This window comes from Ursus maritimus, unplaced genomic scaffold, assembly GCF_017311325.1.
Source record: "Ursus maritimus isolate PB19 unplaced genomic scaffold, ASM1731132v1 scaffold_9, whole genome shotgun sequence".
NCBI classification, from domain to species: Eukaryota; Metazoa; Chordata; class Mammalia; order Carnivora; family Ursidae; genus Ursus; species Ursus maritimus.
Genome location: NW_024427107.1, coordinates 6,150,798 through 6,219,306, shown reverse-complemented (window position 1 = coordinate 6,219,306; position 68,509 = coordinate 6,150,798). Strand labels below are relative to the sequence as shown.

Sequence of the window (68,509 nt, the reverse complement as noted above, 5' to 3'; positions counted from 1 at the left end):
ATAGCAGCATCGGCCACAACAGCCTAACTGTGGAAGGAGCTGAGATGCCCTTCAACAGATGACTGGATTAAGAAGATGTGGTCCATATATACAATGGAATATTACTCAGCTATCAGAAAGAATGAGTTCTCAACATTTGCTGCAACATGGATGGCACTGGAGGAGATAATGCTAAGTGAAATAAGTCAAGCAGAGAAAGACAATTATCATATGATTTCTCTCATCTATGGAACATAAGAACTAGGTAGATCAGTAGGGGAAGAAAGGGATAAAGAAAGAGGGGTAATCAGAAGGGGGAATGAAACATGAGAGAATATGGACTCTGAGAAACAAACTGAGGGCCTCAGAGGGGAGGGGGGTGGGGGAATGGGATAGGCCGGTGATGAGTAGTAACGAGGGCACTTATTGCATGGTGCACTGGGTGTTATACGCAACTAATGAATCATTGAACTTTACATCAGAAACCAGGGATGTACTGTATGGTGACTAACATAATATAATAAAAAATTAATAAAAAAAGACTAACAATGCTGCTATGGCTAGTGCTAATAATTATAAAACCTCATATTTATTGTTATACTGAGTGTTTTCTATGTCCTGAATCCATACTCTCAACGAACCAATGAGTTAGTTGAAATGGAAAAGTCAAGTAGGTTTGCAAGTGTGACATAGTAAGTGGCAGAGATTATTACATGGAAAATGATGGGATTCCTCAGGATCAGCATTCTGGGATGTGGGTAAGCTACAACAGAAGAGATCAGGAGAGAAACACTAGCATAAACTTGGGAATTAGATGGCCTGCATTAAATCCCAGCTCCAACTGAAATTTGTGTGATTATGGGCAAGATATTATTTTCTTTGCATGACAGTATCCTCTGTAGAACATTGACCGAAAGAGTATCTACCATGTAGAATGACTGGGCTCCTATACCTAAAGTCAGGACTCAACAAGTGTTAGTTAATATAATTACTATTATTCTCAATTAGCCCCACTGTAAAAACATTGGATTCCATGATTTCCATGGCTTCTTCCAATTCTAAAACTGCACCACTCTGAGATTCCCCATAGGGTGCTTCACACAGCCATGTGACACATCATGACCATGTGAGGTTCAGCAGGTAGTGAGGACACAACTCTAGAAATAGAACTCCCACAGTTATCTACCACAGTACCCATCTCGTCAAAACTTCCACTCTTTCCTCAGTGGCTGCATAGGAAGAAAGGGGAAGAATCTGGTGGGAACAGAAAACGAGGGACAGCAGCATTTAAAGGACAGTGCATGTGAAAAGTATTTGCAGGTGGAGGTGGAGGGTGAGCTGAGGTGTGGGATGAGAAGAGAACAGCAGTGTCATTCACCTTGGCTGCCGCAGGGATGGGATACATGGCATTCTGATAGCTGCATCACTTCTCTCCTGTTCTGGGAACGGGGCTCCAGATTTATGTATAGCCACGAAGAAAACCTACACTGAAAATATTTATATTCTTGAGTAATTAATTCTGAATAGCAATTAGTATTCAAATTTACAAATTTTATATTAAAAAAGAATCATTAAATAGTCTTCAATTTAGTGAGTAAAATTTAACACATAAGCTTCAGAATAATTAATACTTTTGAAGGATTCTAACACTGGCAATATTTTAGAAATAATACAAGGTGACATCTGTTAGAAAAAAATGAATATGTGCAGAGTTAGAAATAACACTAAAAATGGCACTGCTAATAAAAAACACAATGTACAATTGCTTACCAGGATGACTAAATTCATGCTTTTCTTATACCCTCCATATCTTCCATATCTTATGTCTCCTTATATCTTGCATAACAATGAAACTTGGTGGCTATTTATACCCAAATTTATCCTGCAACTATCAGGTCCAAATTAAACACCATTTGGAGGATGAGAGATCCAGGCATTTTATTGGTATGGAGAAGAGATTACGATACAGGGGCAATGAGGGAAAATGACTTAAAATAATGTGTCTTCAATCTGTGTACAGATGGTAGAATTTTGCCATTTTTCCTTGTAACTCCACACAAAGCCATGACATATGCCAGCTGGAGCATGCTTTCATTGGAGGGAAAATTAAGAGTGTTTATATTCTGAGATAATTTGAAGAACAGTGCAGCCATAAACACCAAATAGATTTTTTTTTTGTAAATTGGAAGATTTTTTTTTTGTAGCCTGTTTTCATTTTGGAATTCTGCTTAGATGAACACACTACAATAAGATGACCCTCTCAAGGTCTTTGCCAGCATGCTTCCTTTATTCTATGCTACTTTCACACCCCTAACTTTATTTTCAAATTAAAAAATAAATCTCAGTGCATAAGTTACATTTTGAGATTTTTCCTCTATACATAAGCATCTGTTTCTAAGGACTACTTTTTAAGGAATAGAGGGTATTTCCATTTAGTTTGATAGGTAGGCAAAATTTTTTTGACTTATGGACAATTTCTTGATTATGTCATTCAAGTATTAGTTCAAATATAAATAAGGACTTAAACAATACCAACTCATATATACATGCACAAAACCTCAAATATTTTGTCAGGGATTTAAAAAATTGAAGGTCAAGATTGCCTTTATTACTGAATTGTTTTGCTCAAGGCTTTCCAGCATTTGATTTTTTTGTGATTTAGCTGCACATCGAACTGGGTTTTCTGGGTGACATCTACTTAAGCAGGCTTTGCTAGTGTCTTTCTTATCATTATCATGGAGCAGATTAGGAAATGACTGGCAGTCAATGGGTAAAGTATTAGCTGTCTTACATCACTCTTTCTATATCATAGAAATACAGAAGGAGCAAAGATCCAGTCATAAAGAATGGACATACAATCAACTTTCACTGGTCTCTAGGAGAAGGCCCATAGTGTGGATAATTTAGCTTACAAATACCCCCAGACCATTGATTCTTTTCATACTTCTGTTGCTGGAAAATCACACGGCTTATAAAATAATGACAATAATTTTTAAGATTTGACTCATTGTGGTAGACTGTATTTTCCAAAATGGCATGACTGTATCTTTCATTCCAAGTAATCTTCATACAGTGTGAATATCTTGAAATTATTCTCATCTACTGTGAGGTTTATGTCCCTCCCTTGAAGCTGGATAGATCAGTGTTACTGTCTCAATCTACAGAGTATGGTGGAAATGAAGCCATGTGATTTCTGAGATTAAATCATAAAACACCACATAATTCTGTCTTTCTTTCTTGGAGCCAGCTGCCATGTTGTGAGGAAGACCAAAGACGCCCCTGTAGGGAGGCCACACAGAGAAGCTACGGGTCAGTGGAAGAACCAGCTGAGGCCCAGCCAACAGATGGTTTCAACTGTCAGAAAAATTAAGATACTTCCTTGTGATTTCAGGCCCTTGCTGTAGTCACTCCTGGCTGAGAACCCAGACGTGAAGCAGAACTAGCTATCCTACTGTCTCCAAATTCCTCACCCACAGAATCAGTGAGCATAATAAAATGCTCATTTTATACCATGATGTTTTGAAGCACTCTGTCATATAATAACCGGAGCACACCCAGAATGAAGCAGTCAGATTTCATGACCTGCCTCCACTCAGAACCTCCCTTTCACCTCTCCATACAGCAGATACAAAAAACTACTCCTCTCTCTTCTTTTTACTATGTTATGTTAGTCACTATACAGTACATCATTCGTTTTTGATGTAGCGTTCCATGATTCATTGTTTGTGTATAACACCCAGTGCTCCATGCAATATGTGTCCTCTTTATGAGAAAAGGAATCATCCTGAGCAGTCAGCCTTTCTTCCAAACCTTGTTAGCTCACCAGTTCACATCCTTTCTAAGGAATAGAAATATAAAAATGCTAAGGCTTCTAAGAAATTCATATAGATCTCCTTCCCTCCAGCTACCACTGGACCATAAACAGCAGATAATGGACATAACTAAAAAGGCAGCTATGGAGTGGGAGATAATACTGAAATGAATTTATTAATAATGGAAATAAGCAATGAGTATAGACATTTTATAAGAATACAGAAGATAAGGGTTTTTTTAGGTATGTATAGTTTCCCCATAATAATAGTTTATAAAAAGTAAATTTATTGTTACATATTATTTCAGATTTCTAAATATTGTATCAAAATTACACAAATGCTATTACTGACAACATTGTGGGAATGTTGAAAGATCATGGTTTTGTGAACCGGAGAAAGTGGGATTTGGAATCACCTCCATTTCCGGACTTTATGACTTTGAATGTTATTTGACAGTTCTTGTCTTGGTTTCTTTATGAACTAAAAAAGATGAAAGGAAGATAAAAAAATATCTACCTTGATATCTGTTATCAAATTAGATTGTTTGAAATTTTGAGTTAAAAATCAGAAATACAAATAGATATGTCCTTTGTTGGTACAATGTTGAATACATTTCCCAAGGCAAATTGTATAAATTTTAATAGGCTGAACAAAGCATCAAAGAGCCCATAATAATTTGTTCTTAGAGTAATTTATTTATTTTATTTGTAGTTTATTCTGTTTGAATTAGTGGCAGGTGGGGTATTAGATTATATGACTGGGTACAGGAGCAAGATCATTAAAGCTTTACAGAATAAAAAAGCCAGGGGAGCTTTTAGTCAGCTCTTTAAAATGCAAAATGTTTGGATTGTAATTTACAGTGACTTTCATTTAAGACTTATACGTTTGAGACAGAAATGTAAGGTGAAGGGGATAGGGGGAAGCTTCTATTTACACTATTCTCCACAAATGAGACTATAACTTAAATGCATAGGATCATTTATTTCATTAGCTAACATACATATATATCTGTTTTCTCTGCGCGCACACACACACACACACACACACACACACACACACACAATTAAATTGTAGCCCTGGTTTAGAAGCACAAACTTCAAATTCTTCCATACCATTTAGCAAAGAGCCTAAGAGGATGGCATTCCCAGCAGAGGCTGTGAGCTTGTGCAAGGCCACATAGGGGGACGTCGTAACAGATGCACTGGCGTTGGCTGCCCCCCATGCTTCCAGGCTCCAGTTGGCAGAGGCACTGGAAGAAAAGGTGAGCCTGTGGCATTGATGGGGGCACTGTGGGCAGGAGCATGGTGCCTGTGGGAGATGCTAGTTCCAAGAGCAGACTCTCACTCCCAGCTGTTCCTTCACTGCAACTCATTCTGCTCTGGAGACCCAATGATAAGCAATGAGTTACATGGAAAAGAAATTCTAAAACTCATTAAATTGATTAAAATGACAATGATTGGAAATGATTAAAAGGACATGAACTTTTAGCATTTGGAAAGCAGTTTTATGCTACACACATACAGTCTTTTATATATTTTTTTAAGATTTTAATTATTTATTTGAGAGACAGAGAGCATGAGCAGGGAGCAGAGAGAGAAGCAGACTTCCCGCTGAGCATGGAGCACAATATGGGTCTCAATCCCAAGACCCTGAGATCAGGACCTGAGCCGAAGGCAGACCCTTAACCAACTGAGCCACCCAAGCACCCTCCCACACACAGTCTTATTTAGAGAATAAAAAGAAATATAGTTTTAAGTATTTTGCTTTGGATATTGAATTTTCATATTAATTTACATTATTTTTATTAAATACTTTTCAATAACACCCCTGCAAATATGTACATGTTCATACATAGATATTTGAGAGAAAGAGAACAGCTTCATACAATACTATCATCTGATTAGTAGCATTGTCCAGTTGTTAAATAACTGTCAAGAATTAACTTTAATAGCAGGGCATTTAATATGGTGTCTTAGAGTTACCTCTCTATATGAACCGAATACTTGGTTTATGAAGTGTCTTTTTCAAATGGGATTTGGATTCCTACTGGCACTGAACGACTTTTATTGAGATATATAAGGCCACTAGTTTGAAATCGCTCAGTTGTGGAAATCTCAACCTTATCGATCACCTCCACAGGAAATATTTTCTTCATCTTACTGCGCCTATGATACTCTTCTGTTTCATTCATATGATACTAATCTTAAACTATCTTCTAGAAACACTTTGGAACATGTTCCAATCCCTTTCCCTTAGCCACCTGCATACAGTTACAATTTTTTCAAGTCCAGCTGCAGAGTCTTACACATAATATGTATTTCCTCAGAGCCTAGCACAGTGCTTTGGAGTGTAGTTTTGAAACTTTTTAGAAAAGCTTAGAAAAAAACTTAGAGAAAATTCCAAATTTCTTCAGGTCTCTTTCCCAAAAAAGTCTCAACTCTTTCCCAATTTTATTGAGATATAATTAACATATAACATTTTAGAACTTTAAGGTGTACAACATGTTGATTTGGTACTTTTGTATTGTAGTATTATTACCAGTGTAGGGTCAGCTAATACCTCCATCTTGTCCTATAAATTACCATTATTTTTTTGTGGTGAGAACAATTAAGATCCACCCTCCTAGCAATTTTCAAGTATGTTGTACAATATTGTTATCAGTTTTAAAAGTCAGATCATAAAACACTGTGCTGATGTCACATGACTATAACATTGCAATATCTGGCATGACCATATTCCACTGAATGCCAGAGATAGGCCAATGAGTACTCCTTGAAACACTAAAAAATAAAATTACTTCTTAATGACTATCAGCACAAAAATATATTGATTTATTTGAGATCTCTTAGGTGTAGTCACAATAGGTCAGCATCTATCTCACTATGTAAATTTGTTGTTAATCCCAAATAAGCCAGTTAAGATAAAGCATTAACTCATTGAGAATACTCTGGGGGAAAAATGGTGCTGATAGGGTATATCCTTGTTATTTTTCACTATCCCCATATCATATTTTGTATTTTATTACTATTAACCATTACTATAAAATGAAACTAATGCTACCTTCTGGTAGGATCATAAAACATTGGTAACAGAAGTGATTTTTAAAATATGTGGTATTGATGAGGGAACAGAAGGCTGGCTGAAGACAAAGCAGAAGCTGACACCCTGCAACCTGCCCCCTTCCCCATGTATGCAGCATTCCTCGGCACTCTTGGCTGCCCCAAAACTAAGGAAAGGAAAAAACAAATGATTAACTGACAGAGATCACAGCCCTGCAAGACCCATAATTCAGTTTCCTGAAGCCCTAACATTACCATCCCCTCCATAAAATTGAAGGAAGCTGAGGCAGAAGGAAATGTAAATAAAACAGAATTTCTTTGGACCTGCAGCTCATTGATAAGGACACAGTGATAGTGTGGACAGTCTTGGCTTGACAGTGGCGGGGCCTCCAATATCCTGCGAGTCTTCTTTGACATATGAGAGTGCTTTCTCAGTCTCCCTTTTTCCTCACCTCCCCCAACTACATGGTATATAATCAGCCACCTCTCACAACCCCGGGCAGCAGTTCTTTCTGCCCACAGGGCCTGTCCCCGTGCTTTAATAAACCACCAATTTTGCACCAAAGATGCCTCAAGAATTCTTTCTTGGTCGTAGGCTCCGGACTCCACTCCACTGAACCTCACCTATATTCCCAACCTCATCAGTATTATCACATAATCCAGCAATTGCATTCCTAGGTATGTCCTCAAGTGATTTGAAAACTGGAAGCAACCAGGCTATCCCTCAATGGGTGATGGATAAACAACTATGGTATATACATACAATGGAATACTATTAAGTGATTAAAAAAGAGCTATTAAGCCACAAAAAGATACAGATAAACTTAAATACATATTTAAAGTTAAAGAAGGCACTCTTAAAAAGTTACTTAGTATATGATTCCAACTACATGATGTTTTGGAAAAGGCAAAACCATGGAGACAATAAAAAGATTGCTGACTGCTAGAAGCTCAAGGGGAGGGAGAGAAGATTAAATGGGTAAAGTACGAGGGATTTTTAGGGCAGTGAAATAATTTCCCTGATACTATAAGGGTGGATGTATGATAAAACACGTATGTCAAAACTCTTAGAACTTTACAGTATAATGAGCAAACCTTAATATATACAAATTGTAAGAATAATTTAGGAGGTTGAGGGGTCCCAGGAAGGAATGCAAACCATGACAGGAGGATCTAAGTGTATTACAAATACATAAAATAAGTTCACTGAAGGGGTGGGGGAAAAGGTGCTGATTAATTGGAAATGACTGGAGTCTGTAAGACTAGAGACAAAGGAACCGCATGTAAGCACTGTACGCTGGTTGATAAGGTTTTTTCCCCCAAGAGAGTAAGGGTTAACAATGCTGCTACTGCTATACATGTATTTGGAATTGAGCAACTAAGTGAATGGATGGCAGATGGTGTGAGCTGAGTTTTTTAGTTGGAGTGGGAACTTACAGACAAGCAAAGGGAGGAAGCTAGCATAACCAATGTGGCAATGAGTTGAAGATCTCAATCTAACCTCGTGTTGATCTTAATACAGATACAGATGGTTACATATAGAAAATGTAGTTGTGTGGATATAACTGTGCTATTCTATAGCATGTATTTCCTTACTCTGTCAACTGAGAGAGTCTAAAAGACATGACACCCCAGTAGCAATGAGCCAGACCATGGTTTCTAATAGCATCCTCCAGTGCAAGTGACCAGAGATGATTCTAGGACTGAGACAGGTAATATATAAGACAGGCCTGGTACATCTTTAGTGTCAGAAAGTAAGGATGTGCTCAAAATAAATATACAAAGCCAAAATTCTGAGAAGATGTCAAAGGAACATAAATGGCCTCCCAATGGCTAAAGCTGGAAAAATTTGAGCAAAAAAAAAAAGTATTATATTGTAACCCAAGGTGTAAAATAAACATCCATGAGTCCATACTGAAATAAATAAATAATTGAATAAATAAATAAATAAATAAAGGAGAAGAGATAAATTCTAAATATTTTATGCAGATATTTCTTCCTTAAGGAGGCATTCCATAACACCCCAATCCTTAAGTGCAGGCTGTGTATAGTGACTGCCTTCCAAAGAGTATAGTATGGAACTGGAGAGAAGGAGTAACTCTGCAGTAGAGAAAACTGACAAACACTATCTTCAGCCATGTAACCATGGCCAACATCAAAGATATGTCATGTTGATGGTATGTACCCTTGATGTGATGAGCATGGCATTTTACCTCTGTTTTCTTCACCTCAAACCATAACTCAAGTCCACATAGTGATAAAAACACTAGAAAAATCCCAAGGAAGAGTACTTCCCAAAACTATCAGGATCATCAAAAATAATATAAGTCTGAGTAACTGTTACAGTCAAGAGGAGCCCAAGGAGACATCACCATTAAATGTAACGTGTACAGGTGGGACACTGGAGCCAGAAGAGGACATTAGGAAAAAACTAAGAAAATCTGAATAAAGTTTAGACTTTAGTAAATATGCATGTACTGCCATTGGTTGGCTAATTGTAACATATACCATGATAATGTAAGATATTAGTAATAGGGGAAGCTGGGTACAAAGCATATGAGAAACTCCTAAGTATCTTCTCAGTTTTACTGTAACTCTAAATTTGTTCTAAAAAATAAAGTCTATTTAAAACATAATAATCCCCCCACTGTTCCTGCATATTTGGTTCTGGCTTCCAGCCTCAGCCATTGTTTTTTCTCTTTGCTTCCGAACTTGGGAAGTTTCTGTTGATGTATCTTAAAGTTCACTGACACTTTCCTTAGTTGTGTCCAGTCCACTGATGATCCCATCAAAGAGATTCTTCATTTCTACTACAGTGATTTTCATTTTTAGCATTTCCTTTTGGTTTCTTCTTAGATTTCCATTTCTCTGCTTACACTACCTGTTTGCTCTTGCATGTTGCCCGCTTTTCTGTTTTTCTGTCTACTTGATAGCTCTTAGCACATTATTCATAGTTACTTTCAATAGCTGGTCTGATGATTTCAAAATCTCTGACACAGAGAGTCAGAGTCCATTTGTGATGTTTGCTGCGCCTCTCCCATCTGTGTTTTTGCTTTTTAGCTTGTGTTTGTGGTTGCTGTTGTTGTCATTAAAGGACAGACATGACGTTCTGAGTAAGAAGAACAAAGGTAAATATGCCTTTAGGTTTCATGTTATCTGGCTACCAGGTAGGCTGTGTTTACTGTTTGCTGTGGCGGCAGGTGCCAGGGACTAACCTGTCTGCTGGTGTCCTTGTTTTCATCTCTTCTATTGTGTTTAGGCTCTCTTAGAGACTCCTAAAATTGAGTCTGAATCTTGCAGTTCTTTTTAGCTCTAATCTTCCATTATTATAAAGGAGTGTTTTTGCTACAGTGGTAAGGTTTGAGGGAGGCAGATGCATTCCGTGTTCCTATGATTAGGTGTCAGCTCATGGCCCTGGGCTGAGACCTTCACAAGTGTCTCTCAGCTCCTTTTCACCCTATTGGTGGGTAAAAAGACTAATGGGGATGGACTTGGGCATTCTCTTTCCCTGCTGTTGGTTGAACTCTGGTAAAATCCAAGCCAGGTAGGTTCTGGTAAAATGGTTTCCCTTGATGGCAGGATTTTTTGTAGGAGAACAGAATGCTCTGGGTATATTTCATAATGGTTACTTTCCCCTCCTCCTGCATGAAGCAGGCAGGGATTATTCTTTGATCTTTCCCTTGAGAATCTGGTGGGATTCCTTGTGGTAAAACTCACAGAAGTGTGGGGCACCCCTAAGACTGGGCTCACTGGAATTTTGTTTTCTCTTGAGCTAATACACACTCAGCCTCCAGGACAATCACATATCCTTCACGTGTCCCCACAGCTGCAGTGTTTGCTCCCTGTGGGCTCTGGTTCTCTGTCCTCCCCTTCAGTTTTCAGCCTGGTGGTTCGCATTGTCCCCTCAGTTCTTGGATGGATCTAAAGAAAAGTCACTGATTTTCAGTTTTTCTCTTGTTAGGAGGATGGGAGTGATAACATCGATCTCTATACATGTCAGACAGGAACCTGGAAGTCTCCAGAAAGAAAATAGAGTCATGCTATGCTGCCCATTTGATGCACTGAATGCAGGGATTGCAGTAGCTTGAGAACAGAAAATGGTTCTTAGTTGTCTTGATGGGTATTTAGACCCAGACCATGTGCAATTTGGATGTAAACTCAATGCAGTGGTATGTTGATACACATCCACCTTTTTGACACTTCATTCTATTACTCTACACTTTGAGCAAATCAGTCAACACCAGGGTCAAGAAAATTAAACAGCTTAAATAACCAACTTTATGTGGAAATGCAGTAAATAGATTCCACACTTTCTTAGAAGTGTGATTTACTTTTTTTTCCTCATTAATCTTTTGTTTTAAGGGGTCTCAAAGTTCTGTGACAGATTTTTGGTTGTTTCCATTAAGCAATCAACTTCTCTCTAGGAAATACACATATTGTGAGAGACTAGAGACAGTCAGATTCAGGAAGCCAGAATACACAAGACAGATCAAACTGTCAGTGAAGATACTTGTGCTTTCTGAGCGCTGGAAATGTCCTGTCAGCCTCACCAAGGCCTGGTTCAGATGTGGATGAAGTCAGAATCCTCCGTGATGGAGGAGGAAAATGTGGTGCCAGCTACTGAATATGTCATTTAAAATTGGCTCTCAGCTCCGCTAAAGGTCGAGGGATCTGTCTGTTTAATGCAAGAAGGTGAAAGGAAAGGTTCTTTTATTCTGCACCAATGATTGTTTGTCACTGCTATCAGAAAGCTACGAAGCTGCTTGTGCCAAAGGACACACAAGGTTATTTACCAGAGAGATAGCCACCTTACCCGATGGTTCTACACTGAGGAGGGGGGAGTACACTCCGGGCAATGTATTAACACCTGTGTCACACTTGTCCCAGTCTTCCATCATAGGCATTTGGAAACAGGAGTCAAATAAAATGTCTCCTATACCATGCTATCCTCTATATTGAACTTTTTCCTTCAGAGAAATGGTTTCCAAACTATTATGCTGTATAAAGCAACAAAGAATGTTCTGTATGAAACTCTCCTTCTGGGACCTTTGGGGCTGTCCTAGACAGGAAGAGCACCTGCCATTGATTCAAGGCTTTGTGTAACAGCTATTGTATGAATACTGTCCATGTGTTAACTCACTCAACTCTCGAAATAACTGAGAGATGTAGGCAGTACCTCGGCTGGCATTTCCTGGGTGAAGAAGTTCAGGCTTTGGAAGGGTAGGCCAGCCAGGCAAGCCCAAGCAAATGACAAGGGACATGTCAAGCTCGTGTCCTGGAGCCTGGTGTTAAATGTTTTTGCAAAGGGATGCCTCTATGCTTTGCAAGTAAACAACAAGGGTGTTCTGAGATTCCGTGTTACACGTACCATCTCAGAAGACACTGTGGTCACTGGGGAAGAGGTCCTGGGGCCCTGGGCATACTCTCTGGCTCCCCTTAACCATGGAAGGGATTTCATTCCTTCAGACACAGCAGTGGAGGGATGACGAATGCCCTGCAGTCCACCAGCTACCATCCCAGCCAAAATACTTGTTTATTTTTTGCTTTTAGAGGATAGCTTGTGAGAAAAGAATAGAAAGCCATCATGTATTCCATGTTGATTTAGTTTCAAATATTTTGTAATAAATCTTTCAAAACATTATCTCTGTACCAGGTGTTCTCTGTATGAGATCCTAGGACAGCCAAATAAAGAACCTCAAAATTGGGTAGCTTAAAACAACAGAGACTATTGTCACAGTATGAAATCCAGGCATTGGTAGAACCGGGCTCTCTTTGAAGGTTCTAGGGGTGGCTCCATCCTTGCCTCTTCCTAGGCTTTGGTGGTTGCTAATGATCCTTGGTGTTCTTGAAGACAAGCAATCTCTGCCTCCACTGTCACATGGCCTTCTCCCCGTGTGTCTTTCTTATCTGTGTTTTTTCCTCTTATAAAAATACCAGGCATCAGGGAATCTGGGTGGCTCATTTGGTTAAGCATCTGCTTTTGGCTCAGGTCATTATTTCAGGGTCCTGGGATTGAGCCCCACATTGGGCTTCTTGCTCAGTGCGGAGTCTGCTTCTTCCTCTCCCTCTCCCTCCCTGCTCACGCATGTCTGCTCTCTCTCTCTATCTCAAATAAATAAATAAAATCTTTAAAAAAATAAATAAAAACACCAGGCATAGTGGATCTATGGGCTACTTTAATGAACTATCACCTCATCTTAACTTGACTGTATCTGCAAAGACCTTATTTCCAAATTAGGTCATATTCTGGGGTTCTGCATGGACATGAATTTTGGAGGGCACTATTAGGAAGTTGGGTAGTTAAATAAATATTTACCCCTCAGAAATTCTGTGGTAGAGTAGAGCCAAGAGTCTGGAATCCACTTTTTTTTTGGCCACAGTGACCAACAGAGCAGACCTTGTGGGCCACAACTGGTCATCTCTGGGGACTCAGCTGACAAAGGCTTGCAAACCAAAACCCAAATCTGACATGAATGGAAGAAACTGATGGTGGTGTCAACACGGTCACAAAATGCCACGGTTTACTTAGGCTCAGGCTGTGAAAGTTTTTTAAAGGTTAAGTTTAAAGAGTAAGGCTTGAGAAAGATCTAGAGATCTTTGAGGAAGCTGAAGACTGTATTTTGAAATCAAAGATATTTCAGATCATCTACATGCTCAGAGATTTTTAACCATTAATATTCAGAAACAATTGCCAATAGTCCTGGTACCAAACCGTTTGCTGACTTGCAACTTCTGACTGGAGTAAAGCGAAAGTATCTGTATTAGTTTATTTTCATATTCAGTGACCTGATAAAGCATAACAAATGTAAAAAAGTAAAGGATCTGTATTGATTATTTTCATGTTCAGTGACCTGAGAAAGGATAACAAACATGAAAACAGAAGGGGCATGGCTGAATTTCATTTGATTCTGTGTTGATTCACAAGGCTATCTGACATTACCGTGTACCTTGTTATTCTTTTTAAATGTGAATTTGGCAACCTCAGTAATTTCCTAAATGTAACTCAAAGCTGCATGGCATCTGGTAATTAGGAGCCTGGTGGTCAGCAAGTTCCAGAGCACCACAGTAATAGGTTGATATATAAATTTTTCTGCTTCCTGCCTCTATGTGCATTGTGGAGGATCTATCCTGTATTTTAGTCATTACTTTATTTCTTTGGAATATGGTGAAATTATCAAACTCAGCTCAGCACAATATCAGAGGTTCTTCTCTGGCATCTCCCTTTTACATTTTGAGTCTTGTAGACACCTGCTTCATTACCGGGAGTTCAGTAAATCAATACACATTGTTTATATCAAGTATTGATCTGGGGTGAATAAGCTCCCTCTGTTGCTATTATCACTACTGATGAGATATGGCCAGGTGGAGGTCAAGGGAGAAGCTCAACCCTCCTTATTTTGATATGAATCAAAATAAGAGGAAGCACCAGTCAAACGGACATTGGTAAGCTATACACAATGGATAGGGATTCCTCACCGTTCTTTATTATTTAGATTAACAGTAACAATAATGTATCTTCAAAGGTCAGTGCTGCTGTTTGTGTCCTCTTCTCTTCCTGCCTCCCCCTACGTTCCCCAGACACTGTCTACCCCGCCTGACTTATATGGAGCAAAATTGGCAGACAAGCACACTCAGTCATTATTAAGACAAGTCTGCTTCTGGGAATACAAATTTGTATTTTGAAAGGTGATCCACTGCCACTGAGTTATACCTGTTGCTTGAAGGAGAAACAAACAAGTAAACGAATAGTTCTTCTAGAAGATTAGTGTGGTTTTAATTTTAAACATATTAAAATCACAGGCAATAAAAAAATCCATGCTTCATTATATTAATTCCTATAAGCCTAAAGACCGTGAAGAAATTTTAAAGGTCCAACCAACTTAAAGTCCATGAGTTCAATATTTAATTCAACTCTGGAAGGTCAATTACATGTCCACGACAGCCACGTGCTCTAAATATGTCCAAGATAGTCTCCATTTTAAGTTTCAGATTAGATAACACGCTTGTCGATTCAGAGGAGGCAGTCACTCTTTTCCTGACGAGACCATGGATCTAGGTAGACAAATCATTGTGAAATCTCATATGTTCTGACTGTCTCTGTTGGCCTGTCTCCTGCTCTTCCTTTCATGTTGTTGCCTCTCCCAAGTTCTCTGCCCCTAGGAGTTGTTCGATTCCATCTCCCACCCAGATTGCCTTATCAATCCAGAAAATATTGCATAACACTGACTTATTGTACTTATTTCCGTTCTGTTTCTTAGTAAAACCAGCCCTAGAACTATAATGCCATACATACAGGCTCCCATTTAGTTTGCTAGACATATTAGGGGTCATTTTCAGAGGATTATGACTAAGAAAATTCAAGCTACTTATATAGAAGCTCATTAGGTTGTGCTCAAGACAGGCTTTTTGTATTCCCTTTCCTTGCACTCAACAAATGTTTGTTGAATAAATGAATGAACAGGTGAATGGGTACATGGAGTAGAACGTGCAGGTTGCTATGGCAGTAGCAGACCTACATTCTGAATCATGTGCTAATTGAATAGCTTAAGTTAGTCATTTCCCCACCTGAAAAATGAGGATAATAAGTACATCTCAGGATGATTATCAAGAGATGATGAGATGATTTATATTGAAATGATTTATAAACAATCAAACTACACAAAAAAAATAGTTGTTTTTAATTATGCATACGGTAGCAACCAAGAAACTTTCCTGAATACCAAAATTAAGACTTCCTATTACCTTTGGTTTATAGCGAAGTAAGGAGTCTGTCTAGGGCCAATTTTTGCCTTTTGGAAGGAAGCAGTGCTTAAACTAAAGTCTGTGTGACTTAAGGTAAGAAGTAAATTCAGAAACTAATCTCACAGCATTGAGCTCTGTCTGGCAATGTCTGTCTAGATCTGTATGCCAGATATACTCAGTAACTGTTAAATCAAAATCCAGACAGATTTTCTGGGCTAAAATTCAGAAGGTGTTTGTTAAGTCCGAGGTTTTCACTCTTAAACACAAAACATTTTCTTAATAACATCATCATCTGTGAAAAAGCAATCTTCTTTTTCTGAGAAAACCTTTCTTTGGAGAAATCTTCTGTTCGTTGTTAAAGGCCCAAGTCCACTAAATGATCTGAATGATTATCTGCTGAGAGATTTTTCTAAACTGTTTTCCTTTAAATGTGCTTTCATGTATTGTAGGACTCTTAGACTTGGGTTAGTTTTGCCCAGAACAATTTTATAGTAGGGTAGAACACTATAATAAAGAAACTGTTAGCTTTGTCGCTGCCAACACACCATAGAAATTTTAGGCTTTTATTGCTCAATTAAACTTCATTTCATCTTAAGGTCCATGAATATGAACTCTCATGCACACTTTATATATCGAGACTGTTGCCTACTGACTTCCCTAGTGGTGACAAACAAACTTAATGTTATGTGCAGTATAAGGTTCCTATAGCATATGGATGTGAGAAGGTAGTTTTATGCTATTCCACAGGACATCATAAGCAGTTAATCAAAACCCCAAGATATTTACATGTATATTTATAGTCTCCATTAAGGATTGCCTTTGTTTCCAAGCTACTCCATGGTCCTGGCTCTCTTACCTCTCCAGGCTTTGGTGGGTTCAATTCAGTTTGTAAGAACCAGAAGAAACAGAATGTTTCACAGAGAATATCTGAGAGAAAGGACACCCCTCATAGGAATCTTTTGTCGATTTCATTCTAGTATGCCCACTATTTTAGCCTGCTCTTTTTTTCCACTAGAACCCAGTCAGTACTCTGCACCTATGGTTACTGGACTGCCTTCCTTTGACCTTGCTGATCTTTGAAGCTATCACACAAGTTCCTTTCACCATACAAATTCTGAAAAATTCAGTGTTCCCTCACTGCCTTCTGTTTAAAGAGCTCAGCCTATTATCCCACACAACCTGGTTTCTGCCCCACCACTCTGGCTCCACACACGTTTCTCCCTTGGAGATCTGTTGTTAACTCCCTTTTCATCAAAGAGAAAAGGTAAAGCCTGAGTGAGGCTGTTTCTTCTACTGACTGATGTGCGGCTTGGAGAGGGCCATTGCTTCTCCACAGCCAAGTCACCAAGACCTCTAAACCTGTCCCTTACTGTATGCCTTCAATCCTCTCTTCTTTTCAACTCCCCAGTAGTTCAAATTCTCATTCCTGCTCACTTAAGGACCTTCTTGCCTCTCCCCCACCACCCATTTCCCCCACTCTCCCAAAATTCCACAGCCATTGCCTCACTAATCTTCCTTACCAGCTCACAGTAACAGCAACAGCTAACCCTTGTGAGCATTCTCTAACTCTTTTGAGTGGTTTGTTATTGTGGAATATACATATCTTCCTTCAGTTAATCCTAACAAAAACCCTATGAGGTGGGAACTATTACTCTGATACTCATTTTACAGGCAGAAAATTAAGTCTCATAGAGGTTAAGTAACTTGGCCAAGTTCACACAAACATAGTGGCAATGCCAGAATTCAGAACGGGTCATCTGCCTTTGGAGCACACAGGCTTATCTTCCACACAAGAGTGGCCTGGAATCTGGGGTCCTGGTGAAGACTCATAGGTGTGTACTTGCAAGACTCTATAATTTCCCCCCTCAACCTCACTGTGCCTTTCCATTTAGTAGGAGAGGGCCTGTTACTTGACATCTCATGTTTGCTCTAGTTCCCGGTAGCTATGAGATCCACCGAATTCTGAACCCCACCCCCTTGTCTGGGACCCTGCTGAGCTGCCTAATTCTTGTTACTTCCATCTTTCCTCCCCATGACATATCTAAGAATTGCCCTTGTTACTGCCCTGGCTGCCATGGGACCTCAAAGCTGTTACCTGCCTGGAGTGCCTGCTAGCATACCTCACAGAGTCTTGCATACAGACCTGGATGGTGCTTGTGGTGTCTTGCAATTTGTACTTGATGATAACTCTTCTAAGGACTCTGTCACTCTCCAGCTCCACTTTACCAATTCTCATATTATCCTGACCAGTAATTAAGATTATTCAATTATGACATGATGTTCCTCACTAGTCTTATCCTAGTTGAAATCCACATGATCGAAGTGGGACTTCCTCAGTAGGCCATATCTGTCCCAGCCCCAGGGACTGCTTTGATTTCCCCTCTTCTTTCCATTTTCCAGCTCTTCCGGGGGGTCTCCACACATTCCCGCAGCCTACCAACTCTCTCCTGCACAAATACAGCGATGCATTGTTTTCACCAGTTGAATGTGAACCTGCCAAGGTAACCTGTGCTGTAGATCTGTGATTTTCAAGCTTGGCTGTGCACCACAATCACTCCTGAGAAACATTCGAATGACAGATGACAAGCCTGTGCTGAAGTCCTACTGAAATTCAGGACAGACAACCAAGACCTCTTTGACTCCTCAAGACTTGTGCATAATGATCAATAATTATTCGTGATGAAGGGGCTCCGTTAAGCGTCTGCCTTCGGCTCAGGGCGTGATCCCGGCATTCCAGGATCGAGTCCCCACATCGGGCTCCTCCGCCGGGAGCCTGCTTCTCCCTCTCCCACTCCCCTGCTGTGTTCCCTCTCTCGCTGGCTAGCTCTCTGTCAAATAAATAAATAAAATCTTAAAAAAAAATAATTATTCATGATGGTCCTAGTTTTTTTTTTTTTTTTAAGTCTTCAGTGAACTCGTAAATTACATAGACTATGTAAACCACCTGGCCCAATGTGCGACACATAATAGGCATTCAGTAAATGCTAATTACTTTCCCTCCTCCTTATTTCAGTCATCACAAGTTTTATAGCCTTCATTTGTTTAAATAAACATTTTAAATAGATTTATATTCCCTGTGTTTCTTCCTGTTCTGTATATTTATGGCTCCTTCAGTCAAAGGTTCTCTGGCTTGCTCTTGACCTTCAATTATCCCTTTTTAGACTTTTTCTTTGATATTTTAAAATTGAACTCATTTGCCAGCCTGCCTATTTCTCAGACTTCTATACAATTATATATTCTTCCACCTACTCTTTTTCTAAATTTAGCCATAATCCTTGCTTCTTTATTTTTTGCTATAATTTTCTTTCAGTAAGTAGTGAACTAGACCTTGAAATCTCAGAGCCATTGATTTGCTTTGCTTTCACAATATTTTAATTTATTTAAATTATCTTTGTTGAACATTATGGGAAGACCTTAGAACATCTTAACATTTAAGTTTTCTGTCTGGAACAGCCTATATAGGTGGAAAAGGTAGATGAGAATTTCAAAGGTGAAAGAGATCTTGGATTTTATCAGTTCACGTGTTTCATTTTACACAGAAAACAACAGAGATACATAGATAAAGTGAGTTACCAAAGGTTACATTGCTACCTAGTAGCAGACTTGCTTTTTGGAAGGGTTGGTGGAGGGGAGACTAGCTCAAATTTAATTTTGACATTTTAAAATGTCACTTTTATACAAATATACACTTGTTTGGACATCTGCCTACCATCCCTATAGTTTCTTAAAATAACAACAAAAACAACAAAACCAAAAACCAAAAAACACCAAGTAATCACAGGTTTGGGATTTAATAAATTTACTCCTTCAATTACTATTTATAGCACTCAGTATTCCTTTGAATTACCACAGACCTGGCTGTGATCAGGAGTTAATTTCCAATCTCCAGTGTTGGAAAAGTTCAGGTTTTCTGAGTATTCTGTTTGCAGTGACTCTGGTACAGAACTGGTGCTTCTCCAAGTTTGGGAATTTTAAATGCACAAGTGAAAAAAAGCTTTTTTCTTCTTCAAGGAGAAGAAAGAAAATCGTTCCAGGATGCCTGGGCGGCTCAGTCAGTTAAGCGTCTGCCTTTGGCTCAGGTCATGATTTCAGCGTCCTGAGATGGAGCCCCACATGGGACTCCTTGCTCAGTGGGAAGCCTGCTTCTCCCTCTACCTGCAGCCCCCCACCCCGCTTGTATGTCCTCGCATGTGCTCTCTCTCTCTCCAACTAATAAATAAATAAATCTTTAAAAAAAGAGAAAAGAAAAAGTGAATGCCTTAATGATGACAATATATGTACATGAATCAATAAAACAATAATTAAAAAAAGAAAAAATCATTCCTCAAAATCTAGTGGGTCTCTCTGTGAGGAGGCTTTTCCTCCTGTTCCATCTCCTCAGGCTGCTCCCCACACCCACCCCCTGCCCCAGTGGAGCAAGAGAGACCAAAAGCTAACCTGAGTTACAAGTGTCCTACAACTGAGATACTCCTTCACTCCCCACATCCAATGTATGTGCTTCACAGGATGGGAAAGGAAGAATTTCCTCTGCTCCTTAAGGTCCTTTGAGCTGGAATAAGAAACAGATTGACATGAGACAGATTAACAGGAGAAAATAAAATTTAATTTCATGTGTACAAGGAATCCACACAGACGGGAAATTCCACAGATGGGCAAAATGAGGTCTGTACGTGATTCAGAACTGAAGAGAAGTGGGTAGGGGTCTGGGACTTCAAAGGAAAGGAATGCAATTCATAGGAAGATGAAAGAGTAAATGCAACATAAAAAAAAAGAGTAAACAAATGTTTCCTGGGCTGCAACAAGGGACCAGAGAGGACTTTGATCAAACAGACTTTGTTGGGTTCCTCTTGTCTGCCTACCTAGTTCATATCATAATGTAGTTACCTATGGTGATAGTGTTGTGGGATCGTGGAGCACAATGGCCAAGAAATAATTCTTGAGATGTTTTATGGTTCAAGTTAGTAAGTTTATTTGAGTAGCATGGGGACAGGACCCGTGGGCAGAAAGAGCTGCATTTTTGCTATATGAAGCTTGTGGTTATATAGCAAATGCTCAAGGGGGAGGGGACGTGCAGGGAGTATTAGATCATAAATGTCTTCTTTGAATTTCTACTCATAAAACTACTCTTCTAAGATTTCTCTGGGGCTTATCATTCAGTTCAATATTAACTCTCAGTGAGATGTACTGGCAGTCAGGGGACCCTTTAAGAATGTAGCAGCCAGCCAGTATTTTAGCCTTATTGAAGCTATGCAGGCTATAGGTCAGCCTTCTGGGCTAAAGGTGAATATTTTTCTGCTTCGATCCCTCATCAATAGCTCTCTTCCTTGAGCAAGCCCTCTGTCGAAATTCTTTTTAGGCAGTTGAGGGGGAAATAAAGTGCTTTTCATGAATCCGCTGGGTTTTGATTGTTTTTCAGCTCAAAATAATCTTCATGCCAAAGTGGCCCATCTTGGGGCCACCTGCCCTTGGACCTTACAAGAGAAAAACAACAAAAATGACAAATATATAAAATGTAACAGAATTACAAAATCCATTCATCCAACGGTAGTGGGGGGTAAGAATGGAAGGTGGAAGCATAAATGACAGATGGAGAAAATGAAGGTATCAAATCAGTCACCACACAGAGGCTGACAAATGTTAGAAAAGCTCTGGGGGAAATCCTGGGGCCCTTTCAGGCTTGGGGGGGAGTTGTTAAAATTCCACATTTGGGTATAGGGAAGATTGTGCCTTATGTTCCCCACAGATAAAAATCCCCATTCCTCAGAGAGACGGGAATATGCAGAGGTCCCCAGGTGGAGTGGGGCTAGAAGAACTGGGAGAAGAGCTGCCCCAGGAGTCCTTCCAATCCCACCCCTCCCCTCTGTCCCCTATGGATGCAGGCGGCGGGGTGGGGGGACGTGCATATGGGCAGCAACCTGCAGTTAACTGGAGAGCAATGAGGTGGAGAGAACTGCTCTGACGAGTATCAATGCTCAGGACAGACTGTAGGTAAACGGTCTTGTGGAACAGTCTTTGCTTAAGAAGGCCACCAAGGAGAAGTGCATGTGGGCTCTTCGCCATGCATTGAGTTGATATGAGTAAAGGAAGGAAGATAAAGAAGAGGAGCCACTGATAATGTATGGGGACTGCATTCCTGTGAGGAGAGCCAAGGCAAACCATATCCAAGCTAGTAAGGCCAATTACTTTTTGACTGATAGTGAAGAATGTATTTTGATTCCTTTATTGAACTAGAATATTCAAAGCAGTTTAGTGAGTAGACAGGGACATATGCAGAAGACTAACCAGCTGATCAACAGATGGGTGGGAAAGAGACTCACAACATTCCCCCGATGAAGAAAAGAGTCAGCAGCAAACTGTTGAAAAGCACGTAAGCAATTGTTTTGTTGATACTAGGGAATGGGGGAGGCTCCTCCCTGATATCTCAAATGCCAGATCTTCTATATCCTGAAGCCAAATGGCACTGGCAACTTTGCTAAATACAGATGGGGAGTACCCAAGGAACACTGGAAATTGCTGTGAGAAAGAATTCCAGCCAAGACCAAACATCTCCAAGTAGCCATGGATCACCCCTAACTTGTGCTATTACTGACTGAGGCTCAGTAATAAACACTTGATAAAACAAGTGGAGAACATACCAGAATACTGCATCATTCCAAGCACAGAACTGGAAAATTCTAGTAACGATACATGGCTCACTCTCCTCCTTCTGCACGATGCCTGCTCTCTCCACTGTGCCAAGACACTACTTGCCTTTCTCCAATACTTCACCTCTCTTTTTTCCTGGATTTGAGCATTTAGCTTTGAGATGGCACAAATAGCCCAGATGGAGACTTTGATCCCCTTGGCAAGGTCCTGAAGAAAGATTTTGATGCTGTCAGCTATCTCTTCATCACCCACACTATTGACTACACAAGAGAGGGAAGAGTCCCCCAACCTCTCATCATGAAGGACATAGCAGCCTTGTCACTGGGGCTCCAGCCCCAGCCTGGACCCTCACCCACTACAGGTTGCTCACTTTCTCCCCACCTAGTTGCTTCTCTTGTCAAGTGTGTTCCAGGACCACACTCGTTTTTCCTGATGGAGTGCCCTGGGTTTGGTCATTGGACTTCCTTCCTTTTCTATCTATACTGGTTCTGCTAGTGATCACACTGAGTGCCGTAGAATGCTTTAACATCATATACACTGATAACCTCCAGTGATATCCTCAGCCACACTTCTCTCCTAAGAGACAATACACAGATAACTGCCTACTCAGCATCTCCATCTGACTACTTAATGGATACCTCAGAATTAATAAATTCACAATGAGATTTCCTCCAACAACTTCTTCTCCCACAGACTCCCATCTCAGTTGAGGATATCTCTGTCCTTCCCATTTCTCATCCTAAAAATGCAGGAGACACACTTGGCATCTTCTTTTTCTCTCATGTACTATATCTCATACATCAGGAGATACTGCTGAATCTAGCTTTCAAATATTCCTGAACTTCTACTTCTGCTAAAGTGACTGGGATCAGATTTATCTCCTTCCTACAAATAACTAGAAAACTGGCCAAACTATGTAAAACAATTATTTCAAGACACTGGAAACTAGGCAGTACAGGACTGTGATTTCTGAGAGGAGAGAAACAAATGAGGTGAGACTACAACTGGCAGTGACTTCTGCCTGGAGACATATGTCCTGACCACAGAGCAAGGAGGGAAATCCCAAGTGGAGCATGGCCATCTTGCTGATTTGAGGAGACAGATGGGAGTTCAGAGAGGTAGATGTGCCTGAAATAATGACGGCAAATCACCAGACAAGAGGAAACCACACAGAAAAAGTGGTCCAGAAATTTGCAGAGGTGTCCCCCTGAGCTTTTTGTAGATTATTAATCTATGGATGTGAAAGGTGAAACTCTATAAGTCCATGCAAAGAACAAATGCTGGGAGCTATAAAGTGAACAGTTCCTACGGTTCACACTGTTATTTGAATTGTGTCCAGGCAGAGTACAGAGAACTTGTTGAAAACTTGGGAAAATCAGTAAAATTATTAGAAGGGCTAAATTAATTCTAGAGCTAAAGATATTCTAGGACTTGCCATAACAAAGTTTTAAAATCACCCTCCCCAAGGTATCAACATAATCCAAGGAAAACTTAATTGCTGCCCCCAAAGAATACTAACATTTTTAAAGTAAAATAACAAAATCTAAACACTCAGCAATGTAACATATGCAATGTCTGGCAACTTAATAAAAAATACTGGACATGCAAGGAATTAGCAACTTATGACCCACAGGCAGTAGGAGAATGAATCAGAAATAATAGAAATGGTGGAATCAGGCCAGAACTTCAAAAGAGCATTTATACATCTTATAAATGTGCCGAAGGATTTATACTAAAACACCAACATAGTAAGGACATATGTGTGCATGTATAAATGAAACTTCTAGAAATGACAAATGGAATGTATGAAATAAAATACTGGATAAGATAAACTGAATCAACGTGGCAGAAAAAAACCAGTGAATCTGAAAGCATGGAAATAGAAAATATCTAACATTAAGCTCACAGGGGGAAAAAGGGTATAAAATAAAGAAAAAGGGGCTCCTGGATGGCTCAGTGGGTTAAGCGTCTGCCTTGGGCTCAGGTCATGATCCCAGGGTCCTGGGATTAAGCCCTGCATCCTGTTCCCTGCTCAGTGGGAAATCTGTTTCTCCCTCTCCCTTTGCCCCTCCCCCTGCTCCTGCTCTCTCTCTGTCTCTCAAATAAATAAATAAATAAAATATTTTTTAAAAAAATGAAAAAGGCTCAGTGATCTGCAGGGCTTTATCAGGTGATCTAACATATGTTTAATTAAAGTCCCAGAAGATGTGGGAGTGAGAGAGAAACAGAAATGGTACTTGAGGAAATAATAGTTGGGAAGTTTTTAAACCTGAGTAAAACTGTAATTTACAGAACCAAGAAATTCAATGAAACCCAAACACAGTATGCACAAAGAAAAAAAATAACTGCTAATCTAGAGCTCAATATCCTGCAAAAATTTCCACCAGCAATGTGAAGGTAAAATAAAGATTTTTCCATACCAACAAAAGCTAAGAGAATGTGCTTGTAATGATCTGTACTATACAGACATTAAAGGAAGTTCTTCAGGAGCAAGGAAAATGAGATGCAATGGAGATGAGGTTCTACATAAAGTTATGAAAAACAGTGGAAATGGTATTCGGGTAAAAATAAAAGATTTTCTTATGTATATTTTCATACCTTTAGAAAATTGAAATCTCTGCAAGTCGTAGCTCAATAAATCTGTTAAAAATTAAAGACAGTTGTTTAAAAAACTAATACTATAGTGTAGGATTTTTTTTTAGAGAAAGCGCACAGAGGGAGAGGGGCAGAAGGAGAGGGGGAGAATCCCAAGCAGACTCCATGCTCAGTTGGGAACCCAACATGGGGCTCAATCTCATGACCCTTCATGACCTGAAAAGAAAACAAGTCAGCGCTTAACCAACTGAGCCACCCAGCCACCCCTGTATTGTAGGATTTAATACATAAGTAGAAATAGCATATATAAAAGAATGGGTCAAAGGATGTGAGGGGAGAAATGGAAGTATGCTTTGAGAATGTTCTTACTTTATACGTAAATGGTTATAGTATTCAGTTGAAAATAGACTAAGAGATTAAAGATGCATATTGTAACCCTAATGCAACCACTAAATAAATGCAATGATATATAGCTAAAATGCCAATAGTAGAAATAAAGTTGAATATTAGAACATGGTTGATTATTCTATAATAAGATAAAAAGAGGAAAAATAACAAAGAGAAAGAATTGAAAAACAGCAAATTGGTATATATAAACCAACCATATTTGATAATTACATTAAGTATAAACATAGGAGAGGGTCCGGTTATAATGGGACAGCAACAGAGAAATTTTGGGGTGAGATAGAACTGTACTGTAACTTGACTGAGGTGGTGGTTATTTAACCCTATGGATCTGTCATAAACACATGCACTAAAAAAGTGAATTTTACTTTATTATTTAATAAAATAAATTAAAAAAAAATAAAAGCAATGCTAAACATCATTAGTTCTCTTGGAAATGCAAATTAAAGTTGCAATGTGGGGGCACCAAGGTAGCTCAGTTGGCAAAGTAACCAGCTCTTGATTTTGGCTCAGGTCATGATCTGAAGGTTGTGGGATTGAGCCTGAAGTCAGGCTCCACACTCAGCATGGAGTTTACTTGAGATTCTCTTTCTCCTTCTCCATCTGCCTCTTCCCCTGCTCTCACAAACTCTCTCTCTCTCCATCTCTCAAAATAAATAAATAAAATCTTTAAAAATAATAAAGTTGCAGTGTGATACACTATATACCCACCATAATGACAAAAATTGGAAAGACTCACAATACCAAGTCTGGAGCAACTGGACCTCTCAATTGCTACAGGTGAGAATGCCAGAAGGTACAGATGCTCTGAAAGTTTATACTCTGAAAGTTTCTCATAAAATTAAACATACACTTCCCATACGGATCAGTAGTCCCACTCCTACATATTTACTGAACAGAAATAAAAACTTTTGTCCATATGAAGACTCATATGCAACTATTCATTACAGTTTCATCCATAATAGCCCCAAATTGGAAACAAATGTCTATCAACAGTTGAATGCAGAAAAAAATACTGTGTATTTGTACAATGGAATACTACTCCATGATAAAAATGAACAAACTGTTGATACATGCCACAGGGCAGGTGAATCTCAAAAACAGAACACAGTAAAGGAAGTTAGTAGGAGGGGCTGAAGGTGAGATGAAAGCACATCAGCCACAGTGCAGTGGAGAGTGAGCATCAACAGGTGGGAGGGGTGTGCAGGAAGGGAGGCAGGAAGACACAGCCACAGTTGTGACCATGGATAGCAATGAACTGGGTGTTCGCATTGTACCTGATGTCTGAGCAGATACACCCTATATTTATAGTGATACTTTTTGATATTCTTAAGTAGAAGTAGACAATTCAAGGCTTTTAATTTCTTGAGTATAAATACAAATATATGTGTTGTTTTCTCATTAATTAGCAATTAACTCAACAAATAAAGAAGTCTTTGACTTCAGTAACTTCTATTCTAGTGAAGGAAATAGTGAGCACACTAAAATAGATATATAATAATGGAGGGGGACATGTGCTATAGCACAAAAGGAAGCCATGTGAAGGAGAAAGATGGATGGGTGTGCTCTTTAGAAAGACATCAAGAGGGCTTCAGTGACAAGGTGAGATTTGAATAGAGATATAAAGGTATGGAGGAGGCGTCCATATGGATACTTGGAGAAAATTTTCTAAGAGGGACAGCAAGTGCAAAGGACCTGAGGTGCAAACCCAAGTGAGCAGATGCTCTGTATGAGAATTCTGATAACTTTTTATTTCTTCCCCAAAACTGAGATTCTTGGGGTGCTTTTTAAATAAAAAAAGTTGGTAACAGACATCATGGTGATAGGCTCAATATTATCTATGTAAAGATACCTGAAGGAAGCAATATAAATTCTTACAAAATTTTATTCAAAATCAGAAGAGGTTTATTTCTGACTCAGCAATTCTTCTTTCCAGAAGATTGTGTTAATTACAACCAAGAAAATTAACAGAAGTTTATCGAATAATCATTTGTGATAAATCTGTGCTTTTCCTTAGGGATCTAACCAAATAAAGAGGTATAAGGTAGATATTTCAAGACCCAGAGATTATTGTTTGTGTGTTGAGTATGGAACAGATCAATTTCAATTTCCTGATTGAAATTAATCTTGTGATTTCTGCCTCTCGAACTTCATATGACTTGTGTGGTCCTCAAAGTTGCTCTCAGACCACACAATCCTTGGCATTACACCCAAAAGGCAGATGGAGGAACTCTCATCCTGGGATAACTGAGCAGTGTAACAAAGCACCTTGCCCCCAAAGCCAGAATTTAAGCCTGGATCATCGGATTCCAAATCTGGTGCTCTTCCCTTTTTATTTTGAGAGTCTTTTTAAAAAAAAAAATCTAGATTTTTGCAGTTATTTAGAAGTCTTTTCATGGAAGAACATACTTGCATTAACTTGAAATAATTTGGAGAAAGGTATATATTATATTGGACTTATGCTTTATTAAAATTTGTCTGGGCCAAACCATGAATATTACAAATTAATATTTATATATGATGATAATATAAATAATTGCCCTAAAGTGTGTAACTCTGAATAAGTATAAGAAACTTGGAAACATCTCTACTGAAACAAACATTCTTTTAAGACACATTGAGATGGCTGTTCAAGGTGAAAGGTTATAATTAAATTGGTTAGCTATTTGCACAGATTATTTTAATATCTTCTCTTTACTAAGTCATAATTAATAAATGCAGACATTCTATTAAGTTAATAATAATTTCCAAAATCACTGGATAAACAAGGAGAAGAACTCTTTGTTAGTTTATGTCTGTATTCATGTAAAAAAAGTATATATTACTTCAAAAATTATGTCACCAGTTTTTAGTGGGGTGGATTTCCTTTCAAATCATTTTGAGTATGAGAAGTTTTCTTTTTCAGTGAAGGGAAAACTCAGTTTTCAAATCTAAATATTTAGTTATAAAAACTTCCCTAAGGTTTTTGCTTACAAATCTTCTAGTAATATCATTTTCAAATAGATTACTTATTCCGTGTAGTTATAACAGATGTAAGATTACTCTTAACATCTATCTATGACTCCTTTTTGCTGAGGCTGCCAATTATCATGGGAAGTGTTCCAACAGCACTGAAACTCACATTTGTAAAAAACTCATTGATACCAGCGAGCCTTTAAAAAATGGAAAGAAAAACATTGCTGCTAATTACATTTGGATTTTCTAGTTGATCTAACAGCACATATTTCTTGCTCTATTCAATGTTGGAGACAGGAAAGGAAAGTGTCTTATGTCCTTGGAGGTACTTCCTGAATCAAATTGCATTGTCTTGCTGTTGCCAGGTCCTGGGACCAGGACTCTGCCAATGCTACTTGCCATAGCAGCTGACACACATGCACTTTCAGTTTAAGCATGGTGTAGACTCTGAAATCTCCACATTGGGAAATACTTCACTCACTGCATTGTAAGACACTGAAACTAGTATCACACTAGACTAGAGAGTGGGCCCTGGACCATGGAGCTCTGAGCCTATGGCTTCTAGATCCTTAATTCAGAAAGACACCTCTATGCCCTGCTTAAAGAAAGTTTCTGAAACTGTGAGAGTTTACTCATAATGTTAACTAGTAGACCTCACATCCCAGTATTTAGCCATTTTGGAAAATATCTTTATGGAATTCCAATTTCAACATTAGTCAAATCAAGTAAAAATGCTACTTTTTGTCTGAAAAATATATTTGAAAAAAGAACCCATCACTTCCTTTAGATGTGAAAAAAAGGGAACTGCCGAGACATTGATCAGTCATAAATTAATCTGTTAGCATGAAATATATTCTCAAGCAAGCTGAAATATCTGATGATTCTAGATTATTGATAGTTTGGGTTTCTTTAGGCTCTTCTTCAGTAATCATTTCATAATTTCATTCAGATTGAAGGTATACAAGATGATATTCTTTTCATACTGTTGGCTCTGCAGCAATAATATTGCCTGGGAATAGCAAAGTAAAAGATAAAGACAGAAAATGATAATGGAAAATCAAAGCTTTATAAACTCAACTTGTAAATTTTGGAGTTGGAAAATTATTCAGCTTTAGAATCATCTTCATTTCTGCTTAACTTGTCCATCTATCCACAATAATGACGTTATGATAGGCTTCCAATTGTTTTTAAAGGTTCCCTGCTAAAGTCATTGGAGTAGACATTAGTGTCAAATTTCATGGCAATGTTCAAAGAAATACTGTAGGAATTTTTCTTTGCTAACAAACTGTCACACTGCAAAAGACTAATGCTCAAGGGATTCTTATCATTTCTCTAGTTTAAAAAAAACTTGATCTTGGAAATTTGAAAATAGATGTTTTAAGACAGCCAGAAGGACAAAATCTAAAGATACTCAGTCAATTGAATTTTAGCCAAAATGCATTCTGTCAATTAAATGGACAAAAGGAACATATTTTTCACAAGTATTTTTAAGCAAAAGGTGATGAAGACCCAGATATATGTATAGGGGGAAAAAAAGAAATTTCATAATTGACATAGATGACATAATTGACATAATTGACATAAAACACCAAAAGACAGAAGAATACAAATTATTTTCATGTGTAAATGGAATATTTACCAAGATAACCTTTATTCTGGACATTTAATAAACTCTCAATAAACTTGAAAAGATTGAAAGCATACAAAATATGTTTCTGACCACAGCAGGATTTAACTAGATAGAAATCAATAACCAAACATATGGAAATTAAGGAACACTTAGTTAATAATCCTTAGGGCAGAAAAGAAATCACAAGGCAAATTGGAAAATACTTTTATTGAATGAAGAAGAAAAAACAATGTAACAAATCTGTGGGATCCTGCCAAAGCAGTGATTAAAGGGAAATTTGTAGCTTTATTTTTTTTTAAGATTTATTTATTTATTTATTTGTGTGAGTACAAATGGGAGGAGAGGCAGAGGGAGGAGAGAGAATTCCAAGCAGACTTCCCACTGAGCATGGAGCCCAATGTGGGGCTTGATTTCATGACCCTGAAGTCATGATGTGAGCCAAAACCAAGAGTCGGACACTTAACTGACTGGGCCATCCATGTGCCCCAGAAATTTGTAGTTTTAAATGTTGATATTTAAAAAGACTCAAATAAATGATCAAAGCCAGGAATTGGTAAACTTTGAAAATAAATGATTAGTAAACATTTTGGGCTTTGTGGATCACAGATGGTGTCTGTTGATTGTTCTATGTTTTATACAACCCTTTAAAATATAAAAAAAAACATTTTTAGTTCAGAGGCGGTACAGAAATAGGCCATAGGCTCTAATTTGCCAACATCTGATCTAAGCTATTGCCTTAAGAAACCAGAAAAAATGAGCAAATCAAATTTAACATAAGGAGGAAAAGGGGGAAAATGAATAATCAGTGACATATAAAAGCAAAAAAGAAAATCAGTAAAATAAAAAAACTAGTTCTCCAAAATAATAAAATTACAAACCTCCAACCAACAATAAAGGAAGAAAGAAGACTCAAATTATCATGCCTAGAAGGAAATTATTTTACTTTAGATCCTGCAGACATTAAAAGATAATAAAGGAATCTTACGAACAACTTTTTGTCCATATATTTTAGATGAAAAGTACACATTTTCCAAAAGGTACAAGGTACTAAATCTTATTCACTTATGAAAAAACAGTAACCTGAACAGCCCTTATTATTAGAGAAATTAAATTCAAAACTATAAACATTCTCTCACACACAAAAATGACTCCTGCCCAGATAGCTTTGTTGATGAATTCTACCAAACATTTGAGAAGGTAATAATACCAATCCTGTACAAACCTCCATAAAATAGAACAGAAATGATACTTTCAAAATTATTTTATGAAGGTAGCATTACACTGATACCAAAATCAGAAAAAGACACTATAAGAAAAAAAACAAACAAACAAACTTGCAGACCAGTAGCCTCCATGGACATAGATGTAAAAATCTTTGACAAAATTCTAGTAAATAGAACCCAGCAATATACAAAGGCAATGTATCATTATAAAGTGAGGTTTATTTCAGGAATACAAAGTCTGCTTAATATTCAAATATCAAACAAGATAAATCATCATTTCAGCAGGCTAAATAGGGAAACTAATATAGTTATTTCAATAAATGCATAAAAACATTTGACAGATTTCAACACCATTTCACAATAACACACACACACACACACACACACACACACACACACACACTGGAAGAAAGTAATTGCAAAACATATAACCCCTGAAAGACATTTGTTCAGTCTATATAAAGCAGTCTTACAACTTGATAATAGGAAGACAATTCAATTTAAATAATAATGTACAAAGATTTCACTAAAGAAGATATATAAATAAACCCATGAAAAAATATTCACTGTTAGTAGTTGTCATGGAAATGCAAATTACAACCATAATATCACTGCACACTCACTACAATGGCCCATACTAAAAATACGAAGTACTGGGAATAATGTGAGCAACTGAAGCTAACACAGTGCTGGTGGAAAGGTAAAGTTACTTTTGGTGAACAGATTGACAGTTTTGTATTAAACATAGACTTTCCATATGATCCAGTAATTCTACATCTAGAGAACTGCAAACATATCCACACAAAGACCTGTATACAAATGGTCATAAACACTTATTCATGATAGCCAAAAATTGGAAATGACCCAAACGTCCATCATTCACAACTGCTGAATGAATAAATGGATTGTGGTAAATCCATGAATTCAAATTCTACTCACCAATAAAAAGAATGAACTATAGATACATGCAATTATGTGGATAAATGTAAAAGATATCGTTCTGTATAAAAGAATCCAAACAGAAAGGCTTTGGACTGTATGATTCCATTTTTAGGACATTCCAGAAAGAGCAAAGCTAAAGGCACAGGAAATGTATCAGCAGTTACCTGGTGTTAGGGGTACAAGAAAGGGAGGGTTGACTGATATAGCTCTAGAAAACTTTTCAATTGCTAAATATGTTCTATACCTCAATTGTGGTGGAGGTCGAATGTATACATTTATCAAAACTCATCAAGCACACCTGAAAAAGGTGAATTTTATTGCATGTAAATTGTATCTCAATCAACCTGACTTAAATACTCACACACACGCACACACACACACCTTGAGCCTTGCCTTATTCCATTCACAAAAATTGAGATATATTATAGGTGTAATGATAAGAGTTGAAACCATGCAGCTTCTAGAAGAAAAGACAGAGAACATCCTAGGCTCAGAGTAGACAAATATTACTTATACTAGATCAAAATGCACTAATATTGAAATAATAATTTGGACTTCATAAAAATTTTAAAATTATAGTTATTAAAATATGCCACCAAGATAATAAATACATAAGTCACTGACTGTGAAAATATATTCATAATACTTGTATCTGATAAATAATTCATGTCCCATCCATAAATTAACAGTAAGAAAACAATAACCCAACAACATAATTGACAAAAATCATGAGAAGATGCTTCACCAAAGAATAATTTGATATAGACTCATTACTACAGATATTATTATTATTATTATCTATTTGCTGATTTTAAGGGCCTGGATTATTTGCTACATATTTTCATGTGACATCTCATGTATGTTTCATAGTAAATTGATGGTGACAAATATTATTCCTATTTCACAAGTTAGAAAAATAAAACTCAGACTAAGGAATATTCTCAAGGCCATCTAGCTAAATGATGGAGTCAAGACTTGATTCCAAGTCCATCTTCTTGCTGTATCTGCATCTGTACTCCTATACTTTTCATTCTCTTTGGTCATGATGAACAGATGGTATTTAAGTCCAGCCTACTTCATGTAGCTCCTCCAATATCCATTATTCCTTCCATACACCCATTTTATTAAATCATTCTTAGCAGGTCCATATACATTTTTATTTTCCTATCAAGTGTGGAATCAATGGAGATAGGCTAATGGAAGCAAAAATTTCAGCATCATTACTGAAAATTCATTGTTGACTGAGCTTTAAACTGTTGCGCAAAGTACTCAGTAACACACTTTGTTACCGCTTCAGTTTAGACCTTTGGGAAATCTTCCCAAAGGGAAGTTCAGGCTTAGAGCCTTCTCTAGGATGCTGCTGCATCCTGATCTGGCACAGAGAGGAAGAAGGAAAGAGACAGTTTTCCAGCACTCTCAGACTTTTAATAAATTGACTACACCAACTTGAGAAACAGGACCAATAGATTTTCTCCATGGATCGGTCAACTCACTCCTCCATTATGAGGAGCAAAGAGTAAGTTGTAGGACCAGAGGCTAAACATGTCACTCCGGTGGAGGCCTCTCTGAATGGAAATGTGAAATCAGGGACAGGATGTTCTCTTTACTCCCACCACCAACACAGCATGCTGTAGTATTTCCCATTAGAAAGTTTCTAACACACACTTATAACCCCTGGGGCTGTAGAGCAACGAACACTTTTCTCCTGCTTTCCTTCCAATAATTTGCACCTGTGCAGGGCATACTTCTTCATAGCAGGCAAGTACCTTTGGCTTAAAGCTTGGTGCCAAACTCAAATTTTTACACATTCAATTGCTTTAGATATAGTTCATATAAGTGTATTTTTATCCATTTAGAGCCTGCCTTCTTTGCATACCCTTCAAAGTGGTACCCAAGATCTGCTAGCCATACATAAGGCTCACTCCAGGGTGATAAGAGACCCCTGGCCTCTGCTGCCCCTCAGAACTCTCTGACACAAACTTCCCAACTTGCCGTGGAGCAGCGTTGCCCAGATACATAAAACCTCTCTCCCCTATGGAGCTCCCTTGTCCTCTCCCCTTCTGGGTGGTGACCCTACACTGATGTTCGGGAAGGTCTCCTCCTGGGAGAGAGAGACTTCCCTTCTGGAGCAGTCTTGTCCAAATACCTCTAATAAAGTTTGTGTGTGCTAATGCTTCTTGTGGGCCTGCCATTTACCTTATGAGCACTGAAATTCCCTTGAAACCCACTCTGTTCTCTTTTCCTGGTCCTTCCTCTTCTGTCCATAACGGAGTGCCCCAGGCTCTGTTCTTCATCACTCCTCCCTAACTTTACTTTTTCCTTAGGTAGTTTTATTTATATCCAAGGATTTAAATACCTCCTATTTGCTGATCATTCTCAAATTCATATCTTAAGCATTCATCTCTCTCTAAAGTCCCAGAAAACTGCTTCCTCCACATTATCATGCAAATGTTTAATGGACATTGCAAATGAGACATGTCCAAATGGAACTCTTCACTCTTTCTCTCTCCCCAAGCAATCCTGCCCCTCCCCTTCGCATTTAATGGTATTACCACTGAGTTGCTCATGTCAGAAAGGAAAGAATCTCACTGATTCCTTCTTTCCTTTACTCCCCCAACTAGACTGAATTTATCAGCCAGTCCTGATTCCAAACTATATATATATCCTACACTGACCACTGTCACCTCCACTTGCTCACTTCCATGCTAACCCAACCCAATGTTCTCTTTTACCTACATTGCTGATTCTAACTGTTTTCACTCCCCACCAACATTTATTTTTGCACTGCAGTGAGAATTTTTAAAAATGTAAATAGGTCACAGCAATCCTTTTCTTAAAACTTCTCCATGATTTTCTTTTACCTATGGGCTAAGATCTACATCTTTGTCATGACCTACCAGGTCTTGCTAGCCACTCAAACATTATCTCCTATCACTGTCTCCTGAATCTAGAACTCTTTCACCAGACTTTTCTTTCTGTGCCTACTTCACGGCCTTTCTCCTTCTGATCTCTTTACCTAGAATACTCCTTGCCCAAATACTCATGACTAGATCCTGTTCACCATTTATAATCAAATGTCACTTTTTCAGAGAGGCATTTCTAAAACACCTAACCATTGCTCTCTTTTGTTATTGTCTCACTTCTCTTTTGTTATTGTCTTACTTCTGTTTCTTTGCAGCAATCACCAGCTCTGAGCTCACTTTATGTATTTGTCTACTTGTCATTTGCCGACTTCCTCTGCCTCGATGTGAACTCCATGGAAGGTGGACCCTGCCTGTCCTTATTGTCCCCATTTTCTCAGTGCCTAGAGCAGGGGAGTCAGAAAATATTAGCTGAAGGAATAATTGACTTTGAAGCCTACCCTCTTTCTGATTACACTAAATTGATTTCTTTAGATAGATCCTTGCATTTGTTTCCCAGAGCTGCTATAAGAAACTATCACAGATGGTGTGGCTTAAAACAAGAGGAATTGATTGTCTCATGTTTCTGAAGGTTAGAAATCTGAAATGAGGGGCGCCTGGGTGGCACAGCGGTTAAGTGTCTGCCTTCGGCTCAGGGCGTGATCCTGGCATTATGGGATCGAGCCCCACATCAGGCTCCTCTGCTATGAGCCTGCTTCTTCCTCTCCCACTCCCCCTGCTTGTGTTCCCTCTCTCGCTGGCTGTCTCTATCTCTGTCGAATAAATAAATAAAATCTTTAAAAAAAAAAAAAGAAATCTGAAATGAGTGTGTCAGCAGGGCCATGCTGTCTCTAGAACCTATAGAGGAAGAATCTCTTCTTGCTTCTTCCAGCTCCTGGTAGCCCCAGATGATCCCTGGCTTGTGTCAACATAACTCCAACCTTTACATGGTTTTTCTGTGTCTTCACCTGGTCGGCACTCTGTGCTTGTCTCTGTGCCCAAATCTCCCCTTTTTTATAAAGACACCAGTCATAGTGGATTATGGCCCACCTTAATGACCTCATTTTAACTTAGCTACCTCTGTAAAGATTCTGTTTCCAAATCAGGTCACATTTTAAAAAATATTTCCTTTATTTATTAGAGGGGGGGGAGAGAGAGAGAGAGAAGGAGCAAGGAAAGGGGCAGAGGGAGAGGGAGAAGCAGGCACCCTGCTGAGCAGAGAACCTGATGTGGGGCTCCATCCCAGGACCCTGGGATCATGACCTGAGCCAAAGACAGACGCTCAACCAACTGAGCCACCCAGGCACCCCCAAATCAGGTCACTTTTTGAGGCACTGGGGATTAGAACTTCAAAATGATTTTATGAGGGAAACAATTTAACCCATAAGAATCCAATAGCAGGTCATAATAGCTATTAAGTCTGAATTCCTATTGACACACAGAGAATGTTCACTTTCTCAACTGCTTCCTGGTAGCAGGAGTTTGGAAATCAAGTGCAAATAAAAATGAGACTCCAGAACCAAGTTGGTGTGGCTAACTAACCAGTTCCTTTCCTACCCCTTTGTTCCTTTGTTTTCTAGGCGGATTTCTGAAACTCCATGCAAAGGCCTGAAATATTTTGTAAATAATACATTTCTGCTTCTTTAATTAAGTTTTGTCCCAATGAGAAGATTTTCTATAACTCAAAACTGTTTATCCATTTCCAGTGCTTAGTAAGGCCTCCTAAAGACTTTCCATCAGACAGGCCATCTTTTTCATGACATTAATGACAAGGAACCATCTGATTTTTAATTACACAGTAATTGCTGTTGTATAAGCTTCAAGATGCTCTGTAACTTGGAAATCTTATTTTAAATAATAAAAAAAGAACATTGTTTATCTTTTCTTTTTGTAAATTCAAGCCAGTATTTGGAAAAACAGTCGAATGAAATACTTTCATACCTAAAATGTGCTCATAGTCATTTCATATTTTTTGAAAATCATTTTTGTCCCGGTAGATGTTCTACTATAATTAGTTCAGAAAGCAGTTTACGAACAGCAGAATTTGAAGTCTGTAGGGAGAGGATTCAGAAGGTCATTAAAACCATTTTTCTGCCTTGAGGCAGTGTTACTCTGGTTGAAACCTACTACCATGACTTAGATTTTTAAGGTCAAAATGCAAAATCAAACTGTGAGTAATGAACAAAGCTGAATTCAAGAGCTTTGGTCTTTGGCGTGTTGAGAGGAATGCTACCCTTGGCATGACTTTGTGGTTGCGACACTATTTGCCTTGAAATAATACTTTGGCTATGGGGCTTAAAACTATTCTTCTTAGTCAGAGGGGAGGGGGGGGGAATGGGATAGACCGGTGATGGGTAGTAAGGAGGGCACGTATTGCATGGTGCACTGGGTATTATATGCAACCAATGAATCATCGAGCCTTACATCAGAAACCGGGGATGTACTGTATGGTGACTAACATAATATAATAAAAAATCATTAAAAAAAAAAGAAAAAAAAACTATTCTTCTTAGAAGCATCCTTATGCTACTTCCTTCAAATAGATTCCCTCTGACTGTTAAGGAGGGAAAGCAAACAACAAAAAAGATTTCGGAAATATATTACTTATTTTGTGTTGCAAAAGTAGTCCTTAGGCGTGTAATTGTGCCTTTATATAACACTTCACAGCTTGCAGATCATTCTGATTTCAAAGGAGATATTCCTTTGGTCCTTAGTCCCTTCTCTGTGAGATTGGCAGAAGAACTTTATCACACCCCATTTTTCAAGGGAGGGCACTGTGGCTCACAGAGACTAAGGCTAGTTTTGACAAGAATCAGGGTTCAAACTAAATTCCTGGAGCTGTTCTATTGCAATCTTATTCGAGTTAACATCAATAAAATTCACTTTTGTTACCTGTAAATTGAGGAAGTGTACTCAACTTGCAGGGTGGCTGAGATGAATGAGATGTATTCCCCAGGATTTAAACGTTACTTGCTATTAAATAGGTACTTAACAAATACTGGTTTGTTTCAAATGGATGAATAGAAAGATAAATATTAAGCACTTAGCCCAGTGCCTGGCACAGAGTAGGTACTTGATAAATACTAGCTATTAATATTTAAGTAGAAATGATGAATTATTTATAAACAGACTGTGGAGGTGTTCTTTCTTTCCCATGGTGTTTATAAATTTTCTTTGAAGATAAAAATTTTTATTATATTTTATTTGGTAAGCAATATGACTTAATTAAATTGACTGCTATTTATTTCAATCATTTTGCCTTTTTCCCCACCAAGGAAGTGTATGTAGATCCTTTCGTCATTTCATATTTAGTGGATGCATCCTACAGACCAGGCACTTTGCCAGAAAGTGGGGAGACAGGAACTACATTTGTTGTGGCAATTAGAGAGGATTTGATTACTTAAGAAGACTCCCAGAGCTCAAACTGGCCAGGCTTACAAATATTCAGTTTATTGTAGAGAGAGTATCCAACATAGCAACAGCAGAAACATGTAGATATGCATCACAGCCAGAGGCCGCTTTGCAGCAAGGAGTTTGGAGAGTGAGGAGGAGTATGTGCCAATGGCCTTCTCTGTAGGATCATCCCAGAACATGCTTTTTCTCTCTCAGTCAGGAACCACTGGCGATGTACACAGAACACCTCAGACCAGGGATCCAAAAGTGGAGTCTCATCAGGGCTCCTTCTTCCCTGCTGGGTATGTAGGCATGTTCTTGCTACACAACCAGCCCTTGGTGGTAGAGCCTTCTGGAATGTCTCTGAGACTCACTTTTATCAATAAACAATGCTGACAATCTAATACACACCGCCCAAAACTTGCCTCAAAATCATGGTCACAGAGCAACAGTATTAAACAGTAGATTTCACTCTTTGACCGGGGGTCAGTGCAATAAAGACAAAATTCCTACCTCAGTAAAATGCCTCAGGCCACACACAGGATTAGTGGAATGAGCCCTCCTGCAAATCCTCCTGAAAACCACCCTCAAACCCTTGAATGTGAATCCCTATGCTCGAGCCCTATGCTCGAGGCCTTCTTAGGACAAAACAATCACTATCACTGTGTGTTTGATGGTGATTGTGAGCCTTGCAATAGTGTATGATCAGATAGACAATCAAAACGCATAGGTTCCAAACACTTAAAATAGGTGGTGAGGGGTTGGTATGGCTTTAAACAGGCAGCCGCATCATCCAATAATTGCAGTATAGACCTCCTCAAGTTTTTGTACTCACTTTGGAATTATTTTCCCTTTCTGATCTATAGTTTTCTAGACTTGCTGGAGTGATTTTAAGAACCAGAATGAATTTATCATAATCAAGTCTCAATCTTCGGGAGAGTTCCTCTCCAGAGGGATAGCACCCTGAGGGGACTGTGATGGATTGACCAGCACATTCAACCGTCAACATCAGTAGTTGCAAGTTTTACCAGCCCCTACAATATTATTTTTACCTATGGTTTTCATATAGTCCAGTGTAGGAGTTCCATGTAGCACTCTGAATACATGGTTATTATATCAATCAGACTTCATTATAGCTGTAGTGATTTCATTGCTTTCAACAAAATCTACCATTTTCCATACACCGTATGTGATTTCTCAGAGGACTATGGGTTAGATACCATGTCTCTGTTCTTTGAGCATTCCAATCTTTTTGAGCATTACAGCCAAATTCCTTTCCTGAGGTTAACAGATAGTAGTTCTCAGTCAGAGACATCCTACACAGGACTCATCTATATTTCACAAGAAACACTTTGTCTTATTTAAAATATGTTCAATATCCATGAGTTGCACTGCAGGAAAAGAATGGTTAGTACCCAGTTGTGGTGAATAGAGAGATCCATTAGAGAAAGTCCATTCTCAAGTGATGATAGCCTTAGACCAGGTGGCTCATACATCCCACAGGAGTGCATTGCAGAACCCAGCCACCTGGCCCCACCCCACCTGCAAGGGTGAAGGAGTGCTTCAGTGTTGGTGAGCACCACTAGCCTCAGCCACGGGATCAGAAGAGGTGAGGCTAGCCAGTGGCCACAGATAAACCCCAAACATCAGGCACTTGCCACAGCAAAGGTGTTTTATTTCTGGCTCACATTCGCTGTCAGATACACTGGCTCCTGGCTCTTCTCCAAGTAGTGACTCAGGGACACAGGGAGCTCCCATATTTCAACTTCTCTCAACCCAGTAGAGAACACTAGCTATTTGGTGAGCGCTGGTGGTCTCTATCATACTACTTAATGATGTATACCAGGTTTAAGGTTAAAGGAGGCAAAAACATGAAAATTGAACTTCTTGTGAATTATCATGAAATCAAAATTTATTCCTCCCATTCCTATTTTAAATTTCTAAGTGGAAAACATAACTCTATAGTTGATACCACACGATTAAAGAAAGAAACATAAAGAACTCCCTGTGCCTCACTGATTGATACCCCAAGTCTAGTATAGCACAAAGCTGCCAAAAATGTTTATTTAAAAATAAGTATTTTTCCATTTACTTTTGAATTAAAAAAAGCTTTGCAACCCTGTAATAGAAAGGCATTATATAGAAAAAATAAAATCATTTCAATGAAAAGGCTTTTATGTCTTATTCTATGAAGTTGAACACAGAAGAAAGAAAAGTTCTGCATTATCTTTTCTTTATCAGATGTTGTCATTCATGGCAGCTGCCAACTACAACCAATATTTTCCTGCATTTAAGAAAACATTTTTTAGGTGTAAATGTCCAACCTTTAAAATATTCTATTGTGTCTCCCTTCTTTTAAAGTAGTGTCAACCCAAGAATACAGTATCATTAAATCAACCATTTGATTTAATTGAGGGTTTTTTTTGTCATTATAACTTAAGTAAATGAATTGACCAATCACACTTTAATTAGTCAGCCTAATTCAGTTATCATGACAACTCAAATAATGAGGAATAAACAAAATAATTAGAACGTGTCTATTTTTGTTGGCTACCTTTACAGGACAGGAAGTAGCATTCATTGTGATGGCTGGAAAAAAAAAACCACCCAAATTTATTTCAGAACAGACTCTGTATAGAGGGGACGACTTAGCAAATAGAAGCCAAGCAAACTCAATATGATTTGTATTCTCTCTCTCATTAGGTTTTGATATCTATAAATCTTCAGAAACTATGTCTTACTGTTTTGAAATTCCTGTAGAATCCAAGAAAGGTTTGTCTATGGATATTGAAAAAAAATTTTTTAATTGAAAAAATATATAGCACAAATATTAAGGGAAGCAAAACATTTTTAATTACAATTGTTTGCTTGGAAGCACAAAGTATCTCCATCCAATTTTTATTTTACCTCATCTTGACACCCAAAACAATGTATGTTGAGAGCTTCTCACTGATGTTTCCATTATGTTTACATCTGAGAGACAATAGTTTCCCATGCTGAAAAGGAAAATATACAGAAACTATTGTCTAATATGTGTCAGGCAATGTGTTAGAAATTTTCACATGTATTATCTATTTAATCAGTAGACATCTGATCCTAAGGTGTTGACATTATTCTCTTCATTTGATGAGGGCTGAGTTTCAGAGAGTTTAAGTAAATTTCTTGGAATCACAGAGATATTTGGTAAGTCAAGGATTCAATATGGCATCTGGGACACCATAGCCTCTAAAATATTATTTTCTTAGTTTCTAAACTCTCTGGTCCCTAGGCCTTTGCCCAAATTGTTTTTCTGTCGGAAGACTTTTCTCTAGTCACATCCACAACCCTCCCACTTCACTTTCAGTCTTGGTTTAGATGTCACTAGCTCCAAGTAACCATCTTAACCCAGAACAATGGGAAAGACCGTGGTGGCAAACATGGAATGCACAAGTGGCTTGAGGGAGAAATAAACCTTTGCTGTTGTAAGCCACGGAAATGTTGGTATCATTTTATATCAAAGCATGACTTAACCTATCCTGATAGAAAGGTAGCTCAAATTCACATAATGGCAGAGCTTGGATTCAAATACAGATCTACATAAATCCCAATGACTTTAAGATGTATGGAAATGTTGAATCACTAAAGTAGCATTGTGTATCATCCATATTTGAATTAAAAAAAAAATAACGCTCTTAACCCTGTAATTGAAACCATGGGTCTAATTAATTAAGAAGTATAAAGAAAACACTGGTGATCTGCAATATACTGTAGAAATTATATTGGTAGTTTTAATAGTGCCAAAAATACCAAGATTGTGAGTGAAAATTATGAAAATCAGTTGTCACAATGCTGTTTAACTGCTAATGGCCAAAATTGATTCAAAAATACCTTGACAGTTTGAATGTGAAAAATGTTTAGAAATTGATTTTTGTGTATGTGATTCTACAGGAGGAATCTATCTAATTATAAAACTAGATGTATATTATTACAATGATTAGTGACATTATTTGTGTTTGCATTTAATGTTTTGATTCCTTCTCCAAATGTTCATCCTCAATCTAAGAGTCAATGGCATTTTTCAGTCAAGGAAACTGGGTAATTAGTTTTGGATCTGAAAGAGCTTTGCATTGAAATAGATTTGTGTGCAGGTTCTTACCAGTTATTTGATATTGAGTAGTTTGTTATTGAGTTTCTGATTTCAGTTTCTTCATGTTTAAAGTAGATGTAATAATATTTACTTCTCAAACTTCTGTGAAGATTAAATACATGAGGGTAAACATTTTGGTTCTCTGTCTGGCACCAGGTGGAGCTTAATAAATGGCATTTCTTGCTATTTTAAATATCCCCATCTTAAAGCTATGTATTTGCAACAGGTTAAATGTTTTCTCCTATTGAGCAGAGGTTGACCCTCCTATTTTACTGAGTCTAAAATACATGTTACTAAATTGGTGAAGTTATGAAGATAAATGTTGGTTCCCAAAGTAACCTTGACATCAAATGAAGAATTATAACAATATGCCTTAGTACACATTTCTTTCTTTAAATTTTGTATAGCTTGCAAATTTACCCTTGATTTTTCATGTATGAACAATTTGAGTTTGGTTATCCATTCTGCCAAGTTTTTAAAAGCTTAAGAGAAGTGAAAACTTGGAGACAATAGCACAGCTTCAACAAGAAATCAGAGATACACTCATTTCATCCTTTTTTCCTTCCTTCCTTCCTTCCTTCCTTCCTTCCTTCCTTCCTTCCTTCCTTCCTTCCCTTATTTGGCAAAAATCATCTGGTATGAGCTGGCCTGGACACTGGGGCTACAACAATGAATAAAACATGTTTCCTATCTTTAAGGAATTCCTAGTAGGCAGAGGTAATTCCATAGAGCCCCTTTATCTTGGGTATCAGAAAATGGATACTTTAATTTAATGTTAATTGATGTAGGACAAATGGACATCCATTAACTTTCTTCTTTCTATGATGTATGCAAATATATCTTAGTAAATAGGTGTATATCAAATTATTTAATAATATAGAAATAAACTATTGAAAAATAGAAAAGTAGAAAAATAAACAATTAATCCATTTTTGGCTTTGTTTTTTTAGACATATGAATATTGAATATGTTATTATTTCATTATTAAAATCCAACATGTAATAAACAAATGTAAAAAATTAAGATATTTATTAAATGGCTTACATTGATATTAAATAAAAAACATGTTTTCCCAAAGCACTTTAAGAACAGTTGATTATTTATTTAAACTTTCTTTATTTCTTATTTTTTAACTTATGGAGAATTGGTAGCAGGGAAAAAGAAATTGGTATTTCAGTTAAATACCGATTGATTGTGTCTTGAGGCTCTATGTTCCAGTTGGTACATTTCTCACTTTTCTCTTAACCTCAAATAACTTGGGACAAGATTTTACATCAGGAAAGGGGTTATTTTCAAAATTTAGCCCACAATTACCATTTTTAGATAAGAATTGTCTCTTGAAAGAATCATTAAAAATCACACTAAACTTTTTTTATGGGATAAAAATCCCCCAAGCTTTGATTTTGTCTTCTTTAACAATTACAGGCTCTGCTTCTACTTGTAGTCACTAGAGTTTGAAGAAGTTCCTGAGAACAAAACACAAATAAATGTGGATGTAGCTCCTTAGCTCAGAAATTAATTATTTGCTGCTGGATAATAGATTACCACAAAACTTAGCAGCTTAAAACATACATTTCTTACCTCATAGTTCCTGTGGGTCCAGAGGGTCCAGCTGCAATCAAGCTGTCATTTTGGGGTCTGTGGTGTCATCTGTAGGCTCAACTGGAAAAAGATCCCCTTCCAAGTTCGCATGGATGCAGGACCACAGCAGGTGGTCTACAACTACCTTTTTAGACTTTCCTGACTAAGGAAATCAGTCCAGTATTTCAATGTGTAACATAGTACCCTTCCCACAATAAATGTTCAGTGTTCATAAAATATGGACCAGAGTTAGATGAGTACATTAACTCTAGAGGAGTGGAGGAACCACTTACAGTATCTTTTACTGTGTCTATGATGGTAATTCTATTCTCAAAAATATCTGGATGGTATAAATACAGGTGATTTTCAGTTTCTTCTTCATACTTTGCTAGACTATTTGAATTTTTCAGAGTGATCAAGTATTATTTTTATTATAAGAAAACTAAGCAACTTTCAAGTTAAAAAGTATAGATGAATTGCTAAAGTTATATGTTCTTATTTATCCAAAGACTATGCTTGGAAGGGTACATGATTGTGGACAATGGTTGCTCCCAGAGAGGTAAATATACTTTGTAGTTTTAGTTTTGTACCATGCACACAATGTTACTGAGTTAAAAATTATTAAGCTTGTTCTATAAGGTTATAGCTAAGACATAAAACTATAAAACATGTACATAAATCTTTATAAAGCATCTGATTACAAATAATTAGTATTTTTATCATTTTTTCTTCATATTCAAATATTAAATCATAAGGAAAAAGATGAGCCCTTCTTAGTCAGACCAGTAGAAACCCCTGCAGTGCATGAAGCAGATATTCCAGGGAACACCAGGCGAAATGGGTATCCAGGAATAGCTCTGGGTAAGAGGCACTGCTAATTCTGTCTCAAAGTTACATTTTTCCTTGTTCTGAAAGAACATAGTTTTCCTTTAGTGAATCATCTACTTCTAATGATTAATAAATCTAGACAATATTTATGAAGAACCACTAACATCACAAGAGGAGAAATTGCTAAGTATATGTGCTTCTAAAAGGAACTACATATCAACACCCATGAAATATTCTTGCTAAAAAAGTCAAACTTGAATCTGATCAATATCTAGATCTGAATCCTGATTCACAATAAATAAAGGAATGAAGGAACATGCCAAGGCTATGAGAAGTAAATTATCCAAATCCAGTCAAGAAAAGTGAATTCATTTTTTTTGCTTGTTTGTTTCATTTTTAAAGATTTATGTATTTACTTGAGAGAGAGTGAGCAGGGGGGATTGGCTGAGGGAGAGGGAGAGAGAGAATCTCAAGCAGGCTCCATGCTCAATGGTAGACCCTGAGATCATGACCTGAGCTGAAATCAAGAGCTTAACTGACTGAGCCACCCAGGTGCCCCAAAGTGAATTAGTTTTCTCAACAACAACAACAACAACAACAACAAAATAGAGCAGAATCTATAAATTAAAAGATATTTAAGTGATATATTACACAATTGGAATATATGTACTTCATTGAGATCCTAATTAAGTGAACTGTAAAAAAAATTATGAGACTGGGAAAATTTGAGTACTGATGCTATATTGGATGATATTAAAGAATTAACAGTAATTTAAAATTTCAAGTATGATAATATTGTTGATTCTGTTTTTTAAAGAGTCTCTATCTTTTAAAGATCTATACTAATATTTGCAAATAAAATATATGTTGGTGGCAGAGGGTATATATGAAACAATACTGGACAAGTGGGCCAATGGCTATAGGGTTTCAAGGGAGTTCATTATACCACTCTTTCTACTTTTGTTATGTTTGGCATTTTCTGTAACAAAAGTGTCATGGAAGCCAAAGTATAGCTCCTTAGTGTCATTGTATTATATCATTGTCATGTATATATCATGTCATGTATTATATCATTCCTTTGACTTTATTTCAATTGTCCCATGGAGTTCATTTTTCTCATACATTAATTGAGAATTGTACTGTGTAAGTGTCCTTCCATGGAGACTTGTATCCAGGATTTGATTGTACTCTATCATGGTCCAAAGGTCAGCAAGGTGGTACCTACAATGGGCAGAGAGATTAGGTACAATTATGTCCTCAGCACACTTACAGGCTCCCCATAATCAAAATCTACACCCCCTTCTTTGAGAGCACAACCAAAGTTCTCCCAGAGATACTCTGCCTAGGACTAAATACTATGTCACTTTACATAAGGGGAGAGCCTTGCAGGTACCCTCTCTTATCAGAGCTACAACTTACCTGAAGACTACTTAAACTATACCAGACCAGGATTAGAGATTGGGCTCTCAATTCCTTACTCATTCTGTGCTTGGAAGTGGAGAGCCCATAATTCCTAAACTATGCTCATGCACACTGAGCTCACTAAACACATGAGCAAAATGCACGGGGAACAACAGAAGGAGCGAGCAGGTCCAGGTTAGAAGCAGATACAATTCACTACTGGATCTGTCTGGTAGAGTGGAATGTTGCCTTGTTTGCACTTCACATGTGCCTCTATCCTAGAGTTTCACATTGCTCAGGCTCAGCTGTCTTTCTCCCTCTCTGGGCCAAGCAGGGACTGTGTGTGAATCATCTCTGCTGTACTAGTGCTTAGGTCAGTAGACACCCAAAGAATAGCTGGATGAGTTGACTAAATGATTGTGTGTATGTGTGTGTGTATGTTGCGTGTGTGTGTGTGTGTGTAGAACTGCTTGAACTAAATTCTTTCAATTAGGTTCATTTACCAAATACCTCCTTTTGCTATGTTCTTGTCATGGAAGCAGCACTCATAGAGTATAAATTATGGCACAGATTAATCTTTCTAAATTAGAAGAATGAATCTGTGAGCTATGTATCCCTAAGGTCATAATACAAGTTTTTGTCTGTATGCCATATGTCTAATTTTTCTGAAGAGAGGATATTTAGTGTTTGTAAAGTTCCTTAAGATGATCTTAAATGAAGCTGAGTCCCAGTTTTAAGCTCTGAATTGAATTATTTATGCTGTATTGATCTACTCTGCCTGCTTTGCCACTTTCCCATTGGCAACTGGCATTCGGCCATAGCATTCAGTGCCGAGTTTTTTGTCATAAATTAGCTGTAAAAGCCATCAAGATTTCATTTCTTTATTCACATTTTCTTCTTTGCAAGTGATCAACAAGACTCCCTGGATCTTGAAGTAAGCCTTTGGAAAAACCTGAACATCTGTTGTTGAGCTTGAAGGCCTGTTTTTTATTCCAGTTTCTTTCCATTCACTATCTCCCCTGATGTGACAGTAAGTGATCATGTGCCTGGCAGTCAGATAAAGAAACTAGTGGTGCATTTAGCTCTCAATGTTTCTGGGTGAAAAATACCCAATATGGATGCCAGAAAGTTGTTCTTCACAATCTCTCTGTAGAGAAAGAGAAATGACAACCTCTATACATTAAGAAGTCTGAAATAGTTTTCATCTTGTGACCTGCTTCTCATGTGGCTGACCCATGTTGGATATGCTTGTAACAACAGGGGGAAATGTGAGAGGAAAAGAGGAAATTATTGCATAATAATACAATCCCTTTTTAAGTAACCTGGAAGACAACAGAATGGTTAAATTCACTTAAAATTCATGGAAATGAAAACTGGTGAATAAAAAAACACACAAAAAAATGTTTAACATTTTCGGCCAGTTTACATTGAGGAAATATTCTTCGCATAGAATATCAGCTGACATTGTAAACTTATGGGGAGAAAACATCAGAGATCATGGACCAATACTAGTGATGTTCATGGACTTGGAAATAAAGCTACTGTTGCCAGATCTGGGTGGATTGATGTCATCAGCTGTTCTCTCCTAATCTCTACCTGCTTCCTCAAAATCATTCAAGTATATTCTGAGTGTGAACTCTTCCATATTTGTGGAGATAGTATGGTTTGCAAAGTGCTTTTTCTCATTATATCTCTTATTCTTTACAGAAAAGCTCTGTGAAGTAGGTACAATATTGTGATTAAAGTTTGAGGAGACCTAGGTTCAAAGTGGCCAGTTAATAACTTAGTGTCAAAACTCAATTCTGGGTCCTAAGACTTCAGCTCTGCCCATGCATATTATGCCTATAATGCCCTGAGAAAGCCGTTTGAACACAACATAATCTGAATGGGTGTCATGGGCCTGCTAACGACCAATTCCCAGAACTGAGCAGTCTGTGCTTCCACGCTGGGTTCCTAGGTTCCATTTGCTTTCCTTTGCTTTTCTGAGTTATGCTATTCTTCTGCATTTTTGCATTTTTTGTCCATAAGGATTCACTACACTGTAGGGCACCATTTCTCCAAGCCTACTCTTTGCTAATTCCAAAATAAAATCATAGAACTGTTTCATTCTGAAAGAATTATTTGTGATAATCTCAAAGTAGTAACAAGAATAACAAATGTGCAGCATATATGCTTTTTCTGGTCACTCTTTCTTGACTAAGCAGCTGATACACATCAATGGGGTGATCCCCCTGCTCCCCCATCCTCCCACCCCCCTGGCCCCCAGCAGTCCTTTATTCTCCTCTAGTTTGAAAAGACCCTTCCACCAGGGATGGCCCTCTTCCAACATGAAAGGGAAAACAATGGGCTCATATTTTAGGGGTGTCTAATTAGTTGTACCTCAAGGAAACTTCATTAGAGATCCCACCCCAAATGTTATGTGTTTCACAGAATAGAAGTATTTTAAAGCATCTCATTTGTACAAGGTAGGTATTTAGAAGAGTATACAGAGAAAAGTGATTATCATGGAATAAGAGATTAATAGCCTCTAGTTAGATTTAGGTGCTTTGTGCAGAACATTTTATCCTAAAGGCATGACGATGTAAATATTACTGTTGTTAAAATCATCATTGCCTTTTTTCAAATGAGGAAGCAGAGGCACAGAGGACAGAAGCTTGCCAGAAGATATGGAAGGAGATCCTTGGGTTTAAACTCTAGTTAAGGGGAAAGTTGCCATTCCAAGCCTTCTAATTAAACATCACTTAATTTATCAAAGAAGGAGAGATGGAAAGGTCAATGTCACTGTATGGAATGTGATGAAGTTTTGAAACTATTTATGTTCGCTAAATGTTAGCAGGAGGGCTAACATGTCATTGGCTCAACCACTGTTTGTTGTGAATTTGAGTATCTTTGACTTCTTTGGGACAAGGAAGAGGAAGGGGCTCTCTTGCCTTCTGCACACCCCGACCATAGGTAGACAGGAGACCAGGGACTTCAGAGATAGAAACAAACTGCCATGGTAAAGCTTAAACACCGAACCACAATTCTTGCAATATTTTGGTTCTATGTGTACATTTCTCTCATAGAGTGATTTATGGTCGAGATTTGTTGTTATTTCGATTATAGCATTCCTAAACTTTTTTTTAATCTATTTGCCTCAACTTTCTATTTATGTGTGCAGTGTTTTTTTATAATAATATTTTTTGTTATATTATGTTAGTCACCATACAGTACATCCCTGGTTTTTGATGTAAAGTTTGATGATTCATTAGTTGCGTATAACACCCAGTGCACCATGCAATATGTGCCCTCCTTACTACCCATCACCAGCCTATCCCATTCCCCCCCTCCTTCCCTCTGAAGCCCTCAGTTTGTTTCTCAGAGTCCATAGTCTCTCAAATCAGCACAGAAGAAGTCAAACTGTCTCTCTTCGCAGATGACATGATACTCTATATGGAAAACCCAAAAGAACCCTCCCCCAAACTACTAGAAGTTATAGAGCAATTCAGTAATGTGGCAGGATACAAAATCAATGCTCAGAAATCAGTTGCATTTCTATACATGAACAATGAGACTGAAGAAAGAGAAATTAGGGAATCCATCCCATTTACAATAGCACCAAAAATCACACGTTATCTTGGAGTTAACTTAACCAGAGACATAAAGGATCTATATTCTAGAAACTACAAATCACTCTTGAAAGACATTGAAGAAGACACAAAAAGATGGAAAAATATTCCATGCTCATGGATCGGAAGAATTAACTTAGTTAAAATGTCCATGCTACCCAGAGCAATCTACACTTCCAATGCTATTCCGATCAAAATACCAATGACATTTTTCAAAGAACCAGAACAAACAGACCTTAAATTTGTGTGGAACCAGAAAAGGCCATGAATTGCCAAGGAAGTGTTGAAAAGGAAAGCTGGGGACATCACAATGCTGGATTTCAAGTTGTACTACAAAGCTGTGATCACCAAGACAGCACGGTACTGCCACAAAAATAGACACATGGGCCAATGGAACAGAATAGAGAACCCAGAAATGGACCCTCGGCTCTTTGGGCAATTAATCTTTGATGTGTGCAGTGTTCTAATTGCAGTCTACAAACTGTTGTAGACAGAAAAGGTGGGAGTGATTTAATGGCACTTTTGGCATCAAAATGGGCTTATTTTAGCTGGTAGAAAACACGCTTGCATCTTTAAATAATCAGAAGTAATGGGGAGGGGAATGAGTAATATATTGCAATAGTCTAGACTTAAAGCCACAGTTAGTCTATTAAGTCAAGATTATAAATGTCCCTGCAAAATGACTAGCATAAGGTTAGGATTATGCGTGATATGTTTTGTATCCCATTGTAGTCAATACAATATTCTCCAAACTTTCAGAAGATGTATTGGAAGAAAAAGAAATCACTAATTTAAGGAAAATAGAAAAGAAGTACTAATTCATGCAAATTATTGTGCAAAGCTCTTTTGAATATTAAAATAAGACAAAATTATTACAATAGTTGCTATTACTGGACAAATAAAATTATTATTAAATTGTCAAATTACCAGCACATTCTTCTTAGGTCAAATACACTTTAACAACTTTGTATTTTCATATACAATATGCAATCTATTAAAAATGCACTGAGTTCCACATATAATATATTTCACAAAGATAAACCTCACTCTGCCCTGCAGCTTTTCCCCAGTCTATGGAACCATTCCAACTGTAGGCACCTTTCACCTTTAGGCAAATGATAAATCTTATTTCTAGTCATAGGATTTAAAAGCATTTATTTCTATGGCTTATGTGACATAGAATTTGCTCAGTTAGTTCTGATTCCTTGACCTGGTTCTGATTTCAGAGCTCTGTTTCACTTCTGTGACTAAAACCAGACCACCCCAAAGCCACATGCTCACTTAAATCTGGGCATACTACCTGTACCCAGATTCTCCCAAAGTTTTCTAGTGACCTACAAGGACATCCCTGTTGGGATGATCAGACTCTGCCCCTGTTTGGCCTATGATTGACACCAAAAATCCTTCTGTCACCAGGAGTTGCCCCTAATTGCACATTGCACTTCTAGTCTCATTCCAGACTGTAGTCAGTCCTAACAGAATTTAAAAATCTGGGGGATAGAGATAATTGTTCAATTTATCATAGTGTCATCATAACCATGAGCATATAGGTGTATATAGGGATATACTAGTGTATCAGTCGCAAATTTAATGTATATATATATACACATATACACACACATATATAAATAATAGTTGTGTATTAGTAAATTTAATTATTTAAAAAACAGATAGTATACAAACATAGTACAAAACCAAAAGTTACAGAAGTTAAGAGTTCCTCTGTTCCCCAGATCCAATTCTTCTTCCAGGAGGCCACTATTTACAATTTTGATGTATTATATAAAAAATTAATATTGATACAACAATATTGATATATTATTTAATATATCAATACACTAAATAATTGTATTTCATTATTAGATCATAATGTTAATATTTTATATATAAAAACACAGATTGCACATATGTAAGCAAATACATTAAACACACAGAAGCATCATACATGCATCATATGTATTTAAATAATTTACACAATTGAGATATTATTATACAATGTTCTGCATCTTTTAAAAAACGCAATGTATTTAGAGATACTTCCACGTGGTGTGGATATCAGCCTTAAAAATATGTCTTATAGGGGCGCCTGGGTGGCACAGCGGTTAAGCGTCTGCCTTCAGCTCAGGGCGTGATCCCGGCATTACGGGATCGAGTCCCACATCAGGCTCTTCCGCTATGAGCCTGCTTCTTCCTCTCCCACTCCCCCTGCTTGTGTTCCCTCTCTCTCTGGCTGTCTCTATCTCTGTCAAGTAAATAAATAAAATCTTTTAAAAAAATATGTCTTATTCTCCTTAATTACTATATAATATTCCACTAGATAAAAATTTTTATTTTATATTTAGATATTCATTGTTTTATTTGCTAATACCAAGTCCTTAGTCTGTAAGGCAACCTCCCAGTAGTAACTACATATTTTAGGAACCTCAAATATCACCATAGTATCTCTATAAATATAAGAAAATATACACTGGACTCTGAATATATGTGCTGGGAAACAGGCTTGATTCCATAGCAGGCTCTGAAAAGAGTGAAGAGATGGTCTTAGTTTCCAAAGAATCTATAATCATGTGGGGAGAGGTGACAGGGACCCAAAAAATCATTTTGTGTGGCAGCACATTCTCAGGTATATGAGAGGCATGGAAACATGCACTTGACGTGCAGTGACTAGGATGACACAGGAAGGCGAGAAGCAGCCTGCGGAGCTATCAGGTCTGAGTAGCTGCCATTGTGAGACCCTTTGAGCCTCACATCCTCATCTAAAAAAGATTAATAATATCATCTGTGCCACAATGTAATGTTTAATATATGTCATGTGACTAACATATGGTAAGTGCTCAAGTAAATGTTAATTATCATCACTTCTTTAAAGGCCAAGATTTAAAAATAAGAGCATACTTGTGTGTAATTTGACTATACCACTTGATAACTGTCCAGAAAATTCACTTAATATCTTTAAGTTTAGTGCCTTTGTCTGTAAATTGTGATCATAGCAACTTCCTAGATATTGTTACCTTATTATAGTGAGTGAAAATTGGACTAACCATTTTAGAAGGCAATTTGTCATTAGATAAAATATTTTTTTAAATTACATGTGTTTGACCCAGAAGTTATCCTTCTAGAAATCTGTTCTATACATATGCATTCCAATTACAAAGATGAGTTACTGTAGAACTGCTTATAACAGCAACAACAACAACAAAAATCCCAGAAGTAACCTGTCTTTCAAAGACAGAATAGCTAAATTATATCACATGAAGATTAAACACTATAAAAGACTTTAGAAATAAGAAAGTAGATTTATATGTGTTGAAATAAAATAATCCCTATATGTTGTGATATAAACTGGGGGTGCCTGAGTGGCTCAGTTGGTTAAGCATCTGACTCTTGATTTTGGCTCAGGTCATGATATCCAGGTTATGAGATCAAGCCCCTCCTCAGGCTCTGCACTCATTATGGAGTCTGCTTGAGATTCCTTCTCCATCTCCCTCTGCCCCTCCCTCCACTCACTCTCTCTGTCTCTCAAATAAATAATAAATAAATAAGAGAAACTGAGTCACAGCATGACAAAGTGGTTTCCCTAGGTCTAGACACTAAGAAGTGTTTGAGTCTAAGAAGTTTGAACCAAAGTCATCAGGCCCCAGAGCCTGTCATGTTAACAATTACACTGCACTGCACTTAATGTGCTCAGGCATTATCTTTATAATTAAACATGGGCCTGAGCACAGGTCTGGAAAGCATATGCCAACTGATTGAGAGTGGCTACCTTAGGAGAGGGTCAGAAATGTGGGATTGAGGGTAAAAGGAAATTTAAGTTTTACTTTTTATGCTTATATAGTGTTGGTATTTTGTAGTAAGCATGTTTTCAGAGTGGTGATAACATGAGTAGACCTTTGGAAAACAACTTGGCAGTAGCAGACATACCATAATTAGAAACAGTAAAAAACCGAGACATGAAGAACAAATAGGTACAGTGAAGACCTAAAAATGAAAAGGAAAGGAGTTTATATGTCTAGAAAGCATTGTTTCTTTATAATGGATAAGATTTATTCCAGCACTTTGAATATATTATCCCAATGCCTTTAGACCTCCATGTTTTTATGTGACATCACTGTTAATCTTATTGAGAGTTCTGTGTATGTGTAAATCATTTTTCTCTTGACACTTTCTAAATTCTGTTTCGGCTTTGACATTTAGCAGTTTAAATATAACATGTCTAGGTGTAGATCTTTTTGAGTTTATCCTACTTGGACTTTATTGACCTTCTTAAATGTGTAGATTGGTGTTTTTCCTTCATATTTGGCAAGTTTTTAGCCATTCTTCCTATAAAATATTTCCTTTGTCTCTTCCTCTCCTCCTCTCTGGTACTCCATTTTGCATATGTTGGTAATCTTGATGGTGTTCCACAGGTGTCTGCATCTCTGTTCATTTTTGTTCATTCTTTTTCCCCCCATTCCTTAGATTGGACTATCTCAGTTAACCTATTTTCAAGTTCCCTGATTATTTCTTTTGTCAGCTTGAATCTGCTATTGAGCCATTCTGGTGGATTACTCATTTCAAATATTGTACTGAACTCCAGAATTTCCATTTTTTTAAATAATTTTATTTACTGCTATTTTTTATTTGGTGAGACATGCTGTTATACTTTTCTTAATTCTTCAGATATGATTTCTTTTGGTTCTTTGAGGATATTTATAATTCTGATTTAAAGTCTTTAGTAATTCCAACATCTGACTCCTTCTGTGACAGTTCCTATTGACCATACTTTGGTATCTCTTTGCATGTATCATAATATTTTTGTTGAAAATAATATAATGTGGCAACTCTAGAAATCAAATAATATAATGTGGCAACTCTAGAAATCAGACCTCTTCCTTCAGGGTTTATTATTTGCTTTTGTTACTGCTGCTGCTGCTGCTATTGCTTGTCTAATGATTTTTCTGGAAAATGCCAAGAAGCCCACTGCTTTTACTGAGATTTACCCATTTTTCTTAAATAAATGCCCATTTGATTTCTGAAAGACTTTCATTTATTTCAAGAGTTCTGGAAAGGTTAATTTTCAAAATTTTTGTCATTGTTCTCATTTTTATGGAGGAGCAGGTTTTTGTTGTGTTGTGTTGTGTTGTGTTTTGTTTTAATTCTGAAAGTGCTTCTAAGCTACAAACCTTGGCAAGTAATCAGCATGACATATTGTAACGTCAAGGATAAAGAATTCAAACAAAAGTCTGGAGTTGCAAGTTTCGATTTCTAAAATAATGACCATATTTAATAGAAATTGGTGAAGGAAGTAGAGAAATTGGAATATAAATAGCTATTTAACACAGATGGTGTGCCCCCTCTATGCTGAGTACTTTTTAAGCCATTTCCATGTAAATGCAGTACGCCAGTCAATGTTCATCACCACTGTGAAAGTAGGTGCCATTATACCTATCTTATAAATGAAAAAAAAATGAGGAACAAATGGACTAAGAACATGTTGTACAGGTAGTAAATGGCAGAGCCAGGCTGTGATGAGAGGGCCTTGCCCTTTAGCCACTAACCTACATCTATGGATGAGATGATGACTTTAACATATAGGGCACCTCAAAATCAAGGTCTTTTTTTTCCCACCAAAGTTCACTTTGGAAAGTCAGATAATGGAGCAAGGTTTGCATAGGAAAGTAGGAAAGTTCACCAACTATGAGTTTTTGTCACGGAGAGATAAATAAGTAGTGTGAAAGGGCATGAGTTTCACAGCCTGGATCTCAACTGCACCTGGGAATGATTCTATAGTTGTTACTGACTGGAAAGGACATTTACCTTCCCATTAGGGAAGAAAGACTAACCTGAAAAAAATGAATATGTTATGGCAGGATTTCAGGCCTTGCATCAGGCACTCAGAAAGATTTTTGGGGTCTGAGGAAGACTTTCCTAGATCCCCTAAATCAGCCATCTCAAAGTCAGTTGAGAATCTCTCTCCCCTTTTATTTGATGAATCTCCCAAACTACCTCCTGTATAAACTAACAAACAGTGGGGTACACGGCAGGTTATAACCTAGAAGCCATCATTAATGCCCTTATAGCACGTGATCAGCAGCTGTGAGGCTCACACTGATTCATTCTGAGTGAGGGGCAGAACTGGTAGAACTTAGAACATTCAGTTTGTTAGGCAAATAATTTTTACAGTGGTCTATGACTGTACATGTTACTTAGACAATAAATCTAGGCAAATATAAAACCATAAGTGTGAAAAACGTGATTTATAAATATACATTTTCAAATTTAACTGACATGTCAATATAAAATTTATAGTTAAACAGAAAAGCATTAGTCAAAAAACTCTCTTGCATTAGAAAGTGTGTATTTCAATATCTGAAGGCATTTTTTTGAACATAACTGTCCACAAGAGTGGTTATGTGAGGGTGAAGAATATTTAGAACTTTTATTTTTCTGTTCTTTTGGAGTCTAGAAGAGAAACAGTTCCTTTATTTCAAATGGAAGAAAGCTAATAATGGAATGCTTTCTTACTTTATGTTCTTTTACAAAGGGGATAAGCCTGAAAGTCTACATGAGGAGGATTAAAAGCAGGAGGTAAGAGAGTTGATTTTTCAGAAGCCAGACTTTTAGAGCTACTCCATATTCATAGAATAGACTCTTAAAGAAAAAGATAAGCAGAAGAGGTGTGTTTGATGGGAGAAATGGCAGCTTTCTTCTGCCAATTATGAAAGGGCATAGCATCAACAGTGGTTCCTTATATTCATTCTCTTTTAGAAATGTATCCTCTCTTACTTTTCTGCTTTCTTAGAGATGGGGAGGATACAGGAACTCTAAGGTCAGACTCTGCCCCATGATTATTTAGACCCCAGGGGGTTGCCCTCTGAGAATATGATCTTTTTCTTACCTGCAATATTTGTTCCATATTTTAAATGATTCTGGAGTTATTTTTATATTCTAGCTTTCTGTGCCCTCCCCACCCCAGATTGTTATAAACCTAGGAACGGAGAAATCTTTGCTGATACACTTTATATATCTTTATGCATCACTTTTAATTCTTATAGGAAATATCAAAACTAACAGGAATGATTTTGCAAAAAAAAAATCCCTTACAATACAGGAAGCTGATTTTTTTAAAACCTATTTTCAAACACATAGGCACCAACTGAGATGGGAATCATGTACTTCTTCAATAAATTAGGTATATATAAACAGCATTATGCCCAAGCAATGGATATTTTTAAAGATTATAAAGTACACTCTTTAACTTTGAGTTTTCATCCACAGAACAAAATAAATTTATTAAATTACAGTTTCTACAATTTTTGGTCTTTCGGAATAGCTATGATTTTTCTTGGCATTTGACTGCAGTGCTTCTACACAGAGTATTATAACTCAGTTTTATGGAACATGAAGATAATAAGAGTCTTAAGTGAGACTTTCAGTCTGTGTTGTTTGGTATCAACAAATTAACTGAGCTGTGTTGTTCAGTATCAACAAATTATCTGCATACCTAAGAATGACATATATAAGTTCACGTAAATAACATTTACTTGAGTAACTTATTAAGAAAATAACAATGCTATTTTAATGAGCTCAAAAATTTGAAATGAGGAGCTATAGCCAAAGTTGCAGCCCTACATCCATCTTAGCATCAAATAAATTTAATTTTTTCTGTTACTTTAGTTCTTTTTCATTAAAAAGTAATACATGTTTACTTATAATTTGAAAATATGTCATTATCATCACCATCATCATTGTATAATTTGAATCATACAGAATATAATAATTGTATAATTTAAATGATACAGAGGTGTATAAAATAAAAAATGAAGGCCAATTTTATTCCCTAAGTCTTTAAATAGGCAAAACTGCAAGTAACTCTATATTACTTACTTTGTTATTTCTTATGAACCAGCAATATTCTTTCTAAGGTTTTTATAAAGCTTAATAATAGATTTAGAAGGATCTGTTGAAAACTTACCTAAGAAAATTCCGTCACTCACAATTATCAGATTTTTAAGAGGTAAATATTCATAGCTTTTAATACTTAGAAGTGTGTCTGTGTTATAGATTTCCTCTATATAATATTAAAGTCCAGAAATAGGTAATGATTAGGGTATGTCTTGTACTGAATCCTCCCATCCATACCAACATTAATGAGTCTTAAGTTCCATCCTTTTAGGTGGGAGGGCCATGTAAGAAAGTCCTCATTATTTTTCTAAGACTTCATTTATTTATTTGAGAGAGAGAACGAAGGAGGGGAGAAGCAGAAAGAGAGGAAGAAAGAGAGGGAGAAATATGTGGGGCTCAATCCCAGGACCCTGAGATCATGACCTGAGCCAAAGGCAGATGCTTAACCAACTGAGCCACCCAGGTGCCCCTAGGAAAGGCCTCTTATTAGGCAGATAAGCTTATATTCTATTGGCCAGTTTGGCTAACCTTCTAGCCAGAGGCCAGAGACAAAATCTTCTTAAATCCCTGAATCTAGGACCAGATGGGACTCTTGAGAAATCACCATTCCTTATAACTTGTGTAACGTCTTACATTCTGTTCATGCACACTATTCATGTTGCCAATGAGAAGTCATTCCTAATATCCATTATGCCAATTGGTAGACTTCTGGTGTTGAATGTGATGGAGGGAGATGAAGGGCTTGTGGTCAGTACAATAAAATGCGGGCTTTTGATCTGGATATTTAAACTGCAGTTGCTGCTGAGAGTCTATCTCCATTATGGTTCTTCAAATGCTATTTGTTAATCACCACTTATGGATTAAAAGCTACACTAAGAAACATAATTTCTTCACATTTTCTAGGCTGAAGAACTTTTAAATAATTAGGTAAAAATTAGATAATATAATATATGCATAGATCATATTAGTTGACTTATTTACCATATAGAAGTAAAGTACATGCTAAATGAATTGACATTGAACTTCAGTTGTAATATAGCTGGTAAAGTTGGTCAGGTTCTGGGAATTTCTTTATGGTAGACTGGTATAATTAAATGGGTGATAGAGAACCATTAAAGTCAGATAAATCATTTGGAACTGATTAAAATCTCAAAATGCTAGGATTAGCAGAAGGGTAACACAACTATAGATATTAGACATGGGCATTTTGGGGACCACGTTAGTGCAGTGAACTATCTACTAGAGAAATGAGATCAGAAGACTGATGCTTAAATACTAGTCTTTTTTACTTAATAACTGTGATCTTTGGGATATTAGTTAACTCCTGTGAGTGTCAGTCCCTTAAATTACAAATTATAATAGGATAATATATTCTGTTCTTGTGAGAATCAAATAAATAATACTTATGAAAGCACTTTGTATATAATAAATATTATGAGAGCAGTGAAGTCCATAAATTAAAACACTTCCTTTAGACTTGGAAGAGATTTTAAAAAATGCTCCCTGAGGGTATAGATCATTGGAGAAATTGCAAATACAGAATGCAAAGAGAAAAGACGAGATGAAACTAAAGAGGTAAGGAGGTATCAAATCTTCATTCTCAGAAGGCATACCAGGAAATCTGGGCTGCATCCTACCCGTTGAAGGTCTCTACTCTGGTCATTTTGGGGAGGACAGCACACAGATTACATCTGTGTTTTCTAAAGTTCATTCTAACTGCAAAATGGAAAATGGAGTCCTAGGCCAGTGAGTTTTTCTCCATACGCTGGATCTCTATTAATAATACTACACCCAAATTGGACAAGTTGTAGTATCTTAAATATTACATACAATCATTGTGGAATTGGATATAATTTCAATGAACTTTCTATACTCTCTAATATTAAAATTCATTGCACTTTGAATGTCAAAAGACCAAGACCGAACACATATTGACATACACAGACCCATAGTTTACTAAAAAGTCTACTTAACTTGAAGAAACACAATATGAGGACATAGGGACATTCTGCAAGGATATTAGACAGTCAGAATAGCCCCCAACCTTTGGACTTAGGAGCATTCCAGTCTGCGTAGTTACCCTTTATGCTACTTTGGTATGTGTGAGGCACAAGTGACAATTATCAACCTAATTTCACTTAGGAAAATACTCAAGATACATATCTCACTTAAATAGATTACAGCAGAACACATTTCACTTATTTATAGCTGTGAATGTCTCTCTCTGTGCAGGTGACAGTTTGGGTATGTACTCCACTTGGACCCCACCAGTGTCCCTCCCATGTAAAACCACCCATGTAATATATGCTGTTGGCCGGAAAAAAAATGTAATGTTTTAGCCACTTAAATCTTACACCTTAAATCAGTAACATCATTCTCCTCTTCAAGAGGCAGTACAGCATTAGTGTGCTCTGATGACCTTGTTAATATTTTCATAGCTCCTAATAGCAATACCAAGTGGATTTTTAAAAACAAATTGTGCTCCACAGATTATGAATATCAATCATCTATTTGAAAAATTTAAAAATAAAAACATAAAGCATTCTCCAGTTTAGAATTTTGTCTTTCAGCTATAAATGTGTAAGTATTAGGGAATACTGACCTGTCAGTTCTTTAACAAAGGGTAAACAGATTTTTCTGCTTTAGGGTTAGTATTTTATGTAATCATTATTGATAGGAAGCAGATTTTTTTAAACTTTAATATTTATTACAGAAGGAAATAATGTTCTTAATATGCCATTATCTAGCCATGCCCTTTAACTTTCTATGTAACTTATTTTTATAGGTTTTTTGCAAACAGTATTGAGTTGGATTTTTCTTTTTTTCTGTTTTACCCTGTATTACTAACTTTGCTTACAAATGTGAAATTAAATTGTATTTTTAGTGTTGTAACTGTTATATTTTGGTCTTACCTTTGACTTTAGATCCATCTAAAGAATTCTTTTTTTCAAATAGCCTTAGGAAAAACATTTTGTTATGTTTAAGAATTTTGAAACATCAAATCCTATCCACTGAAAGCATAACTGTCAGTCCCTACCTTCTTCCCAAAATGAAAATCATGTTCTCAGAGACCTTTAAGTCCCACCATATTGTGAGAATACCTCACTTAAGCACGGATTTCTCAGATGATTCCACATGAGTCCAACTATTAAAGAAATGTGTGACTCCACAGGCTAAGGATCTGACCCATGAGACAACATCAGGCTGAGAACAACCCACTGGATTTTCCCAGAGTTTAAACACCAGCACCAACGCTTTTTCTCTCCAACATTCTGGCTCCAATTGTGATCTGGTTTCACCCAGCACTGACACTTATTTCCTCGGGTTTTTCGCTGGGTTCAGTACTACGACATGGCTGAGTGCCTCCTCTCACTTCTTGTTCACTGTTTCAGCTTCACCTCTCATGCTCTTTTTTTCCCCCAGACTGAGGAGAAACCTGATTATTCTGGCTTGATTTTGGTATGTTGACCTTGGAATGAAGTCACAATTAAATGGCTATAATAGCTCAACAAAAGGGCCCAGTTCCTTCTAATACCAGCCCCCTGGGGCTTCTGCTAAAGTAGAAGTCTCTATACATCCATATTTTAAAAACTTGAGACCTTATGGACATGAAGAAGCAATCTGCTGATGTAGGAGTCCATGGACCTTGAATAAAGAAATAATGCCAATTTGGGTGATCATTTGGAACCAAAAATATTATGAACATGCTATGGGTTGAACTGTGTGTCCCTCAAATTCATATGTTGAAGTCTTAACCCTCAGTATCTCAGAATGTGGAAACACAGTCACTGAAGGTATGATTAGTTAAGATAAGATCATACTGGAGTGAGGTGGGACTCTAATCCCATGTGACCGAAGTCCTTTTAATAAGGGGAAATTTGGACACAGACACACACACAGAGAATGTCATGTGAATATTGGAGCTATTCTGCCACAAGCCAAGAAACTACCAGAAGCTAGGAGGAGAAAGACCTGGAACAGATCCTTCTTTTTAGTGCCTTCAGAGGGAGCATGGCCCTGACCACACCTGAATTTTGGACCCTGGCCTCTGGAGCTGTGAGACAATAAATTTCTCTCTTGTTCAAAACTCCCCAGTTTGTGGTATTTTGTGACAACATCCCAAGGAAACTAACACAGAACTCAAATGCAAAAGCAAGAAAAGAAATCAAATAGTAATAGTCTATGTAAGGAGAGATCTAGCAGACTCAGAATAGGTTTGAATTAATGTTTTAAAGGTTACAATCACCTTGTAATTACAAACATGTAGAAATTTATAAGTAATTTATGGATCCCCCAAGAATATGTTATATTTGATTCTGGGGGAAAATCTATTTTACATCATCAGGTCTAATCAATAAGAAGGAGGAATTTATTTTTATTTATCTGCTTCCCTATATTTCTCTGCCTTGACGGAAAGGAGTGCGCTTTATTTGTCTTTGTTGCCCTGATGAATGAGCAGCTGAGTAAATATATGCTCTGTGAGTGAGGAAATGAAGGAATAAACCACTGACAGAGTGAGATTGTTGCACCTTCTATTTCACCTCAGCTATGGCCCAGGTCCATGGCACTGAATAAACGTCTTTGAAAGCCGAATCTTTTTATGCTAGTCCTCAGGAGTTTGATTCTCCATACTGGACCTCACATCCAGATGCCAGCACAGGTCACCTTCTTTGTCTTCAAACTCACTGCAGACATCCACAGGACGCAGCCCCATCTATGAGACACATGAAGGTACATGGCACTGGCTGCTTTTGAGATTAGCATCTACATTTTAATCTATTGTACACAAAGGATTTTCCCTAAATTTCCTTCCTTCGTGTTATTTTCCATCTCAGTTGAAAGCAGTATCATTTTTCCTGTTATTTATTTAGAATCCTTGGTCTCCTCTTTGAATCCTCTCTTCATCTCATACCATACATCCCATCTGCCCAAAAATCCTCTCGGTTCTATCCCGAAAATATTTCCTGAATGTAACCTACTTATCACTGTTACTGCCATTATCTGGCCCACACCACCACCATCTCTCATGGACACAACTGTAACACATTTTCAACTAATCTTCCATCTTCTACCCTTTTTCTCCCCCAGCAACCCCTTTGACTGTTTTTTCCCTACAACAGTCAGAATTACCTTTTTAAAGTACAAGCCAGATCATGTTACTTCTCCTCGCCTCCTCCTCCTTTCTTTTTCTTCTGGCTTCTTTTATTTAATTTATTTATAATTTTTTAAAAGATTTATTTATTGGGGTGCATGGGTGGCTCAGTCAGTTGAACCTCTGCCTTGGAGCTCAGGTCATGATCCCTGGGTCCTGCGATGGAGCTGAGAGTTGAGCTCACAGCTCAGTGGGGATCTGCTTCTCTCTCTCCATCTGCCCCTCTTCCCTACTCATGTTTTCTCTCCATCTCTCTCTGTCAAATAAATAAACAAATAAATCTTTAAAAAGAAAGATTTATAGAGTGAGAGAGCACACAAACAGGGAGAGGGGCAGAGGGAGAGAATCTCAAGCATGCTCCCCACTGAGCATGGAAACTGATGTGGGGTTCCATCTCACCACTCTGAGATCATGACCTAAGCTGAAATCCAGAGTTTGCTGCTTAACTGACTGAGCCACGTAGGTGCCCCTACTTTTAATTTTTTTTTAATATTTTATTTATTTATATGAAAGAGAGAGTACAAGCAGGGGAAGAAGCAGAGGGAGAGGAAAGGGAGAAGCAGACTCCCTGCTCAGTGGGGATTGCAACGTAGGGCTCCATCTCAGGGCCGTGAGATTCTGATCTAAGTGAAATCAGATGCTTAACCAACAGCCACCCAGGTGCTCTGATTTTTATTTATTTTTAATTGCAGTATAGTTGATATACAATGTTATATTAGTTTCAGGTGTACATGTTGCTCTTCTATTTAAAACTAGCCAAAGGATCTTATTTTGTTTACTATCTATTTTTAATTGCTCAAACGTAAGGTCCATGAGAGAAGAGATTTGTGTTTCTTTTGTTCCCTGAGGCATTCCAAGTGCCAGAACAGTGCCTCGTCCCTAGTCAGTGCTCAATAACATTGGTTCAATAAATAAAAGACATTGAGAGTCAGTTTTTGGTGTGAAAATGTTCTTAACAAGCACCCAAATATTATCAAAAAGTGTTAAAATATCGTCTGCCCATTTCTTGACTGATTTATTTGTTCTTTGGGTGTTGAGTTTAGTAAGTTCCTTATAGATTTTGGATACTAGCCCTTTATCTGAAATGTCATTTGCAAATATCTTCTCCCATTCCATAGGTTGCCTTTTAGTTTTATTAACTGTTTCTTTTGCTGTGTAAATGCTTTTTATCTTGATGAAGTCCCAATAGTTCATTTTTGCTTTTGTTTCCCTATCATTGGAGATATGTGTAGCAAGAAGTTGCTGCAACCAAGGTCAAAGAGGTTGCTGCCTATGTTCTCCTCTAAGATTCTGCTGGATTCCTGTCTCGCATTTAGGTCTCAGTTTTTCCCCACTGAGAGTATTTCCTTTTTTTTTTTTTTAAGATTTTATTTATTTATTGACAGAGATAGAGACAGCCAGCGAGAGAGGGAACACAAGCAAGGGGAGTGGGAGAGGAAGAAGCAGGCTCATAGCGGAGGAGCCTGATGTGGGGCTCGATCCCATAACGCCGGGATCACGCCCTGAGCCGAAGGCAGACGCTTAACCGCTGTGCCACCCAGGCGCCCCTGAGAGTATTTTCTTATATGGCTTTTATGATATTGAGGTATGTTCCCTCTATCCCTACACCGTGGATTTTTAAAAAATTTTTTATTATGTTATTTTTTATTATGTTAGTCACCATCATTAGTTTTTGTTGTAGTGTTCCATGATTCATTGTTTGCATATAACACCCAGTGCTCCTTGCAATACATGCCCTCCTTAATATCCATGACCGGGCTAGCCCGTCCCCCCACTCTCTCCCCTCTGAAATCCTCAGTTTGTTTCCCAGAGTCCATACTCTCTCGTGGTCCATTCCCCCTTCTGTTTACCTCCCCTTCATTTTTCCCTTCCTTCTCCTACCGATCTCCCTGCTATTCCTTATGTTCCATAAATGAGTTAAACCATATGATAATTGTCTTTCTCTGCTTGACTTATTTCACTTAGCATAATCTCCTCCAGTCCCATTCATGTTGCAGCAAATGTTGGGTAATCCTTCTTTCTGATGGCTGAGTAATATTCCATTGTATATATGGACCACATCTTCTTAATCCAGTCATCTGTTGAAGGGCATCTTGGCTCCTCCCACAGTTTAGCTATTGTGGACAATGCTGCTATGAACATTGGGGTGCATATGGCCCTTCTCTTCACTATGTCTGTATTTTTGGGGTAAAAATCCAGTAGTGAAATTGCTGTGTCATAGGGTAGCTCTATTTTTAACTTTTTGAGGGACCTCCACACTGTTTTCCAAAGTGGCTGTACCAACTTGCATTCCCACCAACAGTGTAAGAGGGATCCCCTTTCTCCACATCCTCTCCAACGTTTGTTGTTTCTTGTCTTGTCCATTTTTGCCATTCTAACTGGCATACGGTGGTGTCTCAAGGTGGTTTTGATTTGAATTTCCCTGATGGCTAATGATTTTGGACATTTTTTCATGTGTCTGTTAGCCATTTGTATGTCTTCATTGGAAAAGTGTCTGTTCATATCTTCTGCCCATTTTTTGATTTGATTATTTGTTTCCCATGTATTGAGTTTGAGAAGTTCTTTATAGATCTTGGATACCAGCCTTTTATCTGTAGTTTCATTTGCAAATATCTTCTCCCATTATGTGGGTTGCCCCTTTGTTTTGATGACCATTTCCTTTGCTGTGCAGAAACTTTTTATCTTGATGAAGTCCCAAAAGTTCATTTTTTGTTTTGTTTCCCTTGCCTTTGGAGATGTGTCATGAAAGAAGTTGCTGTGGCCAATGTCGAAGAGGTTACAGCCTATGTTCTCCTCTATGATTTTGATGGATTCTTGTCTCACATTGAGGACTTTCATCCATTTGGAGTTTATCTTTGTGTACCGTGTGAGAGAGTGGTCAAGTTTCATTCTTTTGTATATACCTGTCCAATTTTCCCAGTACCATTTATCGAAGAGACTTTTTTCCACTGGATGTTTTTTCCTGCTTTGTCAAAGATTAGTTGATCATAAAGTCGAGGGTCCATTTCTGGAGTCTCTATTTTGTTGCACTGATTTATGGGTCTGTTTTTGTGGCATTACCATGCTCTCTTGGTGATCACAGCTTTGTAGTATAGCTTGAAATCCGGCAACATGATGCTCCCAGCTTTGTTTTTCTTTTTCAACATTTCCTTGGCGATTCAGGGTCTTTTCTGGTTCCACACAAATTTTAGGATTGTTTGTTCCAGCTCTTTGAAAAATGTCATTGGTATTTTGATTGGGATGGTGTTGAAAGTGTAGATTGCTCTGGGTAGCATAGACATTTTAACTATGTTTATTCTTCTGATCCATGAGCATGTAATGTTTTTCCATCTTTTTGTGTCTTCTTCAATGTCTTTCATCAGTGTTCTGTAGTTTCTAGTGTATAGATCCTTTACCTCTCTGGGTAAGTTTATTCCGAGATATCTTATGGTTTATGGTGCTATTGTAAATGGAATTGATTCCCTAATTTCTCTTTCTTCAATTTCATTGTTTGTGTATAGAAGTGCAACTGATTTCTGAGCATTGATTTTGTATCCTGCCACATTACTGAATTGTTGTATGAATTCTAGTAATTTGGGGGTGGAGTCTTTTGGGTTTACACTGTGGAGAGTTTTAATCAAGAAAGGATGCTGTACTTTGTCAAATGCTTTTTCTGCATCTCTTGAGAGGATCATATGGTTCTTGTCCTTTCTTTTATTAATGTGGTATATCATATTGATTGATTTGTGGATGTTGAACCACCCTTGCAGCACAGGAATAAATCCCACTTGTTTGTGGTGAATAATCCTTTTAATGTACCATTGGATTCTATTGGCTAGTATTTTGGTGAGCGTTTTTGCATTCCTGTTCATCAGGGATATTGATCTGTAATTCTCCTTTTTGGTGGAGTCTTTGTCTGGTTTTGGGATCAAGGTAATGCTGGCCTCATAGAATAAGTTTAGATGTTTCCCTTCTATTTCTATTTTTTGAAACAGCTGCAGAAGAGTAGGTATTAAGTCTTTTTTTTTTTTTTAATGTTTGGTAGAATTCCCCAGGGAAGCCATCTGGCCCAGGACTCTTTTGTGTTGAGAGTTTTTTGCTACAATTTTCTTGCTGGTTAGGGGTCTGTTCAGATTTTCTATTTATTCCTGTTTAAGTTTTGGTAACTTATGTGGTTCTAGGAATTTGTGCATTTCTTCCAGATTGCCCAGTTTGTTGGCATATAGTTTTTTATAATATTCTCTTATAATTGTTTGTATTTCTTTGATGGTTGTGATCTCTCCTGTTTCATTCATGATTTTATTTTTTTGGGTCATTTCTCTTTTCTTTTTGGTAAGTCTAGCTAGGGATTTATTGATCTTATTAATTCTTTCAAATAATCCAGTCAAGAAATGGGCAGAAGACATGAACAGACATTTCTCCAAAGAAGAAATACAAATGGCCAATAGAAATATGAAAAAATGCTCAACTTCCCTTGGCATCAGGAAAATACAAATCAAAACCACAATGAGATACCACCTCACACCAGTCAGAATGGCTAACATTAATAAATAAGCAAATGACAAAGGAAGCAGAGAAAGGGGAATACTCTTACACTGTTGGTGGGAATGCAAGCTGGTACAACCTCTCTGGAAAATAGTATGGAGGTTCTTCAAGAAGTTAAAAATAGAGCTACCCTTTGACCCAGCAATTGTGCTACCAGGTATTTACCCCAAAGATACAAATGTAGTGATCAGAAGGGGCACATGCACCCCAATGTTTATAGCAGCAATATCCAGAATAGCCAAACTGTGAGAAAAGCCCAGATGTCCACTGACAGATGAATGGATAAAGAAGATGTGAGATAGATATATAGATAGATAGATAGATAGATAGATAGATAGATACACACACACACACACAATGGAATATTACTCAGCCATCAAAAAAGATGAAATCTGACCACTTACATTGACATGGGTGGAACTGGAGGGTATTATGCTGAGTGAAATAAGTCAGTCAGAGAAAGACAGTTATCATATGGTTTCGTATGTGGAATATAGGAAACAGTGCAGAAAATCATAGGGGAAGGGAGGGAAAACTGAATGAGAAGAAATCAGAGAGGAAGACAAGCCATGAGAAACTCTGAACTATAGGAAACAAACTGAGGTTGCTGGAGGGGAAGTGGGTGGAAGGATGGGGTAACTGGGTGCTGGGCATTAAGGAGGGCATGTGATGTGATGGGCACTGGGTGTTACATGCAACTGATGATTAGTTGAATTCTACATCTGAAACTATACTGTATGTTGGCTAATTGAATTTAAATAAAAAAGTGTTAAAATAAATTGAATTTTGAGACTCTGATTGATTTTAACATTAATAGCCTTAGAATTCACCAACATAAGCTCTCTTATGTATGGACATAGAGGAACTAAAAATCACCCCACACATTCAGACTAACATGAAGAAAGCAATTGGGATAGTTCTCCACAATGATATATTTTGGGAGTTTGTTTCCAGGAAAATATTCTAAAATGGTGATAAAAAGGAAGACTGTGTCTTTCTGATAACAGTACATGACCTTGCAGCAGAAGATCTATACTCAGATCCTGATTTTGCCACTGATTGGCTAGGTAACTTTGAGATCATCTCTCACAATTTTTCATTCATGTTAGACTTTTCGTCAAATCA

General features: G+C 37.5%; 1 pseudogene; it reads right to left on the bottom strand.

Annotated features, from left to right (window-relative positions):
• Positions 1-21,395: 21,395 nt before the first annotated feature.
• LOC103677500 lies at positions 21,396-62,422 on the bottom strand (annotated as a pseudogene).
• Between the last annotated feature and the right edge of the window lie 6,087 nt (positions 62,423-68,509).